This window comes from Salvelinus namaycush, chromosome 23, assembly GCF_016432855.1.
Source record: "Salvelinus namaycush isolate Seneca chromosome 23, SaNama_1.0, whole genome shotgun sequence".
Lineage (NCBI taxonomy): Eukaryota > Metazoa > Chordata > Actinopteri > Salmoniformes > Salmonidae > Salvelinus > Salvelinus namaycush.
Window position 1 is genome coordinate 11,719,624 of NC_052329.1, and position 72,089 is coordinate 11,791,712.

The following is a 72,089-nucleotide window of genomic DNA, read 5'->3' on the forward strand; positions in this document are numbered from 1 at the left end:
TGTCAGAGGAAGGCCCTAAAAATTGTCCAAGACTCCAGCCACTTTTGTCATAGACTGTTCTCTCTGATACCACACGGCAAGCGGTACGGGAGTGCCAAGTCTAGGTCCAAAAGCCTTCATAACAGCTTCTACCCCCTTCTGCTACTCTCTGTTTATATAATCTATGTATAGTCACTTTAACTCTACCTACATGTACATATTACCTCAATTACCTCGACTAACCGGTGCCCCCGCACATTGACTCTGTACCGGTAACCCCTGTATATAGTCTCACTTGTTATTTTACTGCTGCTGTATCATTATTTGTTACTTTTATTTTAAATTTTAAATTTTTAACTTGTCTATTTTTGACTTATTTTACACTTAAAAAAAAAAATATACTCTTAAAACTTCTTAATTAAACCGTTGTTTTTAAAGCGTTGTTGGCTTGTAAGTAAGCATTTCACTGTAAGGTCAGCACCTGTTGTATTCGGCCCATGTGACAAATACCATTTGATGTGATTTGATTTGTGTGCACCGCCCTCAAATCATTTGGTGAAAATATTCTTTCTATTTTATTCAGCTTTGTTCAATTGTATTCTTCCTACTATAAAATAATGCCATGGAATTCTAAGCAAATCTTGTCTGCTAAATGAACTAGTGTAGCCCACAGCCATTTGGCATAGCCAGATCAGGACCTAACATAAGGACAACTCAGAGTACGCTATTCTGTTCTTCTGAAATAGACTACATTTTATTCATATCATGCTTCTTTAGACCTGTCTAAAAGAAATAATGGATTTATTAGACTTTTGAAAATGTAGATGCTCCAAAGGTCTGCATCAGAGGCTTGTAGGCTATGTGTGGAAGCCAGGAGATGCTAAACGTGTTTATGTTAATTATTGGTCAAGTACTGACCCAAACAACATACCTGTTCTCATAGAAGAAGCTAGCTACCTAATTTACAAATCCAGATTAGTTTTCAATGTCTTTGTCCGAGTTGAAAGGGGGGGGCGGGGACCTATCAGCATTTTGTCTGTTGGTACATGTTAGTCGCCGTCCCTTCGTATGGTGTCCCATATTCATTTCATTTATTTGATTGAACCTTTATTTAACTAGGCAAGTCAGTTAAACAGCTCCCTAACATGTTTGAAGAATACGCAGCCCCCACCATTCAATGAAATAATAACTAAAGATTATGAAAAGTAATAGATGATGTGTCTTGTATAATTTGAATGCCGAGTGTCTCTTCCAGTTCAGAAAATCTGTATCAACCTGTCTTTTAGTCAGGGGACTCCATGACAAACCATCCCTCCTGTCCTCTATCTGTAGAAAAACAAGATAAGAGTTGATGCACACAGTACTGATTAAATGATCAATGGTAGTTGGGTGAATTCCAGGACAGACAAGAAGTGATAGTATTTTGACCTATGACCAGATCAAATGTGACCAACCTGAAGTGGGACTGGTGCCTGGCCACATACTGCCTCAGCGTTCTTCTCCAGATATGCTGGGGGGTTCCCACGACACTGCTGAACAACAAATCCACCAGGTTTTCTAAGAAGCCTGTGAAATAAATAAAATATCATCACTCAGTGAACATATAAATAAATGTTCTCTCGTTTGGAGCGCACGCAGGAATGTGGGCTGGTGTGGCTAAAATGTCAGGGCTGAATTTTGTCCCAGTACGCCCCTGCCTGTCACTGCTGCAAAATTCTCACACTCTTATTTTTGTCACAACCTGTGAAAATAGCTATTCTTGAAGATTTTCCCTGCAGGTGTAGATAGCATTTTGGGACAATGGAGCACATTTCCAGACCTTTTTGTATTTGGTGCCACTTTAAATGCAGACTCTCAGCTGGAAAAGTCATTATGGACGTTGCAGCTATTATATTACCGGATTTATTCCAAAAAGGACTAAACAGCCAGGCGGTTTTATGGTTATAAGCCTGTTACAGTAAAGTGTTATTGGGCTATAATATTAACAACCATCACCTCATAAATGTAATATGCTCCTAGATATTTCACACAAAAGACAAACCTACTCACACTTCCAGTATAATTCGACATGAATGTGATTTTACCCAAACTGTTAATGCTACAAATCCCATTTGACGCTGAGCAAGGTTGCATGTAACTGCTTTATCCTTGTGAAGAACGGTGTGACAACTACCTAGCTGGTGACAAAGAATCCCTGCCTTTGTTCTCGATTTCATCCACTGTAACCTCCTGCCCCCCCCCCCCCCCCCCCCCCCCCCCTCTCCTTTCTCCATCCCTTTCTGACTCCCTCTATTTGGTTTGTCTGCGCGTCGAGCCAATGAGTCGGCAGCGGGAGGAGTTCTAAACTGAGAGCGGGGGGAACCCTACTCTAAAAGGGGACTAGGGAGTCTGTGGCTTGGGAACGGTGAGTCTTGGGAGAGTGACTTGGGTTGGTCGGAGTTGCATGCAGGACCGGGGTTCCTGAGCACCCCCCTCCTGGGACAGACACGCGAGATGCCACCCTCGCCAAGGAAATCTATCAAGGAGCGCGAGCTGTTCTCCCTGACCTCATCTCTACCATGTTGCTCGTAAGTGAATTAATTGTGACTTCTGGTATTTTGTATTGTGTTACATTCCTTTAGCGATAGTTCATTGGAAAGCAGTTGGTCGGTGATGCTATTGCCCACAATAGTCCATAATAGGCGAAACAGCGGACTGCAGATACATTACGTTATTCATATGCACTCGCAGAGAACCAAATCTAACAGTGGAGTGCCATACGATGAGATGTTTATTTAGATTTGATTTAGAGTCCTCGTTGCTACAGCCTAGGCCAACTTGCCCATACTTTGGGAAAATAAAAGTCAGACGCAAATTCTTTACTTTAATTAAATAGCTATTGCTCCCATTCACACTGACCACAAACTGTAGACAAACTGTAGAGAGAAAATAATACAATGGCACTGTTGGCATTTACGCAAATCGGCAGTTATTGTAAAATATTTTGTGAATCTTTTGGTTCAGAATGATTTTTATTACCATTCTAATAGAAGTAAGACGTTTCAAAGACGCGTTTCAAAGACGATGAGATTTAATTGCAACAACAGGCAATGCAGAATAGATCCACAAAACTCATAAATTATTTAACTTTAACATTTAGATGCCGTAGGCGTAGATTGGCGTGTTTGGGGGGCCCTACTGAAATAATAAATAGCTCTTCTCAGTAAAACTGAGGGGAATCTTCGTTTTCTTAAAACATACATTTAAAGCCTAAACTGCACTGAGAGCACTTTTTAAAACAGTCAACTTCAATGCAGACATAAATTATGGTGAACAGGTCATGAACAGGTACAAATCTAAATGTCAGGTAAGATCTGATGTGTAATAAAGTGACCCAAAGTTCAATTTCTAATTGTCCAATAGTCAAACCCCTCATAGTGTTCAAGAACATGGATGAAAAACAGTCCTGAAATTCAGCTTGAAGGTCATTGGCTTTTCATTTGGAACTGATAAGAACAAGATGGAAAACTTGTAGGATGTCAGTGCCTAGTACAGCAGATATCAGCACCATAATAAACCGCTCTGCCCGACCTTACTCCACACAAGGACACAGAATCAACCACTATACGTTTTCCTTTTACTGTTACAGATAATAGCTATATTACTATGAACAGACTGCATAATCTTACTGTTTACACAAGTAGCTACTACTGTATAATCTAATACAAATATTTTAAACATATGAAAAGACCTAGAAGTCATTCTGTAGGGTTGTGTGTCATGATAAGGGATCAACATCCAGGGAGATTACCACAACTCCCTGTTTAACTGGTCAAGTCCGGATCAGCCAGGTAGGAGTTGGGAAATGTTATTAAAGACATAAATGTGACCTGGGAAAGCATGCAAGCCTGCCATCCATCATATACAGTAGGACTGGGTTCAGGGCCTTTCCATCCCTTGTGACCAAAAGTCCAACCCCAGGTAGAAAGTTAGAGGGAGGGAGAGTGATGGAAAATGCTCAGTGTATGTAGGCTATGTTTGTGTGAATCTATGCATCTGTGCATCATGATCCTGTCTGAGTGTGTGTGTAGCGCCCAAAGTAGTATATGAGAGAATCTGATGTACTTTAAATGCCTGTGGGAATGTATGTGTGTGTGTGCGGGCACGTGTGTGTGTGTGCGGGCACGTGTGTGTGTGTGTGCATGTGTGCGTGTGTGTGTGTGTGCGTGTGTGTGTGTGTGTGTGTGTGTGTGTGTGTGTGCATGTGTGTGTTTGTGGGCATGTGTGTGTGTGTGTGTGTGTGTGTGTGTGTGTGTGTGTGTGTGTGTGTGTGTGTGTGTGTGTGTGTGAACTGTGTATATGTGTCGGCTGGCATGCAGGAGTGTAGCTGTGCAGCAGGCAGGGAATGGCAGGCCATTCTCCAGATGTCTCCATAGCCTGGGAAAACCTGAAGCGTTTTGTTAAAAAGCCCTTTTATTCATTCCTTATGTCCATGGGCTCCGTGGCCTCCTGGTGTTTGTCTATCTCTCTGTAGGCTGCTGCTGCTCAATTTAATACCTTGGCAATATGACTGTTATTACTGTTCATATCACAATAGAAGTATTGTCATTGTGTGTGTGTGTGTGTGTGTGTGTGTGTGTGTGTGTGTGTGTGTGTGTGTGTGTGCGTGTGCATGTGCGTGTGTGTAAGTATTAATTCTACAAATTGGAGAAATTGGATATAGTGCTGATCACACTATAGTCTAATCCTTAGTTTGCATGCAGTGAATTTGCATACATCTGCTTATCATGAATGAGGTTTCCTTCTCTAAGCTGTGTTTCTATTGGGTCTGTGCTGAAATGTAGCGCCGTAGTTTGATTATTATCGACTGTGCTGCCCTGTAGGGGTCCTCAGTGAGACGTGGATGTCGGTAGTCTTCAGTGACTTACATGTATGTGACTTATGTAGAAATGTCATCAAATTCAGCTATTAGTATCACGACTATTAAATCAACTATTCTCTCTCTTCATCTCCCTCTCTCTTCATGTGGAAGGGATTTCGGGGGTGCCACGGTCCTCCAGTTAGACTCAAACTAACCCCAGTCCCTCTCCATTTTTTGTTTGACCGGCAATTGTTTGCTGTGCAGGACTGAGGAAGGTTTTTGGAAAGTCTGTGTTTTTATTCAGTGCAGTGGAACTGGATGCGACCACAGGGCATGACAAAACCAGTTGGCTGTTCTTATTCCACTCATTGGTTAAGTAAATCTAAATGAGTTGGCTCTGGATCTTTCTTTAGAGGTAACCTTTGATTTGATCTCCTCATATAAGCATTTAAGCCTTTAACTGCCACATCCAAATGAGCTGCTAGACTCTGCATGTATGTGTGTGTGTGTGTGTGTGTGTGTGTGTGTGTGTGTATGTGTGTGTGTGTGTGTGTATGTGTGTGTGTGTGTGTGTATCGGAGTGTGGTTTGTGTGCAGAGATTGTGTGTGTTAGGAGTTGTGAGTGGAGTCAGGCAGAGTGTTTGTATCCAAGAAAGACAGAGAGCGAGAGAGAGACACAGACAGACAGAGTGAGAGAGAAAGAGAGAGAGACAGAGAATGAGAAAGAGAGTGAGAGAGAGATGGAGGGAGATGTGGAGAGAGTGTGGTTGTCATTACTATTCTAAGTATCTGGTAAAATTGAAAATTCTTTAGGCTATATCCAAACCTGATATCTTATTTCACCTGAAGGCAGGCAGGAGGCAGAGACAGGAATGTCTTCAGGGTACAAGGTCACCACAATGTTGTTTTCTTTGACTTATGTACAGCAACTTAACCGGTTGTAATTACCATGACTTTGGACAGACTTCAATTGCAAATACTCTCTCTCCTACTGTGGTATCCTTTCCTGTGTCCTATACCCTATGAAAGTCTTGCCTACTTCCTTGTTCAAGTCACATGCTGTTTTTTAATGAGCTTCAAGCGTGTATCATTAAATTCATGAAAATGGGGTCATTTAAGATAAATGTAAAATTATATTTACTTTTACCTATCCAGTGCCTTCAGAAAGTATTCATACCCCTTGACTTATTGCATATTTAGTTGTGTTACAGCCTGAATTCAAAACGGATTACATTTTTTTTTTTTTCACCCATCTACACACAACACCCCATAATGACGAAGTGAAAACATGTTTGTAGAAATGTTTGCAATTCTATTGAAAATTATATACAGAAATACTGTCTCTCATTTACACAAGTATTCACACTCCCTAGTCAATACTTTGTGGAAGCATCTTTGGCAGCAATTACAGCTGTGAGTCTTTTTGGGTAGGTCACGTAGGTAGGTCAGACTGAACCAGGTTTTAGGATTTTGCCATTCCGTAAATTTTGTACCTGAAAAATGATTACAAGCATACCCATAACATGATGCAGCCACCACAATGCTTGAAAATATGGAGAGTGGTACTCAGTAATGTGTAGCTGTCACGCCCTGACCGTAGAGATCCTTTTTATGTCTCTATTTTGGTTGGTCAGGGTGTGAGTTTGGGTGGGCATTCTATGTCTGGTGTTCTATGTTGTCCTTGTTTTGTATTTCTATGTGTTTGGCCTGGTGTAGTTCTCAATCAAAGGCAGCTGTCTATCGTTGTCTCTGATTGAGAATCATACTTAGGTAGCCTGTTCCCACCTGTGTTTGTGGGTGGTTGTTTCCTGTTTAGTATTTGTTTCACCTTTCAGGACTGTTCGTTTGTCGTGTTTGTTGTTTTGTCTAGTGTTTCATATTTTAATTAAATAGTATGAACACTTACCACGCTGCACCTTGGTCCTCTTCTCCTTCTCCTGACGACGTGCGTTACAGTAGCATTGGATTTGCCCCAAACATAACACTTTGTATTCGGGCCAAAAAATCTATTTCACTATTACTTTAGTGTCTTGTTTTGGAATATTTGCATTCTGTACAGGCTTCCTTCTTTTCACTCATTCATTTAGGTTAGTATTGTGGAGTAACTACAATGTTGATGATCCATCCTCAGTTCTCTCTTATCACAGCCATTCAGGTCTGTAACTGTTTCAAAGTCACCATTGGCCTCATGGTGAAATGTCTGAGCGGTTTCCTTTCTCTCCGGCAACTGGGTGTACTGATACACAATCCAAAGTTGTAATTAACAACTTCACCGTGCTCAAAAGGATATCCAATGTCTGCTTTTTTAAACATTTTGGCCCATCTACCAATAGGTTCCCTTCTTTTCAAGGCATTGGAAAACTTCCCTGGTCTTGGTGGTTGAATCTGTGTTTGAAATTCACTGCTCGATATAGGGACCTTAAAGCTAATATTATGTGTGGGCTCTCGAGTGGCGCAGCGGTCTAAGGCACTGCAAGGCACTGCATTAACTTCTCTGCGCAACGGATCCCTTTAGCGGGATCATTTTCCTAAACAACCGCTGAATTGCAGGGCGCAAAATATTACTAAAAATATTTATAATCATGCAATCACAAGTGAAATATACCAAAACACAGCTTAGCTTGTTGTTAATCCACCTATCGTGTCAGATTTTGAAAATATGCTTTGCAGCGAAAGCAATCCAAGCTTTTGTGAGTGTATCAATCAATGCTAGAACAGCTAGCCCCAAATTAGCATGGTCACGAAAGTCAGAAAAGCAATAAAATGAATCGCTTACCTTTGATAATCTTCGGATGTTTGCACTCAGTTACACAATAAATGTTATTTTTGTTCGATAAATATTACTTTTATAACAAAAAAACGCAATTTGGGTTGCGCGTTATGTTCAGAAAACCAAAGCCTCGTTCCGTTTGACGAAAATTCCAAAAAGTATCCGTAATGTTTGTAGAAACATGTCAAATGTTTTTTATAATCATAATCGATAATATTTCAACCGGACCGTAACCTATTCAATAAAAGAGAGAAAGAAAATGGAGAGCTACCCCTCTCGTGCGCAGGAAATAATCAAAGGACACCTGACTAGTTTTGAAAAATCTCGCTCATTTTTCAAAATAAAAGCCTGAAACTATGTCTAAAGCCTAGACACAGCCTGAGGAAGCCATTGGAAAAGGAATCTGGTTGATACCCCTTTAAATGGAAGAAAGACAGGCAAGGAAACACAGATTTAAAATGTAAAAAATCACTTCCGGGTTAGATTTCCTCAGGTTTTCGCCTGCAGAATCAGTTTTGTTATACTCACAGACAATATTTTGACAGTTTTGGAAACTTTTGAGTGTTCTCTATCCTAATCTGTAAATTATATGCATATTCTACGATCTGGACCTGAGAAATAGTCCGTTTACCTTGGGAACGTTATTTAAAAAAATAATAAAAATCTGACCCCTAGCGTCAAGAGGTTTTAACCAACATTTTACCCCTGAACTTTAGGCTTGCCATAACAAAGTGGTTGGATACTCGAGACATTTTAGCTTTTTAAAAATGAATTTATAAACATTTCTTAAAACACGATTCCTCTTTGACATTATGGGGTATTGTGTGTATGGGGCATTGTGTTTAATCCATTTTAAATTCAGGCTGTAACACAACAAAATGTGGAAAAGTCAAGGGGTGTGAACACTTTCTGAAGGTACTGTATGTAGATCAGTGATGTATCTAGAATAACAGTCCCTCTCTCTCTATTTCTCTCTCTTTCTCTCACTCCTGACAAATATCAGTTCAAACAGCCAACTCTTTCATAGTGTTTCACTCCATTATTCATTCATGTTAAAAAGGAACGTCACCCCTATTCCGTTTGTGTCGTAGTGGAGTTATCCATGCACATGGAAAAGTACAGTAAAAAAAACGATCAAACGCAAACCAGAACCCACAGAAACCATGTTGCTAGCACACAACGGCAGGGACATATTTAGTCAGTGCCACAATGCATAAGCAAGTTGCAACAGAGTTCAATGAAAAAACACTACAAACAGGGAGGATGGTATATAATGGTATATTAAGGGCACATTGTGTGTCATGTCCCTAGCAACTACATAGCCTGGTATTTTCATTTGTCTCCCTTGCCTTTACTCCATTTGTGACATGGATTAATCAGAGTTTGCCCATTAGCTGCTTCCAGGGTGGCAACTGAACTAGAGGATCATGGGTAATGTGTAGTGTTGTTTAGTCATGGTGGTGGCATGCCTGCTTGAGTCAATCAACTAGCTCCACAGTGACATCATCATCCCATGTCTTCATGCTTTAATGCTTTAATTAGTCTGGTGGCCAGACTAATGTACTACACTGACAAACAGCTGGGGCAGCTGAAGAACAGGATAGTGGTGCCATGCACTTATGGATTGTGCTCAGGGACACACACACACACACACACACATACTCATATGTACACACTCACATGCACAGGCAGACACACACACAGACACACCACACACAGCATGCACGATCACACACACACACAGACGCACCACACACACAACATGCACGAACATACACAGCATGTGAGCAGGTGGATGTGTGAGAGAGAAGAGCAGGAGTGGGAGATATATGGAAGGAGGAAAGTAGGAAGGGGAAGAGATGGAGGAAGGGGGAGGGAGGGAGGTAGAACTGTCTGGAAATCATTCAGGCAGAAGGCAGATGTTCCAGATGTCTCTGATGTAGCTGTAACAGAAGCAGAAACACACATACAGTATGGGCAGAGTGGTCCAGAGGGTGTATTGAGGATTGTTGTTTTTCTTCTTCTAATTTAGCCAACGCCAGTTCAATGGGCCGAATCAAACAGGGCAGCTAATTGCTCTGATTAGAACATGAAGCCCACAAACAGATGGGAAAGGTCAATGCACCACTACGCCTTAGGCATTCCAATCCAACAGTCATAGTGACGTTTCCTCTACGGTTAGAAGAGTTTCTGTGAATCACTGTTCCGCTCATTGAGATGCTGTTGGATTGTCTTGTAAATCATTGAGATTATCTCTTCCCTCTCTTACACACCATGTGTATACAAACACATGCGCAGCAGTCATCCTAATTATAGCCACCAAGCCTCAAGAAAAAACATCCAACAGTACAGAGATAATTTCTGTGGTTTAGCATAGATCAGTACTCATTTTAACCCAAAGGTGTCATGGTTATGATTTGAAAATTAGATTTGAAAATTAAGTTACAGCTTTGGAATGAGATTATATCAGCAGGTTGGTATAAAATAATTTAGTTAAAGACACAGGATATTCCTGAGATTCTTTAAATTCGTTTATAGTCATATAATCAGTCCCGTTGTCTGTAGTATTTCTGTACCTGATGCTGCTGCAGACTCTAATGTGGTTCCTGTGGTTGGTCTCCCCCCCTGCAGGTGGCTGAAGGTAGTTCTGTGCAGCCACATGCGCAATCTATGGATGGTGCTCATGGCCCTCACTGTGCTCTGTGTGGCCATCCAGATCCTAGGAGTCGTCTGGCAATCCAGGTGAGTCTGGTGCTACTGTACATACAGATGTAGGATCTTTATTTGATCAACCTGTTGCAGGAGAACTTTCTTGCGTAGCAGGAAATGTAAAACTTTTAGTCTATTTTAGGTTATAAAAGGTTTTTAAAGATTTGTAATTTCCATTTAGACATTTTAGGCTTGATTTTAAATTATGAAAAATGTAACATCCACTACAAAAATGTACATTAATTATAATCCACTTAATTAAAATGTTCTGTTGCTACAGGATCATTTTCATGCTGTAGCAAACTGGCTCAAGTTAAGATCCTACATCTGTAGCTATTGGGTCAGATCTTCATACTACCTGGATTGATATTACTGGCAGTGAAACCAGAGAGGAATGGGTGAAACGAGAGGATTTTTCTATGAGAGAATGTCGAATTGAGTGAGGCTTGTTTGATCGAATATACATTCGGAAAGTATTCAGACCCCTTTACTTTTTCCACATTTTGTTACGTTACAGCCTTATTCTAAAATTCATTAAATTGTTATTTTTCCCCTCATCAATCTACACACAACACCCCATAATGACAAAGCAAACATTTATAAAAATGTAAAAAAAAAAAAAATCACATTTACATAAGTATTCAGACTCTTTACTCAGTACTTTGTTGAAGTACCTTTGGCAGCGATTACAGCTTCGAGTCTTCTTGGGTATGACGCTACACGCTTGGCACACCTGTATTTGGGCAGTTTCTCCCATTCTTCCCTGCAGATCCTCTCAAGCTCTGTCAGGTTGGATGGGGATCGTCGCTGCAAGGCTATTTTCAGGTCTCTCCAGAGATGTTAGATCGGGTTCAAGTCCGGGCTCTGGACATTCGGAGACTTGTCCCGAAGCCTCTCCTGCATTGTCTTGGCTGTGTGCTTAGGGTCGTTGTCCTGTTGGAAGATGAACCTTTGCCCCAGTCTGAGGTCCTGAGCGCTCTGCAGCAGATTTTCATCAAGGATCTCTCTGTACTTTGCTCCGTTCATTTTTCCCTCGATCCTGACTAGTCTCCCAGTCCCTGCCGCTGAAAAACATCCCCACAGCATGATGCTGCCACCACCACGCTTCACCGTAGGGATGGTGCCAGGTTTCCTCCAGACGTGACGCTTTGCATTCAGGCCAAAGAGTTCGGCATTCAGGCCAAAGAGTTCAATCTTGGTTTCATCAGACCAGAGAATCTTGTTTCTCATGGTCTGAGAGTCCTTTTGGTGGCTTTTGGCAAACTCCAAGCGGGCTGTCATATGCCTTTTACTGGGAAGTGGCTTCCGTCTGGCCACTCTACCATAAAGACCTGATTGGTGGAGTGCTGCAGAGATGGTTGTCCTTCTGGAAGATTCTCCCATCTCCACAGAGGAACTCTGGAGCTCTGTCAGAGTGACCATTGGGTACTTGGTCACCTCCCTGACCAAGGCCCTTCTCCCCCGATTGCTCAGTTTGGCCAGGCGGCCACCTCTAGGAAGAGTCTTGGTGGTTCCAAACTTCCTTCATTTAAGAATGATGGAGGCCACTGTGTCTTGGGGACCTTCAATGATGCAGAAATGTTTTAGTAACCTTCCCCAGATATGTGCACAATCCTGTCTCTATGGACAATTCCTTTGACCTCATGGCTTGGTTTTTGCTCTGACGTGCACTGTCAGCTGTGGAACCTTATATAGGCAGGTGTGTGCATTTCCAAATCATGTCCAATCAATTGAATTTACCACAGGTGGAAGTTGTAGAAGCATCTAAAGTTGTAGAAACATCTAAAGGATGGTCAACGGAAACAGGGTGGCCCTGAGCTCAATTTCAAATCTTATAGCAAAGGGTCTGAATACTTATGTAAATAAGGTTTCTGTTTTATTTATTTTTATAAATTTGCAAACATTTCAAAAAAACTGTTTTCACTTTGTCATTATGGTGTATTGTAATTGAACATGTAAAACATGTAATTTAATCAATTTTAGAATAAGGCTGTAACGTAACAAAAAGTTGGAAAAAGTAAAGCGGTCTGAATACTTTCTGAATGCACTGTAAGTTTTGCAACCTTTAGTCTGTTACAAATGTACTGATATAAGTGGATGCACTTGGAATTCTGACAACTTTGAGAAAAACGACTGTTGTTCACACGCGTATCTGCCCTTTCATTGGCTAGAATAGTCCCACCTGATCGCGCCTGCCTTCAATCATTGAGGACATGTATTTTGATTGTTAGAGTGGTCACTCTCCTAACTTGTCAATATAATAGATCATGTTTGGTGAAACTAACAAGCTTTTACATTCCACTTCACTGTTCTGGATAATTGTTTTGTTTTGAAACAGGCTGACAGTGATTGGCTAACTGTAGTCTAACACTGTTTGGTTTCAGGAACGATAAGATGTTAAGCGAGAAGCTCCTGAATGTGCAGTTCACCATCAAGATCCAGAGAACGCTCCCGACAGAGCAGAGGGACTGGGTGCGCTTGCGCTCTTCGCACGCCCCTGTCGTAGAAGAGGAAATGAGGTCACAGGAGGAAGGAGCTCTTAAACAACGGGCCAAAGGGAACCAGAAGGTAGCAGAACATCAACATAGTAGAGATGAGCCAGGGGTGGAGAGGCGTGTCCAGAAGAATCACCAACATCTAAAGCTCTCATACACTGTCAATAAGGTCAAAGACTCTAGGAAAGAGGCAAGGGGTAAAGTTTCAGCAGTAAAGGCAGCCCTGCCCAAAGTCACACTGGGTGATGATGAGTTGCATTTGGGGGTTCCTGGGTCTGTAGTTCTCCAGCTGGGCCACCCACCTATCAAAGTGGTATCCACCTTACCTTACAAACCTCCTGAACTCCCCTCAACCAATCTACTGAAGAGTAGAAACAGCCCCGCCCCTTTAGGCACCAACTCTGTAGTTGCCGGGGTGATAAATGAGGTGAAATCGGAGATAGCCAGCGCCACCTGTCGGCCGAAGAACCACATTGTCTTTCTCAAGACGCACAAAACGGCCAGCAGCACCATCCTGAACATCTTATATCGCTATGGCGACAGCCGCAATCTGACCTTCGCCCTTCCACTGAACAAGCACAGCCAGCTGTTCTATCCCTTCTTCTTCGCCTCACACTTTGTGGAGGGAGTGAGGAGCCGCAGTGTCAAAGAGTTCAACATCATGTGCAACCACATGAGGTTCAGACCAGCAGAGGTGAGTTCTATCATCATAGCACAGGAGGTTGGTGGCACTTTAATTGGGGAGGACGGGCTTGTGGTAATGTCTGGAGCGGAATCAGTGAAATGCTATCAGATACATCAAACACATTGTTTCCATCAAACACATGGTTTCCGTGTGCTTGATGCCCTTCCATTTGCTCTGTTCTGGCCAGTATTATGAGCCGTCCTTCCCTAAGCAGCCTCCACTGCATCATAGGTAATATTGAGGTTCAGACTAACACAAGATTAATTTGACTAGATTTTTTTGCCAATAATTGTTAAATTATTATATACCACCAAGGCATCCCACTAACACATTTTGTTCTTGTTTTGGTCTTTTTCTGTTGTGTCTCAGGTGAGGAAAGTGATGCCCCAGGACACGTTCTACTTCTCCATCCTGAAGAACCCCGTTGCCATGATGGAGTCCATCTTCATCTACTACAAGAGCATCCCCGCCTTCCACAAGGCCCGCAGCCTGGATGACTTCCTTGACAATGGTTGGCGTGGTTACAACACCTCCCTGCCCAACAACCATTATGCCCGTAACATCCTGACCTTTGACTTTGGCTTCGACAACAACGTCGCAACAGAGACGCCCGGAGACCTGGAGACGCGGGGCGCCAAAGCCATTGGCGCCATCGAGCAGGACTTCCACCTCATCCTCATCTCAGAGTACTTTGACGAGTCCATGATCCTGCTCAAGCGTGCCCTCTGCTGGTCTCTGGACGATGTCGTCTCCTTTAAGTTGAACAGCCGAAGCGAGCGCACACGGCACATGCTCTCCCCGCACACCGCCGACAAGATCAGAGCCTGGAATGCCCTTGACTGGCAGCTCTACCTGCACTTTAACATCACCTTCTGGCGACGCGTGGACACTACTGTGGGGCGTGAGGAGATGAGGCGGGAGGTGACTCGGCTGCAGGAGCGACGTGCCGAACTAGCCAATACCTGCCTGAAGGATGGTGGTGCAGTGGACCCGTCGCAGGTGAAGGACGCCGGGCTGAAGCCCTTCCAGTATGGGGCGGCCATCATCCAGGGCTACAACCTGAACCCTGGGCTGGTCGGGCCCACCAAAACACACTGTCAGAACCTGGTCACTCCAGAGCTGCAGTACACAGACACTCTCTACACCAAGCAGTTCCCTGAGCTTGCCGCCAGGCAGAGACAGGCTGCCAAACTGGCCGCCTCACAGCGTCAGCCTAGTTCAGTTAAGGTCAACCCGAACAAAGTAGCCATGACTGGGCCGGTGAGGGTGAGAGAGGCCCGACACAGTAGGACAGACAGGAGTGGACATAGAAACCCTCACGCTCAGAAACAAAATGACCTCCCCTTAAGTGCCCTGTCTAAAATCACTGCAGCTAGAAGTGACAGAAACATGCCTTAAGGGGGAGCTCTTTCAACACAGACTGGGGACTAGTGGGACGATCCACAGGAGCTCATTGCTGCTGCGTACTGGGGTCTTTTTAAGCTGAACAGCCAATGGCTATGTTTTGTCTGTACAGTGAGGTCCTTTCGCTGCACATTATGCTCACTCTGGCTGGTTGCAGTGCACAGGGCCAGTTGGCTGACTTTGGCGGCACTAGGATAAGCTCTAGTGTTTCTGCCCAACGATGCTGGACCTGTGTGGGTGGAGGGGATGGAGTTGGGGGACGAAGAGAAGGAAGAGTAGGAAGGAGAAGGAGAGTGCACCTGGGGTGACTGTCCTGCCTTGACTGGTTGGACTGAAAGTAGCCTTTTGTGGCACACATCTCCTAAACCCTCTCATCTAATATTTCCCCTTGATCTTGTTACACACTGCGGTTTACAATTTGAACCCTTTGGGTGTATAGTCGTGACCAAAAGTTTTGAGAATGACACAAATATAAATTTTCACAAAGTCTGCTGCCTCAGTTTGAATGATGTCAATTTGCATATACTCCAGAATGTCATGAAGAGTGATCAGATGAATTGCAATTAATTGCAAAGTCTCTCTTTGCCATGCAAATGAACTGAATACCCCCCAAAACATGTGCACAGCCCTGCCACAAAAGGACCAGCTGACATCATGTCAGTGATTCTCTCGTTAACACAGGTGTGAGTGTTGACGAGGACAAGGCTGGAGATCACTCTGTCATGCTGATTGAGTTCGAATAACAGACTGGAAACTTCAAAAGGAGGGTGGTGCTTGGAATCATTGTTCTTCCTCTGTCAATCATGGTTACCTGCAAGGAAACACGTGCCATCATCATTGATTTGCACAAAAAGGGCTTCACAGGCAAGGATATTGCTGCCAGTAAGATTGCACCTAAATCAACCATTTATCGGATCATCAAGAACTTCAAGGAGAGCGGTTCAATTGTTGTGAAGAAGGCTTCAGGGCGCCCAAGAAAGTCCAGCAAGTGCCAGGACCGTCTCCTAAAGTTGATTCAGCTGCGGTATCGGGGCACCACCAGTACAGAGCTTGCTCAGGAATGGCAGCAGGCAGGTGTGAATGCATCTGCACGCACAGTGAGCCGAAGACTTTTGGAGGATGGCCTGGTGTCATGAAGGGCAGCAAAGAAGCCACTTCTCTCCAGGAAAAACATCATGGACAGACTGATATTCTGCAAAAGGTACAGGGATTGGACTGCTGAGGACTGGGGTAAAGTCATTGTCTCTGATGAATCCCCTTTCCGATTGTTTGGGGCATCCGGAAAAAAGCTTGTCCGGAGAAGACAAGGTGAGCGCTACCATCAGTCCTGTGTCATGCCAACAGTAAAGCATCCTGAGACCATTCATTTGTGGGGTTGCTTCTCACCCAAGGGAGTGGGCTCACTCACAATTTTGCCTAAGAACACAGCCATGAATAAAGAATGGTACCAACACATCCTCTGAGAGCAACTTCTCCCAACCATCCAGGAACAGTTTGGTGATGAACAATACCTTTTCCAGCATGATGGAGCACCTTGCCATAAGGCAAAATTGCTAACTAAGTGGCTCGGGGAACAAAACTTCGATATTTTGGGTCCATGGCCAGGAAACTCCCCAAACCTTAATCCCATTGAGAACTTGTGGTCAATCCTCAAGAGGCGGGTGGACAAACAAAAATCCACAAATTCTGACAAACTCCAAGCATTGATTATGCAAGAATGGGCTGCCATCAGTCAGGATGTGGCCCAGAAGTTAATTGACAGCATGCCAGGGCGGATTACAGAGGTCTTGAAAAAGAAGGGTCAACACTGCAAATATTGACTCTTTGCATCAACTTAATGTAATTGTCAATAAAAGCCTTTGACACTTATGAAATGCTTGTAATTATACTTCAGTATTCCATAGTAACATCTAACAAAAAATATCTAAAGGCACTGAAGCAGCAAACTTTGTGGAAATTAATATTTGTGTCATTCTCAAAACGTTTGGCCACGACTGTACTATGGTTTGAATGGGACATACTTGGTACCATTGATTGGGGTTGGGTATGACCTGCAAAACAGTCTGTCTGCTAACACCAAAAGACAAGCAAATACCTCCACTTTACCATGTGGTCTCTCATTTAGACAGGAAATATCTCAGGTCTCATTTCTCTGAGTTGATCTAAACTTTACTCAGAGATAAGGTGGCTCAATTTGGAGATGAATAAAATACATGATAGTATGGTAAACATGTAGACATCAGAGGAGGCTGGTGAGGGGAGCTATAGGAGGATAACGAGCTCATTGTAATGGCTGGAATGGAATCAATGGAATGGTTCCAAACACATCAAACCCATGAAAACAATGTGTTTGACGCCGTTGCATTGATTCAATTCCAGCCATTTGAATGAGCCCACTTTCTCCTATAGCTCCTCCCACCAGCCTCCTCTGGTAGAGATGTAAGGGAAATTGGTTTTCGTCAAGATGTAGTAATAGAAATACAATTCCAGAATGTTTAACTTAAGAGCACATCTCAGCTCTTCCGATACCACCTAAAGAGAGAAAGAGCTTGTAACATTCTGTAATAATATATTTGTACATAAACTCAAATGCAGAAAGTTCCTAGAATTGTATCATCCTTTTAGGTTAGTAACTGAGAGAGATTCAGTTATTAAAAGTAATTCAGTAACTGAGAGAGATTGAGTTACTGAAGTTATTCAGTAACTGAAAGACATTCAGTAGGCCACTATGGGGAAAAAATGAACCAACTGGACTACATTATCTATGGATGTAATATTTAATCATCATTCTTTATCAGACACTGTTTCTATGGTCCCATGTACCACTTTTCCAGACCATGTTTTCAGATTTGACATTATTGTACACTCACCGGCCACTCACCGGCCAATACTGGGTAGGACCCCCTTTTGCCTCCACAACAGCCTGAATTATTCACGGTGTTGTACGATGCCCTTCTGCACCACTGTTTTAAACAGCTGTTATTTGAGCATTTGTGGCCTTTCTGTTAGCTTGAATAAGTCTGGACATTCTCCTCTGACCTCTCTCATTAACAAGGTGTTTTGCCCACAGAACTGCCACTCACTGAATGTATTTTGTTTATCGCACCATTCTCTGTAAACTCTAGATACTGTAGTGCATAAAAATCCCAGGAAGGCAGCTGTTTCTGAGATGCTGGAATCACCATGTGTGGCATCAACAATCATACCCACAGCCAGTTGCTTAGATTACGCATCTTGCTAGTTCTAATGTTAGGTCGAACAACAACTTAAGCTCTCTACTCTATATACTCTATATATTGAGTTGCAGGCAGCCACATGATTCACTGTTCGAATGTAACCTTCCTTGATGAGCTAAATCAGGTCTGTAGAGCTGAGGGCATAACCTATGTCCTTGCGTGGGATAATGTCAGGTTGCACCATGCTCAAATGGTGCAAGCATGGTTTCAGGCCCATCCACAATTCACCACCCTGTACTTACCCCCATACTCTCCTTTCCTTAACCCGATTGAGGAATTTTTCTCCACATGGAGGTGGAAGGTATATGATAGGCGCCCTCATGAACAAGTCACCCTTCTCCAGGCCATGGATGACGCATGCAATGACATCACGGAAGACTAGTGTCAGGCCTGGATTCGCCATGCCCGAAGATTCTTCCCAAGATGTTTGGCTAATGAAAACATCCATTGTGATGTGGATGAGAACCTGTGGCCAAATCCACAAGACAGTGTTGATGGAAATATAGAAGTACAGTAATCAATCCTTTGTTTTGCTTTTGACAGTAAGCCAGGTGAGGAACACTGCAGTTGACCTTTAACTGTTTTTCTTTTTTTGTAGCAAATCATTTTTGCTTTGATTCAAAGAAACCTATGTTGTGATTTTATTGTATTTCATCAATAAATGTCATATTTTGTTCAGTGTCTGTAGTATTCTCTCTACTAGTCCTTTTACAGTGATGTATTTACGTGTAGTAGCATAATGAAACATGTATCACATATTTTGTACGACAATATTTCATGATTGTACGAACAACTACACAGTGAAACTATCGGTATCTTGTGTGTGGGTAATCTAAATGAATGTTCCTATGGTATTTCTTGATAAATGAGTTATTCGAACCTATGAATCTGCAAGTGCAAGGTTTCTTTAAAGATATGAATGCACAATGCAATGTTTTGAACATTGGACAGCCTGTGTTACAAGTGATGACCGTTATGAGTTTTGTGTCTAGGGTTTTGAAAAATGACCACAAGGTTCTGTAATTAGTGCCAAAGTGATTGTAAAAAACTGTAAATCATACTGCACTTTAGAGTAAATATAAATGAGTTGTAAAGAATTGATCGTAAAATGGAAATGTAGATTTTGTATTTAGAGATGATTTTGTGATGTGATTCCTTACATCACAATACTTTAAAATTGTCTGGTATGTACAGTGCCTTTGGAAAGTAGTCAGACCAAATTTACTTTTTCCAAATGTTGTTACGTTACAGTCTTATTCTAAAAGTGATTATATAAAAAGCGAAAAAAGGTTTTTAGAAATTTTACAAAATGTATTACAAATAGAAAACAGAAATACCTTTTTTACATAAGTATTCAGACCCATTGCTATGAGACTCAAAATTGAGTTCAGGTGCATTCTGTTAACGATCATCCTTGAGATTTTTCTACAAATTGATTGGAGTCCACCTGTGGTAAATTCAATTGATCGGACATGATTTGGAAAGGCACACACCTGTCTATATACGGTCCCACAGTTGACAGTGCAGATCACAAAAATAACCAAGCGATGAGGTCGAAGGAATTGTCAGTAGAGCTCCAAGACAGGATTAAGTCGAGGCACAGATCTGGGAAGATTACCAAAAAATGTCTGCTGCATTGAAGGCCCCAAGAACACAGTTCCCTCCATCATTCTTAAATGGAAGAAGTTTGGAACCACCAAGACTCTTCCTGGAGCTGGCCGCCCGGCCAAACTGAGCAATTGGGGGAGAAGGGCCTTGGTCAGGGAGGTGACCAAGAACCCGATGGTCACTCTGAGAGAGCTCTAGAGTTCCTCTGTGGAGATGGAAAAACCTTCCAGAAGGACAACCATCTCTGCAGTACTCCAACAATCAGGCCTATATGATAGAGTGGCCAGACGGAAGCCACCCCTCAGTAAAAGGCACATGACAGCCCGCTTGGAGTTTGCCAAAAGGCACCTAAAGACTCTCAGACCATGAGAAACAATATTCTCTGGTCTGATGAAACCAAGATTGAACTCTTTGGCCTGAATGCAAAGCATCACGTCTGGAGGATACCTGGCACCATCCCTATGGTGAGGCATGGTGGTGGCAGCATCATGCTGTGGGGATGTTTTTCAGCGGCAGGGACCGGGAGGCTAGTCAGGATCGAGGCAAAGTTGAACAGAGCAAAGTACAGAGAGATCCTTGATGAAAATCTGCTCCAGAGCGCTCAGGACCTCAGACCTGGGCAATGGTTCACCTTCCAACAGGACAACGACCCTAAGCACACAGCCAAGACAATGCAGGTTCTGAATGTCCTTGAGTGGCCCAGCCAGAGCCTGTACTTGAACCCAATCAAACCTATCTGGAGAGACCTGAAAATAGCTGTGCAGCAACGCACCCCATCCAACCTGACAGAGCTTGAGAGGATCTGCAGAGAAGAATGGGAGAAACTCCCCAAAACAGGGGTGTCAAGCTTGTAGCGTCATACCCAAGAAGACTCAAGGCTGTAATCACTGCCAAAGGTGCTTCAACAAAGTACTCAGTGAAGGGTCTGAAAACTTATGTAAATGTGGTATTTCAGTTTTTTTATATAAAAAATTAGCAACAATTTCTAAAAAACTGTTTTGCTTTGTCATTATAGGGTATTGTGAGTAGATTAATCAGGGGAAAAAACGATTTAAACAATTTTAGAATAAGGCTGTAATGTAACAAAATGTGGAAAAAGTCAATGGGTCTGAATACTTTCCGAATGCACTGTACGTTTATTTTTCTCATTGTTGTGAGCAGTGATGTTGCCACTGACTCGGTAAGCACAGATTTCAAAATTGAAATGGTCAAATTAAAGGGTGATGTATTATAACTGGTTCTTACTTTTGTGTCTGTTTCCACTTTTGCACGATAAAACAATTTAACCTGAGCAGTATTTTGTTTGGTCTTGGGTAAAAGTTTCTGTACAGTGGGGTTGTACTTTGCAGATCAGACAACAGGTGGCAGCCTTGTCTTCATCATTGTCCTCTCAGCCTTGTTCGACGACAACTACATGATGGAGAGTAGACTCCTGTGCTAAAATATTATTTTCTTCCCCTCTCTCTCTCCCCCCTCTCTTTTTTTCAGAGAGTACTAATGGTACTGTCCCCACTACAACAACGAAATACTTACATATATGTAACTATATCCTTGAAACATTTAATTGGAGGACTGCTCCTTCTGGGGAATATAAATATGGCGGAAGGTGGCTTCATAGCATCAGCAATCCAGGGTTTATATATATATATACATCATTATGTCTCTCTTGATCCCTCTGTCTTCAGCTTTTCAGACAATAGTTATTTTTCTACAGTACATCAACAGCTCCACCAAGTGTTCATTATTACTATGTGCCGAGATCCAATCAGAATCTGTAAAGGTACCGAATAGTTTTCTTCATGATCACAGAGAAGATCATTTGTTCATTTAACAAGGTGGCTAACAATATACATGAGCATGCATGTGTCAATCTGTGACTTGTCTACACTAGAACATGAATGATGGGTGAACATGTGTTTGTATCTGTGTGCTGTTGTTTGTAGGGTTATGTGTGTGTGCTGTTGTTAGTAGGGTTGTGTGTGTGTGCTGTTGTTAGTAGGGATGTGTGTGTGCTGTGTGTGCTTATGCAAATTACTTGAGTAGATTTGTAACAGAATGTTTCTGTGTGTGTGTGTGTGTGTGTGTATGTGTGTCAATGTTTGTGTGTGTGTGTGTGTGTGTGTGTGTGTGTGTGTGTATGTATGTATGTATGTATGTGTGTGTGTGTGTGTGTGTGTGTGTGTGTGTGTGTGTGTGTGTGTGTGTGTGTGTGTGTCAGTGTAAGCATGTATGGCAGCAGGCAGGCCTAATCACCAAACCTTGTGGTACAGGAATGGCTTGACAGGACATGTTTAATATTTACTCATCAATCAAATCTGCTCTAAAGAGTAGCGGCTTAAGCAAACAGAAACACACAAAGCCAACGTCTGGCCTCACATCTATCACACACCCACAGCAGGGTTTGACAAATAGCCTGTTTGGCGTGTGCGGTCACACCTCAATGTGCGCGTGAGAAACTGTTGCCAGGCGATCCAGTCACAAGCCTTGCTATCTTGAGCCAGCCATAAAGTAACCTAGGCCTGCTGGAATACTGTATTGTTCATGACTATGTAGCTATTTAATTGATATGGAATGACAAAATGGACCACATTTACAAAGGTAAGGTTGTCATCAAAATATGGCCTAATCCAGTTGAAGTCGGAAGTTTACATACACCTTAGCCAAATACATTTAAACTCAGTTTTTCACATTTCCTGACATTTAATCCTAGTAAAAATTCCCTGTCTTAGGTCAGTTAGGATCACCAATTTATTTTAAGAATGTGAAATGTCAGAATAATAGTAGAGAGAATGATTTATTTGAGCTTTTATTTCTTTCATCACATTCCAAATGGGACAGAAGTTTACATACACTCAATTAGTATTTGGTAGCATTGCCTTTAAATTGTTTAACTTGGGTCAAACATTTCGGGTAGCCTTCCACAAGCTTCCCACAATAAGTTGGGTGAATTTTGGCCCATTCCTCCTGACAGAGCTGGTGTAACTGAGTCAGGTTTGTAGGCCTCCTTGCTCGCACACGCTTTTTCAGTTCTGCCCACAAATGTTCTATAGGGTTGAGGTCAGGGGTTTGTGATGGCCACTCCAATACCTTGACTTTGCTGACCTTAAGCCATTTTGTCACAACTTTGGAAGTCTGCTTGGAGTCATTGTCCATTTGGAAGACCCATTTGCGACCAAGCTTTAACTTCCTGATTGTTGTCTTGAGATGTTGCTTCAATATATCCATATCATTTTCCTCCCTCATGAAGCCATCTATTTTGTGAAGTGCACCAGTCCCTCCTGCAGCAAAGCACCCCCACAACATGATGCTGCCACCCCTGTGCTTCACGGTTGGGATGGTGTTCTTCGGCCTGCAAGCATCCCCCTTTTTCCTCCAAACATAACGATGGTCATTATGGCCAAACAGTTCTATTTTTGTTTCATCAGACCAGAGGACATTTCTCCAAAAGTATGATCTTTGTCCCCATGTGTAGTTGCAAACCGTAGTCTGTCTTTTTTATGGCGGTTTTGGAGCAGTGGCTTCTTCCTTGCTGAGCGGCCTTTCAGGTTATGTCGATATAGGACACGTTTTACTGTGGATATAGATACTTTTGTACCCGTTTCCTCCAGCGTCTTCACAAGGTCCTTTGCTGTTGTTCTGGGATTGATTTGCACCGAAGTACGTTCATCTCTAGGAGACAGAACGCGTCTCCTCCTGAGCGGTATGACGGCTGTGTGGTCCCATGGTGTTTATACTTGCGTACTATTGTATGTACAGATGAACGTGGTACCTTCAGGCATTTGGAAATTGCTCCCAAGGATGAACCAGATTTGTGGAGGTCTACAATTTTTTTTCTGAGGTCTTGGCGGATTTCTTTTGATTTTCCCATGATGTCAAGCAAAGAGGCACTGAGTTTGAAGGTAGGCCTTGAAATACATCCACAGGTACACCTCCAATTAACTCAAATGATGTCAATTAGCCTATCAGAAGCTTCTAAAGCCATGACATCATTTTCTGGAATATTCCAAACTGTTTAAAGGCACAGTCAACCTAGTGCATGTAAACTTCTGACCCACTGGAATTGTGATACAGTGAATTATAAGTGAAATAATCTGTTTGTAAACAATTGTTGGAAAAATTACTTGTGTCATGCACAAAGTAGATGTCCTAACTGACTTGCCAAAACTATAGTTTGTCATCAAGAAATTTGTGGAGTGGTTGAAAAACGAGTTTTAAGGACTCCAACCTAAGTGTATGTAAACTTCAGACTTCAACTGTACAGTACATCCCCAAGGAAAGGCTTGGTAACACATAAACTGCATTTAGATGGCCATTTACTGCAGGGATGTTGCGTGTAGTGGTGCGTTCACTTGTTAAAACCAATTACCATGTTGTTTTCCTGGTCGACGTATTTGGTGTCACTTATGATCTTAATTAGACGATGAGTTTTAATTTCAAGCGGACGAATGGCATCTTGGTTTAATCTGGTTCCTTTGATGCAGAGGAGGCCGTTGGTGGGGGGACAATACTATGGAGAGAGGAGAGCTTGGAAATGTTGGACATCCCAAGGTAAAGGCAAGAATTAAATCCCTTCACAACTGTTATTGCAGCATATGAAACCTGTCGGACATAATGTAATATACACTTAAACATGACAAGTATGTGGTACTAAACTACATTTTTCTTTCATGTTCTTTTTCCTTTTCTAATGTTCTGCTCCTATAAAAGTATAGAACCTATCAAACAGAAAATCACCATGTACCTGCTTGTGTTTGTGTGCGGTGTGTGTGTGGTTTTACTGCTGGACCAGGATCAGATTTGAAGCTGTTCCAAGGTCAGGCGTGACTGCCTCCTCCCATTTGTCCGGCTCTATTCTGCTCTACTCTGTTATGTTCTCTTAACAGCCTGCTAGCTCTACTCTGTTATGTTCTCTTAACAGCCTCCTAGCTCTATTCTGCTCTACTCTGTTCTGTTCTCTTAACAGCCTCCTAGCTCTATTCTGCTCTACTCTGTTATGTTCTCTTAACAGCCTCCTAGCTCTATTCTGCTCTACTCTGTTATGTTCTCTTAACAGCCTCCTAGCTCTATTCTGCTCTACTCTGTTATGTTCTCTTAACAGCCTCCTAGCTCTATTCTGCTCTACTCTGTTATGTTCTCTTAACAGCCTGCTAGCTCTATTCTGCTCTACTCTGTTCTGTTCTCTTAACAGCCTCCTAGCTCTATTCTGCTCTACTCTGTTCTGTTCTCTTAACAGCCTCCTAGCTCTATTCTGCTCTACTCTGTTCTGTTCTCTTAACAGCCTCCTAGCTCTATTCTGCTCTACTCTGTTATGTTCTCTTAACAGCCTCCTAGCTCTATTCTGCTCTACTCTGTTCTGTTCTCTTAACAGCCTGCTAGCTCTATTCTGTTCTGTTCTCTTAACATCCTCCTAGCTCTATTCTGCTCTACTCTGTTCTGTTCTCTTAACAGCCTCCTAGCTCTATTCTGCTCTACTCTGTTATGTTCTCTTAACAGCCTCCTAGCTCTATTCTGCTCTACTCTGTTCTGTTCTCTTAACAGCCTCCTAGCTCTATTCTGCTCTACTCTGTTCTGTTCTCTTAACAGCCTGCTAGCTCTACTCTGTTCTGTTCTCTTAACAGCCTGCTAGCTCTATTCTGTTCTGTTCTCTTAACAGCCTGCTAGCTCTATTCTGTTCTGTTCTCTTAACAGCCTGCTAGCTCTATTCTGTTCTGTTCTCTTAACAGCCTGCTAGCTCTACTCTGTTCTGTTCTCTTAACAGCCTCCTAGCTCTATTCTGCTCTACTCTGTTCTGTTCTCTTAACAGCCTCCTAGCTCTATTCTGCTCTACTCTGTTATGTTCTCTTAACAGCCTGCTAGCTCTACTCTGTTCTGTTCTCTTAACAGCCTCCTAGCTCTATTCTGCTCTACTCTGTTCTGTTCTCTTAACAGCCTGCTAGCTCTACTCTGTTCTGTTCTCTTAACATCCTCCTAGCTCTATCATGCCCTACTCTGTTCTGTTCTCTTAACAGCCTGCTAGCCCTGCGCTATTTCCTCAGTCTCATGCCAGTCAGACAACCTCACTCCAGATATCACTCATATTAATGTGAACCAATGTCTCCCTGACACTGTCTGCTCTAACGAGTGTGTGTATGTGAGTGTCCATCCACAGAGACATCAGAAGTTTCGCCGAGCAGTTCTCACTGTGCAGTTTGTCTGTAACATGATAAAAATGTACAAAACATGTATCGCTACAGTACCATCCAGCATACACTCTTTTTTACCACCTTGGTATTGCAGTGCATCAGATCCATTCACTGTGTGAAGTGCCTCTAGTTTCATGTGAACGTGGTGTAGTTATCAAGCTGCTGGTTGGTACACACAGCCATGGTCTCTGTAGGGTTGGACTGCTGAGGATTGATATCAGACAGCTCTCTCTCTAATCTGTGTTTGCTAACCAGGATTTCCTGACCAGATTAAAACATTCATACCTCACTGCCCACGTTCAGGCTGTTCCGCCCCTGGCTGTGCCTCATTGCACTGCACCCCCTCCATCCATCCCTCTCTCAATCCATCCCTCCCTCTCCATCGGTTTGGGCCCAGCCTGGTTGGAGCTGGCAGCTATCTCCAGTGTTGGACATGAGATATGATATACTCAGCTGGCTTCTGTCCCGAATGACTGTGTCAGTATGTGAGCAGGTGGATGTGTGAGAGAGAAGATAGGAGGAGTGGGAGTGATAGTCAGGGAGGGAGGGAGGGAGGGAGGGAGGGAGGGAGGGAGGGAGGGAGGACTGCTGCTGTCTGTCTGGAAATGATTGAAGCGGGAAGGCAGATGTGTTTTTTAAACGATGTGAGTCTGTTGTTCCAGATGTCTCTAATGTAGCTGTAAGACATGCAAACACATACACACACGCCACACACACACACGCCACTCACACACACGCCACACACACACCATGCACACATACACACCACATGCACACCACACACACACACCACACGCACACACAACATATCCTTGTGGGGACCGACGGAATGACACACTTGTCCGAACTGTCCTTGTATTACTATCCTTGTGTTTACTTCTGGTAACCACAAGGATAGTAAAACCAAACACACACACACACACACATGAAATCTCGTGCAATGTTTGTATATGTGTGCATTTACAGTTGCAAATGTGCATTACCACCCAGAGACTATGCTGTGTCCCAGGCAGAGAAGCTGTCCTTTGCTGAGCTCACCACCCGGGCTGTTGCTACCCGGAACCACAACCTGCTGTTTGATGTGTCCTGGTACAGCGCCAGGACATTTACATTTACATTTAAGTCATTTAGCAGACGCTCTTATCCAGAGCGACTTACAAATTGGTGCATTCACCTTATGATATCCAGTGGAACAACCACTTTACAATAGTGCATCTAACTCTTTTAAGGGGGAGGGGGGGGTTAGAAGGATTACTTTATCCTATCCTAGGTATTCCTTAAAGAGGTGGGGTTTCAGGTGTCTCCGGAAGGTGGTGATTGACTCCGCTGACCTGGCGTCGTGAGGGAGTTTGTTCCACCATTGGGGTGCCAGAGCAGCGAACAGTTTTGACTGGGCTGAGCGGGAACTGTACTTCCTCAGAGGTAGGGAGGCGAGCAGGCCAGAGGTGGATGAACGCAGTGCCCTTGTTTGGGTGTAGGGCCTGATCAGAGCCTGAAGGTACGGAGGTGCCGTTCCCCTCGCAGCTCCGTAGGCAAGCACCATGGTCTTGTAGCGGATGCGAGCTTCAACTGGAAGCCAGTGGAGAGAGCGGAGGAGCGGGGTGACGTGAGAGAACTTGGGAAGGTTGAACACCAGACGGGCTGCGGCGTTCTGGATGAGTTGTAGGGGTTTAATAGCACAGGCAGGGAGCCCAGCCAACAGCGAGTTGCAGTAATCCAGACGGGAGATGACAAGTGCCTGGATTAGGACCTGCGCCGCTTCCTGTGTGAGGCAGGGTCGTACTCTGCGAATGTTGTAGAGCATGAACCTACAGGAACGGGTCACCGCCTTGATGTGAGTTGAGAACGACAGGGTGTTGTCCAGGATCACGCCAAGGTTCTTAGCACTCTGGGAGGAGGACACAATGGAGTTGTCAACCGTGATGGCGAGATCATGGAACGGGCAGTCCTTCCCCGGGAGGAAGAGCAGCTCCGTCTTGCCGAGGTTCAGCTTGAGGTGGTGATCCGTCATCCACACTGATATGTCTGCCAGACATGCAGAGATGCGATTCGCCACCTGGTTATCAGAGGGGGGAAAGGAGAAGATTAATTGTGTGTCGTCTGCATAGCAATGATAGGAGAGACCATGTGAGGATATGACAGAGCCAAGTGACTTGGTGTATAGCGAGAATAGGAGAGGGCCTAGAACAGAGCCCTGGGGGACACCAGTGGTGAGAGCACGTGGTGCGGAGACAGATTCTCGCCACGCCACCTGGTAGGAGCGACCTGTCAGGTAGGACGCAATCCAAGCGTGGGCCGCGCCGGAGATGCCCAGCTCGGAGAGGGTGGAGAGGAGGATCTGATGGTTCACAGTATCAAAGGCAGCCGATAGGTCTAGAAGGATGAGAGCAGAGGAGAGAGAGTTAGCTTTAGCAGTGCGGAGCGCCTCCGTGACACAGAGAAGAGCAGTCTCAGTTGAATGACTAGTCTTGAAACCTGACTGATTTGGATCAAGAAGGTCATTCTGAGAGAGATAGCAGGAGAGCTGGCCAAGGACGGCACGTTCAAGAGTTTTGGAGAGAAAAGAAAGAAGGGATACTGGTCTGTAGTTGTTGACATCGGAGGGATCGAGTGTAGGTTTTTTCAGAAGGGGTGCAACTCTCGCTCTCTTGAAGACGGAAGGGACGTAGCCAGCGGTCAAGGATGAGTTGATGAGCGAGGTGAGGTAAGGGAGAAGGTCTCCGGAAATGGTCTGGAGAAGAGAGGAGGGGATAGGGTCAAGCGGGCAGGTTGTTGGGCGGCCGGCCGTCACAAGACGCGAGATTTCATCTGGAGAGAGAGGGGAGAAAGAGGTCAAAGCACAGGGTAGGGCAGTGTGAGCAGAACCAGCAGTGTCGTTTGACTTAGCAAACGAGGATCGGATGTCGTCGACCTTTTTTTCAAAATGGTTGACGAAGTCATCTGCAGAGAGGGAGGAGGGGGGAGGAGGGGGAGGAGGATTCAGGAGGGAGGAGAAGGTGGCAAAGAGCTTCCTAGGGTTAGAGGCAGATGCTTGGAATTTAGAGTGGTAGAAAGTGGCTTTAGCAGCAGAGACAGAAGAGGAGAATGTAGAGAGGAGGGAGTGAAAGGATGCCAGGTCCGCAGGGAGGCGAGTTTTCCTCCATTTCCGCTCGGCTGCCCGGAGCCCTGTTCTGTGAGCTCGCAGTGAGTCGTCGAGCCACGGAGCAGGAGGGGAGGACCGAGCCGGCCTGGAGGATAGGGGACATAGAGAGTCAAAGGATGCAGAAAGGGAGGAGAGGAGGGTTGAGGAGGCAGAATCAGGAGATAGGTTGGAGAAGGTTTGAGCAGAGGGAAGAGATGATAGGATGGAAGAGGAGAGAGTAGCGGGGGAGAGAGAGCGAAGGTTGGGACGGCGCGATACCATCCGAGTAGGGGCAGTGTGGGAAGTGTTGGATGAGAGCGAGAGGGAAAAGGATACAAGGTAGTGGTCGGAGACTTGGAGAGGAGTTGCAGTGAGATTAGTGGAAGAACAGCATCTAGTAAAGATGAGGTCAAGCGTATTGCCTGCCTTGTGAGTAGGGGGGGAAGGTGAGAGGGTGAGGTCAAAAGAGGAGAGGAGTGGAAAGAAGGAGGCAGAGAGGAATGAGTCAAAGGTAGACGTGGGGAGGTTAAAGTCACCCAGAACTGTGAGAGGTGAGCCATCCTCAGGAAAGGAACTTATCAGGGCGTCAAGCTCATCGATGAACTCTCCAAGGGAACCTGGAGGGCGATAAATGATAAGGATGTTAAGCTTGAAAGGGCTGGTAACTGTGACAGCATGGAATTCAAAGGAGGCGATAGACAGATGGGTCAGGGGAGAAAGAGAGAATGTCCACTTGGGAGAGATGAGGATCCCAGTGCCACCACCCCGCTGACCAGAAGCTCTCGGGGTGTGCGAGAACACGTGGGCAGACGAGGAGAGAGCAGTAGGAGTAGCAGTGTTATCAGTGGTAATCCATGTTTCCGTCAGTGCCAAGAAGTCGAGGGACTGGAGGGACGCATAGGCTGAGATGAACTCTGCCTTGTTGGCCGCAGATCGGCAGTTCCAGAGGCTGCCGGAGACCTGGAACTCCACGTGGGTCGTGCGCGCTGGGACCACCAGGTTAGAGTAGCGGCGGCCACGCGGTGTGAAGCGTTTGTATGGTCTGTGCAGAGAGGAGAGAAGAGGGATAGACAGACACATAGTTGACAGGCTACAGAAGAGGCTACGCTAATGCAAAGGAGATTAGAATGACAAGTGGACTACACGTCTCGAATGTTCAGAAAGTTAAGCTTACGTTGCAAAAAAAATAAAAATCTTATTGACTAAAATGATATAGTACTGCTGGCTGGTGAAGTAGGCTGGCTAGCAGTGGCTGCGTTGTTGACTTTGTTTGAAAGTGTAGCTGGCTAGGTAACCTCTAACTGGCTAGGTAACCTCGACAATTTCTCTAAATTTCTCTAAACTACACAATTATCTTGGATACAAGGACAGCAAAGACAACTATGTAGCTAGCTAACACTACGCTAATCAAGTCGTTCCGTTGTAATGTAAGTTTCTACAGTGCTGCTATTCGGTAGAAGTTGGCTAGCTAGCAGTGTTAGCTAGCAGTGTTGACTAGGTAGGAGAACGGCAGCGCGGCGGACGAAAATAGCTGGCTAGCTAACCGATAATTACTCAAAACTACACAATTATCTTAGATACAAAGATAGCAAAGACAACTATGTAGCTAGCTAACACTACACTAATCAAGTCGTTCCGTTGTAATGTAATCGTTTCTACAGTGCTGCTATTCGGTGGCTAGCTGGCTAGCTAGCAGTGTTGACTACGTTACGTTACGTTAGGACGAAAATAGCTGGCTAGCGAACCTCAATAACTACACAATTATCTTTGATACAAAGACGGCTATGTAGCTAGCTAAGTAGCTAGCTAAGATCAAACAAATCAAAGATAGCAAAGACAACTGTGTAGCTAGCTAACACTACACTAATCAAGTCGTTCCGTTGTAATGCAATCGTTTCTACAGTGCTGCTATTCGGTGGCTAGCTGGCTAGCTAGCAGTGTTGACTACGTTACGTTACGTTAGGACGAAAATAGCTGGCTAGCGAACCTCAATAACTACACAATTATCTTTGATACAAAGACGGCTATGTAGCTAGCTAAGATCAAACAAATCAAACCGTTGTACTGTAATGAAAATGAAAATGAAATGGTAATACTACCTGTGGAGCGAAGCGGAATGCGGAATGCGACTACTCGCTCCAACCCGGAAGTTGCAATCGGACACAACCAGAAAGGTCGATGGGTAATTTCTTGGACCTAAGTAGACTTCGACAGCTGCCGAAACTCTTCTAAAGGACCACGGCAACTAATGCAAAGGGAACTCAAAACGACAAATGAAATGTATTGTCGAAATCCATTGGGATTTGTCAGTTTGCCTGTTTCCTTAGTAAGAGGTTTTTAAATACTTCCATACATTTTTGTTTACACATTTTGTTTTTTTAATGCCTCTTTATTTTAATCTTCATGGTGCTCATTGTAATGTATACATTTGTTTGTGACCACTGATGTACAGAGACTGTTAGCAAATCATGACAGTGCTCTTTGTCTTATGAGCAAAATTCTTGTCTTTAAAAATAAACTAATCAGAATAACAAATACAATATGAATGACAACCCTTGATAACTCACTAAGGAAATACATGTATCCCAAGTGCTGTAGTGCTGGAGTATGAGTGCTGGAGCACATCAACCCCACACAGCTTCACCCTCTCTGGGCAGCTCAACCACCGTAACCCCCCTCTGGACTGGTGGAAGATCTGGAGGGAAGATGGAGGCATGGTTTTTGAACCACTTCTCTGTTTGTCTTGTCATGACGTTGGCCTGTGGGTAAGGTTTATGACCCCCCCCCCCCCCATAAATATCTCCCTTCCCTATCTCTTGACTCTACAGAGGGACTCTTGAATAGCCTTTGTTAAACATAGAGAGTCTGGGAACATCAAACAAGTAGAGGGAAAGGAACCATATTTCTGTAATAGAACCAGTTGAAAATATGTGTTGGTACTTATTGGATATGATGTCAGTTCGGTTGTCATTTGAGACATTATGACTGATGACAGGACGACCTAAACTGTATCTGGGAAAGTCTACACATGATAGTTATCAGATTCACATGGAATTGTTGTGCAATTCAAATGTTTAAATATAAAATTATTTGTGAAAAGATGAAATGTAATGTTAGCTTCCAAATGAGTGATTTGGGTTTTCATAAGGTTAGGGCTCTGCTCAATCAGTGGCCCGCCCCTGTGAAGAGACATGGGTTATAAACTATGAAACACACCCTTCTCCCTCCACTATATAAGCCCTTGACGAAAATGTAACCTCCTGTTCCGGGTACATTAGGATGACGGTCCGATGTCAGAAGGATTCAGATAATAACTACAGAACGAAGCCAACCTCAGCGTGAGCTTTGGTTGCGAATGGTATGAACTTTGAACTCTTATTCGCTACAGAAGTGATACCTCCTAGCCGTTGAGTTAGCAGCGGCCGCTGTAAACGTGGGCTAGGAGAGGACAGACAGAGTATCCCGTCTACCACACAACGACGACACTACAACGTTTCCCGTTCACCACCAGAGACACACTTCAAAGGACAAAGGACTCTGTTGGGCAACACGGCCTTCCATCTACCACCAACCTATTGAAGCGCAGCTCAGACTAAATATTTATTGCATTATCCTTTTCCAAATGGGCGGTAATTTAGAATGCATAAGATTCTGTATTTACGATAGAGTAGCTGCCTACGGCCCGATAGAGACATCGCTTCTCTCTTTGTTCTTCAGTCTTCCCACTCTTTCACTCAAACCCAACCCCCCTTTTCTTTGTGTAACCAGCTGTCATATCTGTTCCGTCCGCTAGGGACGTTTTCCTTTATGACACAATTTGTAATCAAGGTATGATTCATTCTGTGTATATGTAATTCTGTGTGATTAGTTAGGTATTTAGTAAATAAATAATTAAACCCAATTTTGTATTGCTGATTCAACTTGTTAGCCAGGGTTCGTGAAGATAACCAAGAATTTGACATTGTTCGATGATCCGAAAACGGTCTGAACATAAACATTATTGGAGCCCCCGTGCGAGGAATCTAAAATAGGATGACGCTTTCATTTTGATTCAGCCTGTATAAAATTGAAAAGCAGATTACATAATATACCAAGTTTATTATACACATTATGGGAGTTGGAGACAGGAATTATTGGTGCGTGTGTGCTCTGGAGAAATGCCTCCGTGTTGTGTTCTGACCTAGTCAGTGGGTACCGTAAGCGAATACATTTCTGTATGAGGGCTGATAAAGCTAATTATAGAAATCTGAGAAATAGAGCGTTTGGCCTAACGCAGGGCTATTTCTGCCTTGCGCGTTTCAGACACGTGTAGGCTCGGTCATTATTAATTTCTCGAGCGAGAACAAAGAGCCAGCCGATTGAATAGCTTGACCAGCGATAATTATCTCTGTCTCTCTCGTGTTTCCACGTGAGTAGACCACGGTGCAGTTCGTTGTTTGCCGCTTGTTCCGGTTAAAACATCGTCAAAAATAACACCGAAAAGGGTTTGAACATAATATGTTATGATATGTTGCCAAGGGAATCCTATGTTGTGCATTTTTCATGCATAAAGTAGAATTAGCTTGCACGAGATGCTAAGCTAAGAAAGGGAAAATAGCCATTTTGTTTTCTTGTGCCACATTGTAATTCCTCCGCCTTGCAAAACGGAAGCCCCGGGTACTTCCGTTTGATTTCAGCGTGTGCAATCAGTGACGGCTGAAGTGTGTGCCAGTACTTTCCTTCAAGAATTATTCAGGTCACACTCAAGTCATTACTTATGATATCCAGACGGACATCAATGTCTTATTCAATTGAAGTAATACGTGAAATTGCCAGATTTACATTGTCAAATGGATCTTTTAAATAATATCCAAATTGATGAGTTTTCTAAATAAGACGTAAACTTTTTACAAACTAACCTAGATGAAGCAACTTCTCAGGTTAGTTGAAATGTAATTCCCAAATAGCCTATACAGGTTTGATTTATCATTAAATTGATCAATCAGTAAAATTTGGTTTTTGCAAAACCATTCAGTAATCCAGTACTGACAGAAGTCCCGCCCCATCGGGAATCCCATGTGGCTTCGGCCTTAGGGAGAAGTGTACCACAGTGGTGAATGTTCCCAACATTTGATCTACTGTTTACACTTATGATATCCAATCAATGGAGATTGTATGGATTATCGTCTCAGTCAATTTAATAAGTTAAATTGTTGAACAAACCTTAATGTTCTTCCAATCAAATGAGACACTTTTAAAGTTCTCATATTAACCTGGATGAAGCAACCTCTCAGGTTAATTCAAGTTTAATACCCAGATAGCCTACCCAGGTAGAATTAATCATTGGCATTGATTAATTAATTCAATTTGCTTTTGCAAATTCATTCACGTCCAACTTCCACATTACTGGTATGGTACTGATGGTTCGTCAACATCGATAAATAGATTAAACTTGTCTTTGCAGCTTCCAACAAATTCCAAACCCAAACTTTGAAGAAAAATAGGAAAATCTTTCCTCAAAATGTTTCTAAATAATGTGCAAGCGATCAAAGGAGGTGGTCACCACTCCTCTGCTAATTAGTGAACCTCCACCCATAAAAGGACTGATCTCTGACCTCAGCAGCGAAACCAACCCTAATTATGCCATTAGCGAAAAAACAGCCGAAATTGCGAACGCTCTCCAAAATCAACCATCAAACACAGGCTTTTTGACGGTTCTCTCCACTTTAGCACTTATGTATCGCCATCAAAGGTTGGCATCGGTCCAACAACACAGTGCACAGCTGAAGCACGTGCAAGACATGGCTAACATGAGGGCACAGGTGGAGAGAACTGCTAGTCGAGGAACTGCGTTGGAAATCTGAACAATTAAAAGTAATTGCAAATACACATGACGATGAACGAGCACAAACTCTCCAACAAAATCGTTGTCTGCAGGAACAACTCGATTTAGCCAAAACTAAATACGATGTAGTCCACTCCAAACTAGATAAATCTGTAGAGTTATCTACAAACAGGAGCGCGCAATATGATAACATGCAGGCAGTTTTGTTGAACGTTATTCAAAGTAACACGGTTCCCCTCAAAACGCTGCAGACCAAAGACGATCAGTTAATGAACACAATGACAAAGTTGAATGACAAATCAGCAGAACCCATTGAAGTCGCTGACCAAATGAATGATGAGAGAACTGAAGATGGAAATATTGATTTCTAAGCAAGCGAAGGAAATCTCATCACTGAATCTCTCGCTCTGTACTCAAGACCTCTATCTGCAAACCATGGCAGGTAAGTTTGAGACCGAAAGGAGCAAGTGTGACACTCACGTGTTCAAAATCAGTACTCTAAGCGCTCAAGTGGACTCTGCAATGCAGCAGAATACCACCCTTAGGTACCATCTGGAGGAAGTCCAGAATGGTCATGCTCTACAGCATGACTATCCATCCAAGCAACCGGAGTCCGGTACTCAAAGGAGTGAAGACGATAGGTTTCAGACATTGCCTCCATCATGTGTCCCTCAATCTTCTCCTCTTGGCCATTCGGCACTGAGTAATATGACGCCTCTTGGCCAACAAAGCCAAAGCTTGGCTTCTCCTCTTGGCCTTTCGGCCCCACTTTCCCCACAGGATGAAGCCAACCCTCTCCGCACGTTTGACGTGGAATACCTTGACAAACTCGTCAAGAATTTCCCCACCTTTGACCCCGTTCCAGGTCAGCCAAACGATACTGAGATGTTCCTAGCTGACATAGAGTTGGGTGGCTACTCGAACGCTACGGCTTCTGACAGGGTTTACCTGTTGAAGCGAACGTCAAATAGACAAGTGATGAGGTTCATTCGTCTACAACAGCAACACGTGCTAAAAGACTATGCTAAACTTGCTACAGCATTGAAATTAGAATTCGGTGGTTCTGCAACTCGCAAACACGATAGCTCACTGGCTAACACCGTCAAACAAGCTCAGAATGAACACCCACAAGCTTACTAGGTCTCAACCTTTAAGTCTTTACTGAAGACTTATCTCTTCAGTAGGTCATATGATTGAGTGTAGTCTGGCCCAGGAGTGTGAAGGTGAACGGAAAGGCTCTGGAGCAACGAACCGCCCTTGCTGTCTCTGCCTGGCCGGTTCCCCTCTCTCCACTGGGATTCTCTGCCTCTAACCCTATTACAGGGGCTGAGTCACTGGCTTACTGGTGCTCTTTCATGCCGTCCCTAGGAGGGGTGCGTCACTTGAGTGGGTTGAGTTACTGACGTGATCTTCCTGTCTGGGTTGGCGCCCCCCCTTGGTTTGTGCTCTGGTGGAGATCTTTGTGGGCTATACTCGGCCTTGTCTCAGGATTGTAAGTTGGTGGTTGAAGATATCCCTCTAGTGATGCGGGGGCTGTGCTTTGGCAAAGTGGGTGGGGTTATATCCTTCCTGTTTGGCCCTGTCCGGGGGTATCATCGGATGGGGCCACAGTGTCTCCTGACCGCTCCTGTCTCAGCCTCCAGTATTTATGCTGCAGTAGTTTGTGTCGGGGGGCTAGGGTCAGTTGGTTATACCTGGAGTACTTCTCCTGTCTTATCCAGTGTCCTGTGTGAATTTAAGTATGCTCTCTCTAATTCTCTCGTTCTCTCTTTCTTTCTCTCTCTCGGAGAACCTGAGCCCTAGGACCATACGTCAGGACTACCGGGCATGATGACTCCTTGCTGTCCCCAGTCCGCCTGGCCTTGCTGCTATTCCAGTTTCAACTGTTCTGCCTGCGGTTACGGAACCCCTACCTGTCCCAGACCTGCTGTTTTCAACTCTTAATGATCGGCTATGAAAAGCCAACTGAGATTTATTCCTGATTATTATTTGACCATGCTTGTCATTTATGAACATTTTGAAAATCTTGGCTCTCTCTAATTTTCTCCTTCTCTCTTTCTTTCTCTCGGAGGACCTGAGCCCTAGGACCATACGTCGGGACTACCGGGCGTGGTGACTCCTTGCTGTCCCCAGTCCGCCTGGCCTTGCTGCTATTCCAGTTTCAACTGTTCTGCCTGCGGTTATGGAACCGCCACCTGTCCCAGACCTGTTGTTTTTCAACTCTTAATGATCGGCTATGAAAAGCCAACTGAAAATTATTCATGATTATTATTTGACCATGCTTGTCACTTATGAACATTTTTGAACATCTTGGCATAGTTCTGTTATAATCTCCACCCGGCACAGCCAGAAGAGGACTGGCCACCCCTCATAGCCTGGTTCCTCTCTAGGTTTCTTCCTAGGTTTTGGCCTTTCTAGGGAGTTTTTCCTAGCCACCATGCTTCTACACCTGCATTACTAGCTGTTTGGGGTTTTAGGCTGGGTTTCTGTACAGCACTTCGAGATATTAGCTGATGTACGAAGGGCTATATAAAATAAACTTGATTGATTGATTGATACTATCATAGGCTTCGTTTAGCTTACTGTGGCCTACTCACTGAAACAGGAATGGAAGACCTGTTACCATTTAAACAAATGTTTTTGTCGAACATGTATCCCACCTTCATTACCTACTTGGGCCCTGCCGGCCATGTTGGCTTGCCTATCTTACAACTCAGAGAGCTTGCAAGCACAGCTTTTGAGGCATCAAAAGTTCACAACGCTAAGAGCCCTGACCACTCGGTTTTGAAGTTTGACCAGGAGCACTCACTCCAGTTAGAGTGCATTATCAGGTATTGGAGCGTTGAGAGATGACGCACAACAACAGTTTCTACCACGAAACCATGATTCCAATAACCTCCGCGGTTGAAATAACTGTAAAGTACGTCGCCATCAACATGACTACCGCTACAATCAACCTGTTCGCTACGTTCCTGCACTCAACCCACAAAAAGTGTCAGAGCACAAGGGTAACAAAGGGTTGAAGGACAATCAAAACGTAGACCAATGTTCTCCAGAAGTTCCACTACGTGAAGAACTAAAGCTAGAAACATTTGAGAAAAGAGTCAAAGATAAGTCACAAGCACTAGACAGGGAATTACTGGACACCAGGTCCGCAGGAATTAACACCCATAGCAAGGATGTTAAAATTCAAATCTCTCCCGCTCTCACTCAAGACCCTATCCAGGGCCCGCTTGATCAAGAAACAAGCCCACGGGCTTTGTCTATAGACTCTGATACAAAGGTTGCGAAGAAAAAGGTCAAACGCTTCGTTAAAGCCAAGTCCACTCAAAATCTGAAAAGTCGACCTGCCTCCACCTTGAACAGAAATGACACATCACGTCGCTGCGAACGACCACTCCACTTTGTGGGGAATATGTCCACTAAACACGAATCGAAACGACCATACCTGGAAACAGTCCTGGAGGACTGCTTAAAAGTGGAACGATGCGACACTACACTTCGAGGGGTCACTCAGACTACCTCGCCTCTCACATTGAGAGTCATGCTGAAACTACACTTCCAGGAAGTCTCGCTCGTTTATGTTACCAGCCTCGAAACTGTACCCCTGCTATTGGGAGCAGACTTGATGGATCGGTTACTCCCATTGATGGATTAGAAAACCAACCAGGTATGGTCACAGGCTACAATGCCTTCTCCACTGACCACACTGTCTTCCCCTAACGCTAGCTGCAAAGCAGTCATTCACGAGGGGTGTCTGTCAAAAGCACCCTTTGGGAAAAAGACGTTTAGAAACCTCTTGGTGCAGAATCCGATCCAAGGAGATATTACGATATCTCGACACATTCCATCAGCCAATCTGATTGAACATTCTTTTCATGATTTCGAGCCAGCTGTCTCTGTAAAGGAGCAACTTCCCTCCTCCTTGCAGTCAATACGGTAGTTGAGATGAACTTCTCTTGCCCTTCGGACACTTCCGCAAGCACTGCGGCCGTCTCAGCAAGAAAAACATCGATGCGCAGAGTATACTCTGCTTCCGATGATACACCTTCCGCTTTGTGGGGGACTGTCAACCCTTACAATAACACTAATGGTGTCAGTCCAGCAACTGACTCGATGACTCCCATTGGTGAAACACTTTGCGATATCACAGACCAATATCCTCGTCTCAGTTTGCAGGTACTGAAGAGGTTGCCACACGCGGACGCGGTGGTGACTGGCAGACCTCGACAGCCACTGAGGGTGTTGAAGCACAAACACCAGGAGATTTGGTTGAAAGGTTACAGCCATTCTCATAATAACGCGGCCACTGACAACTTGTACATAGGGTCAGACTTTTCCTTTGCGCCTCGGATACCAACACCACCCGCTGGTGGGGGTGGGGGGGGGGGGGAAAGTAGCCCAGACCCATGATGAGCCTTATCGAGGCCGGTGGGGGGGTCGAGACTATGGACAACACCGTATGAGGCCGCCAGAGCATAAATCAAATCGCGGCCACTGACAACTTGTACATAGGGTCAGAACTTTTCTTTTGCGCCTCGGATACCAACACCATCCGCTGGTGGGGGGGGGGGGGCCCGAGACACAAAGAGGGGGAAAAGTAGCCCAGACCCATGATGAGCCTTATCGAGGCCGGTGGGGGGGTCGAGACTATGGACAACACCGTATGAGGCCGCCAGAGCATAAATCAAATCTAGTTGTAAACTCCCCTTTGAGAACATTGAGGAGCAGACATTCCCCTAGACGGGGACTATCTTAGAACACATCTAAGATAGTACTGAGGTGTACCACACTGGTCGTAAAGGAAGTCCAGTGGACCCTGTCCACCTCCAAAACAAATGGCAACAATAATCATTCCTTGCCATGTGTAGTAGCCACTACAAGACAACTAGTAAAATGCTCTAATCATGTATTCCTGTAGGATAACATTTCAGAATAAATCGGTAGGACCACTGGGACCCCTTAAGTACCAGTACCAATACCACTGTCAGTCCAGCAACACTCAGTAGGAGGATTAGTAACCTCACATGTTAAATTGCTATTGATAATAGCGACATAGGAGTCACTCAGAGTGCAACACGGGGAAGGGAATCTCCATTGCAATGGTTAACACACGTCACTAATAAATAGAACCCTCCGTTTAGGAGAAAAGTTATTAGAAGTCATGAACAATGATCACACCGCGTATGACTGATCCAATACTTAAAGAGTACTTCCGTCATGAGGTTAGCTCCTCCGTGGATAACATAGCTCTGAAGTAGACTTCTTCATACCTACCGCCACTACAATAGTGGAAGACAGTGACTGGTAGTAAAACCACTACAGACTCCCTCGACACCAATTCTGACTGACCTCCAGGCATTGACCTGAAAATTACCTGACTACGTCAGACTCATTCTGAACAAGTTGTAATCTGCCAGGATACTTGGTTTCCTTCCCTTGACATGTGCGCTTGCGTAAGCATAAACACACATGCACAACGGAACATCCAATTAGGATTTATGCTAGGATCACTTAAAGGGTCCGAGCAAAATACCAGTCTTAGTAAAGTTGAACATTTATTTTGAGGCCTTTAACTCTACAGCTACAGCACTCACCAGTTTTCTTCTCAGAAGTCCATAGGTCATCCCTGTAGACTGCCCAAAACTAGTGCCTTACAGCTGTAGACTTATCATATAGTTACCAACTTAGGATAGTACCCTAAGCAACACCCCGCAAATTAGGAAAGCCCTAGATATGACATTAGACAATGCCATGATAGGGTCATTTTGCCAAGACCATGGACGTAGATAGAATACAGTCCAATTAGATGATTAACACAGCTGTGTACATCCCCCCTCAAGTGAACACCAAGACGGCCCCAAGGAACTTCACTCGACTCTTTGTAAACTGAAAACTATATATCCGGAGGCTGCATTTATTTTAGCTGGGGATATTAACAAAGCAAATTTGAGAACACTGCTACCTAAATTTGATCAGCATATTGATTGCACGACACGTAGGGCTAATACTCTCGACCGCTACTACTCTAACTTCTGCGATACATACAAAGTCCCCCCCCCCCTCTCTTCGGCAAATCCGACCACGAAGCCATCTTGCTCATCCCGGCTTATAGGCAGAAACTCGGAAGCCACGCTTCAAGATGGTTTTGATCACGCGGACTGGAATATGTTCCGATCAGTCTCAGAGGACAATATTGACCTATACGATGACTCGGTGAGTGAGTTTATAAAGAAGTGCATTGGAGATGTTGTACCCACTGTGACCATTAAAACCTACCCTAACCAGAAACCATGGATGGATGGCAGCATTCGCGTGAAACTGAAAGCGCAATCCACCGCATTTAACCATGGAAAGAGGTCTGGAGATATGGCTGAATATAAACAGTGTAGTTATTCGCTCTGCAAGGCAATCAAACAAGCGAAATGCCGATACAGAGACACGGTGGAGTCGCAATTCAACGGCTCAGACACGAGGCGTATGTGGCAGGGTCTACAGACAATCATGGAAAAACAAAAATAGCCACGTCACGGATACTGACGTCACGCTTCCAGACAAACTAAACGCCTTCTTTGCCCGCTTTGAAGATAATACAGTGCCGCCGTCACGGATCGCTAACAAAGACTACGGCCCCCTCTCTCCTTCTCAGTGGCCGACGTGAGTAAAACATTTCAACTTGTTAACCCTCGCAAGGCTGCTGGCACAGACGGCATCCCTAGCCGCGTCCTCAGAGCATGCGCAGACCAGTTGGCTGGTGTGTTTACATGCATATTCAATCGCTCCCTATCCCAGTCTGTTGTCCCCACATGCTTCAAGATGGCTTCCATTGTTCCTGTACCCAAGAAGTTAAAGATAACTGAACTAAATGACTACCTTCCCGTAGCACTCACTTCTGTCATCATGAAGTGCTTTGAGAGACTAGTCAAGGATCATATCACCACCACCTTACCGGCTACCCTAGACCCACTTCAGTTTGCATACCACCCCAACAGGTCCACAGATGATGCAATCGCCATCACACTGCACACTGCCCTATCCCATCTGGACAAAAATAATACCTATGTAAGAATGCTGTTCATTGACTACAGCTCAGCATTCAACACCATAGTACCCTCCAAGCTCATCATTAAGCTGGAGGCCCTGGGTCTCAACCCTGCCCTGTGCAACTGGGTCCTGGACTTTCTGACGGGCCGCCCCCAGGTGGTGAAGGTAGGAAACAACATCACCACTTTTCTGACTCTCAACACTGGGGACCCACAAGGGTGTGTGCTCAGCCCTTTCCTGTACTCCCTGTTCACCCACAACTGCGTGGCCATGCACGCCTCCAACTCAATCATCAAATTTGCAGACGATACAACAGTAGTGGGCTTGATCACCAACAACGACGAGACAGCCTACAGGGAGGAGGTGAGGGCACTCAGAGTGTGGTGTAAGGAAAACAACCTCTCACTCAACGTCAACAAAACAAAGGAGATGATCGTGGACTTCAGGAAACAGCAGAGGGAGCACCACTCTATCCACATCGAAGAGACAGCAGTGGAGAAGATGGAAAGTTTTAAGTTCCTGGGTGTACACATCACAGACAAACTGAAATGGTCCACCCACACAGACAGTGTGGTGAAGAAGGCGCAACAGCGCTTCTTCAACCTCAGGAGGCTGAAGAAATTTGGCCTGTCATCCAAAACCCTGACAAACTTTTACAGATGCACAATCGAGAGCATCCTGTCGGGCTGTATCACAGCCTGGTACGGCAACTGCACCACCCTCAACTGCAAGGCTCTCCAGAGAGTGGTGCGGTCTGCACAACGCATCACCGGGGGCTACCTGCCCTCCATGACACCTACAGCACCCGATGTCACAGGAAGGTCAAAAAGATCATCAAGGACATCAACCACCAGAACCACTGCCTGTTCACACCGCTACCATCCAGAAGGCGAGGTCAGTACAGGTGCATCAAAGCTGGGACCAAGAGATTGAAAAACAGCTTCTATCTCAAGGCCATCAAACTGTTAAATAGCCATCACTAAGTCAGAGAGGCTGCTGCCTACACTGAGACCCAATCACTGGTCACTTTAATAAATGGATCACTAGTCACTTTAACCTGTTATGGCTGCAAGGGGCAGTATTGAGTAGCCAGTTAAATGGTGCCCATTTCAAACGGCCTCGTACTCAATTCTTCCTCGTACAATATGCATATTATTATTACTATTGGATAGAAAACACTCTCTAGTTTCTAAAACCGTTTGAATTATTTCTCTGAGTGAAACAGAACTCATTCTGCAGCACATTTCCTGACCAGGAAGTGGAATGTCAGAAATCGATGCTCTGTTCAACTTCCTGCCTATACATGGGCATGATACGTAAGAGTCTACGTACACTTCATACACCTTCCCCTGGTTGTCAAGAGGCGGTGAGAGAAGAAATTTCGTGTTTATCTTGGTCTGAGGTGGAATTAAAGCTCTTTGTATGACGTGACCGTCCATTTCCTGTTTCTGGAGCGCGCGAAAGGGGACATGGATTTGCCTTCTGTTTAGCTGTCGTTATGGACGACTAACATCTCCGGTTTAGATTTTATTTGATACATGTGACCATATCATCGTAAAGTATGTTTTTTCAATATAGTTTAATCAGATTATTGAAATTTTTTCGGGAGTTTTGCCGTGTTCCGTTCTCTGACTTTGTTGACGTTGGAGAGATCCGTGCCACTTGGCAAGTGCCCATGCTAAATGATGAGGGAAATTTGCCGTTCCAGATCCAAACAACGACTGTTCTGGACAAAGGACACCTTGTCCAACATTCTGACGGAAGATCACCAAAAGTAAGAAACATTTTATGATGCTATTTCTAATATCTGTCGTGCATGTGAACTGGTCGTCGGCGCCCAAGTGTTTCTGGCTATTGTGGCTACGCTAATATAACGCTACATTTTGTTTTCGCTGTAAAACATTTAATAAATCGGAAATATTGTCTGGAATCACAAGATGCCTGTCTTTCAATTGCTGTACACTATGTATTTTTCAGAAATGTTTTATGATGAGTAATTAGGTATTTGACGTTGGTGTCTGTAAATATTATGGCTGCTTTCGGTGCAATTTCTGATTGTAGCTGAAATGTAAACTATGATTTATACCTGAAATATGCAAATTTTTCGAACAAAACATATGCTATACAATAAATATGTTATCAGACTGTCATCTGATGAAGTTGTTTCTTGGTTAGTGGCTATTTATATCTTTATTTGGTCGAATTTGTGATAGCTACTGATGGAGTAAAAAACTGATGGAGTAAAAAAGTGGTGTCTTTTGCTAACGTGGTTAGCTAATAGATTTACATATTGTGTCTTCCCTGTAAAACATTTTAAAATCGGACATGTTGGCTGGATTCACAAGATGTGTACCTTTCATATGCTGTATTGGACTTGTTAATGTGTGAAAGTTAAATATTTAAAAAATATATATTTTGAATTTCGCGCCCTGCACTTGAGCTGGATGTTGTCATAAGTGTACCGGTGTCGGGCTGCAGCCCAAACAGGTTAAACAATGCCACTATAAATAATGCCACTTTAATAATGTTTACACATCTTACATTACTCATATCACATGTATATACTGCATTTTATACCATCTACTGCACCTTGCCTATGCCGCTCGGCCATCGCTCATCCATATACTTAGATGTACATATTCTTATTCACCTCTTTAGATTTGTTTGTATTAGGTAGTTGTTTGGGAATTGTTAGATTACTTGTTAGATTTGTGTGTTTTAGGTAGTTGTTGGGGAATTGTTAGATTACTTGTTAGATTTGTGTGTTTTAGGTAGTTGTTGGGGAATTGTTAGATTACTTGTTAGATTTGTGTGTATTAGGTAGTTGTTGGGGAGTTGTTAGATTACTTGTTAGATTTGTGTGTATTAGGTAGTTGTTGGGGAGTTGTTAGATTACTTGTTAGATTTGTGTGTATTAGGTAGTTGTTGGGGAGTTGTTAGGTTACTTGTTAGATATTACTGCACTGTTGGAACTAGAAGCACAAGCATTTCGCTACACTCACATTAACATCTGCTAACCATGTATATGTGACCAATAAAATGTGATTTGATTTGAGATATCAGTGCAGAGGTGAAGGATATTTTAAGCAAACATCCAGCCAACAGAACAACTGCTGAGATTAAACTGGTAAGAAATCCTCCTGTAATTATACGTGTTCATACCTTACCACTGTCTCCTGTGTGTGTTCATACCTTACTAATGTCTCCTGTGTGTGTTCATACCTTACCACTGTCTCCTGTGTGTGTTCATACCTTACCACTGTCTCCGGTGTGTTCTTAGCTAGTATTAGTGTAGTTTTAGCCCATGCAGTGTGGAGACCAGGTTTCTGTTTTGCATCACTGATCTGGATCCTTCTTAGTTCTCTGGGTTTCTTGGTTTTAGGCCACATTAGCCCTGAGAAGTGCAGTGGACACGTTTTCTGAGTATCCGCCTGCTATGCAGGACAATCTGCCCTCGGTGGGCTGGTATGAGAGGTGTGTGTGTATTCGTAAGCCAGAAGTATTTTTTTATGAGTTCTGACTACATTAGAGCAAAATGATTGCATATATATTATGTGTATGTGTAAAACACAGTGTGGTAAACATATCTACAGCAACATATTTATGTTCTTATTCCTGTGTCCAGTTTTGGTCCTGGTTGAGTTATCATTCGTCAGGGCCATGTCCCTCAGAACTTCTATCTGATCCTGCGAGGTCTGGCCCTAGTCTCTAAGAGGTGTGTGGACCAGCACACAGGAGAGATCAGCCACAAGACTGCTGCCTTCCTCAAGACTGGCAGGAGCTTCGGGGTCAGTTTTACTATCACTTTGACCTCTGCACCTCTTTACATTGACCAAAAATCCACAGCAAAACTATTTGTATAACCTTATAATAAACAGAATTATAACCTTATTGCACTGTTATTGTAACCTGAGTGGAATGGTTTCAGGAGGTGGCCATTTTGAGTGGTCAAGGAGGAATGCCACGGTGGTCTGTCACAACACCGTCTCGCTGCTGGAGGTGTCTCATCAGGTGAGTCTCACACTGTTTCACTCCTGTCTCACCACTGTCTCCCCAGCTGAATGAATGTCTCACTGAGTGAATGAATGACTGAATGAATTAATGAACGACTGACTGAATCTCACTGAGTTATTCTGAATACTTTTTGCCCTCACCTCATTCCGAAGGACTTCAAAGACACATACATTTTGTGAGTGTTGAAGGTAGCAATGGGCCAGAATTCCTTGACTTCCTACAAAAGATTGAGATATTCAGGGATTGGCCCCTGGACAAGCTCCCAACCATCAACACAGGGGTGTGTCTGCATGCTTTCTTCAGGTGGGTGGATCTGGTCATACAGTTGAACTGGCGGGTTGACAGTCCTTTACACAGTATGGGGCACTATATATGTTTAAGAGCCCCAGAGAAGCACTTCCCAACATGGTGGGTCATAGCTCTAGACTGGGCAGTGAAACAGACCGCTTGAAACATTGTTAACGTCATCCAGAAGGTCATAAGAATACCATTAGGCTTTAGATGGACTGGGCTTAATCTGTGAAACCGGCCCTAAATTTTGGGAGAACCATTGTCTTCCATCTTATTGTCTGAGGGCAGTTATACTGGCTGTACTCTGATTGGCTTTGCTGAGATCATGTAAATGGATACTTATCTACTTCCTCCCAAGGCTACCCCTTCACTGGAACACACAACAGGTAGCTAATTTACTTACACAACTATTTTCCTTAAATCAATATAAAGCCCGGGAGGGAAATATAAAATAAACATAAAAACTTCAATGAAGCCTACTTAATGGCGATATTGAACAGAATCATGCTAACTAATAATGAAAACAATGTAGCCACAGGCTAGCAGGCAGAAACCGAGGAGGTCTGTGGAAAACACATTCACTGTTCTGGAGGCTGACTCAGTACTCTCTGGCGTGGAACTCAGGAAAGCACTATGGGTTTCCTCATAGGACATTACCACCATATTGAATTTACCACTGCTTTTTATGTTATTTGGAAAGTTCATTCAGTTTGGTGCTGTTTTATATGAATGAAATTATTGTTACAGAAAGAGTAATGAGAGAGCTAAGGTAGTTAAAGCAGTTTACTTTGGTTTTTTTGGAGTACAGATGTAGGATCTTAATTTGAGCCAGTATGCTACGGCAGAAAAATAATCCTGCAGCAACAGGAAATGTTATTTATTGTGTGGATTATAATTAATGGAACTTTTTGTAAGGGTTGATACACATTTCAAAGTGGAAAATACAAACTTAAAAAGCACTTAAAAAATTAAAATACAATACAAGTTCGCATTTCCTGCTTTGCAAGATCATTCTCAGCAACAAAAGAGTGATCAAATTAAAATCCTGAATTCTGTTTTCCTCACCTTCAGGAGGAACACAGTCATATCAAAGGACAAGAGATCTTCTGCTTTTGTCTTTGTTGTTAAATCAGTTAAGTGATCTATTACGTGGTCAGTCTAGTTACTAGCTATCGATTCTAAAGTTATTTAAATGACCTGTGTAACAGGTATTTGTTTTATATCTAGGGCATGGTTCAGCTTCTGGAGAAACTCTCAGCTGCAAAACCCTGCCTCCATTCCTCAAAAAATAGTGAGTAAGGTTCTTGTCTCTTGTCTGCAAGGGTGTGTGCCTATGTGTGTGTGTACCTGTGTGTGTGTGTGTGCCTGTGTGTGTACGTGCCTGTGTGTGTGCTTGCCTGTGTGCGTGTGCGTGTGCGCGTGCGCGTGCATGTGTGTGTGTGTGTGTGTGTGTGTGTGTATCTATGACCAGGGAGGGCCAGTAAACCAGCAGGACATCTGGAAATGTCAGTTTATAGTCTGAGGTCTGTCTAATTTGAAATATTCAACACCTTGTCTCAAACCATATTGCTGCGGTGACAGCACACTGTCATTTACATATGCCACTTTCAACTCTCACAGAGGATCTACTGTACTTAGCAATTTATTTCAGCAAAATAGAAAAACCAACAACAGCAACAACAGTATTTCATGGGTGCCATTAGCTATCAATGTGACTTCAGAAGGGGGGTGGGAGGGAGGAGGGGGCTCAAATAATTATCTCAACAGGAAGGCAATTTCACAAGGCCATGCCGTTACCTCTTTGGAGAGGGAAAACGAAGTGCTTGTGTTCACTGCTGCGGCTTAATTAAGGGAAATTGGAGATGCAGAGTGTTTTTTGGTACTACACCGGTGTTTGGGTTGAAAGAGACACTTATGTAATGAAAGTTTGAGGAACGTTTAAAGGCCATTCAGTTCTACTGAACGGCTGGAATAGTTTGATTATATTTCATTGCTCCGCACTTCACAGAGGGAGGTAGAGAAATGGAAGCGTATAGAGGATGATTGTCGTCCAACATGAGCTTTTGTTTGGACAAAAAACTTTTTCCTTTCGACTGTATTTTCTTTTCATTGCATGTTTTCTGGTAATTAGGTTTGCCAGCATGACTGCTTGCTGAATGAAATAAATGGATTGTGTTTATGTTTTGAAGAATTTCAGGTGGTTGGGATGCAAGGAAACCAAACCGAGTGGAAACCTGAGTAAGGTATGGCTACTGAGACATAATAATAATAATAATAGTAATATTCAAACTACAAAAAGATTAATTGGCAGATTTACACACCTACTGTACATTTAGGATTGAGATTAATTGTGATACAGCCCTACAGGATTCTCTCGATTGTGCATCTGTAAAAGCTTGTCAGGGTTTTGGGTGACAGGCCAAATTTCTTCAGCCTCCTGAGGTTGAAGAGGCACTGTTGCGCCTTCTTCACCACACTGTCTGTGTGGGTGGACCATTTCAGTTTGTCTGTGATGTGTATGCCGAGGAACTTGAAACTTTCCTTCTTCTCCACTGCTGTCCCTTCGATGTGTATAGGGGCGTGCTCCCTCTGCTGTTTCCTGAAGTCCACAATCATCTCTTTTGTTTTGTTGAGAGGTTGTTTTCCTGACACCACACTCCGAGTGCCCTCACCTCCTCCCTGTAGGATGTCTCGTCGTTGTTGGTAATCAAGCCCACTACTGTAGTGTCGTCTGCAAACTTGATGATTGAGTTGGAGGCGTGCATGGTCACGCAGTTGTGGGTAAACAGGGAATACAGGAGAGGGCTGAGCACACACCCTTGTGGGGCCCCAGTGTTGAGAGCCAGCGAAGTGGAGATGCTGTTTCCTACCTTCACCACCTGGGGGCGGCCCGTCAGAAAGTCCAGGACCCAATTGCAGAGGGCAGGGTTGAGACCCAGGGCCTGCAGCTTGATGATGAGCTTGGAGGGACTATGGTGTTGAATGCTGAGCTGTAATTAATGCACAGCATTCTTACATAGGTATTCCTCTTGTCCAGATGGGATAGGGCAGTGTGCAGTGTGATGACGATTGCATCGTCTGTGGGCCTGTTGGGGTGGTACGCAAACTGAAGTGGGTCTAGGGTGGCCGGTAAGTTGGAGGTGATATGATCCTTGACTAGTCTCTCAAAGCACTTCATGATGACAGAAGTGAGTGCTACGGGGCGGTAGTCATTTAGTTCAGTTATCTTTACCTTCTTGGGTACAGGAACAATTTTGGCAATCTTGAAGCATGTGGGGACAGCAGACTAGGATAGTGAGCGATTGAAAAATGTCCGTAAACACACCAGCCAGCTGGTCTGCACATGCTCTCAGGACGCAGCTAGGGATGCCGTATGGGCCAACAGCCTTGCGACGGTTAACACGTTTAAATGTTTTACTCACATCGGCCACGGAGAACGAGGGGGGGGGGGGGGGGGGTGCAGTCCTTGTTAGCGGGCCGCGACGGTAGCACTGTATTATCCTCAAAGCGGGCAAAGAATGTGTTTTGTTTGTCTGGAAGCGTGACGTCGGTGTCTGTGACGTGGCTGGTTTTCTTTTTGTAGTCTGTGATTTCCTGTAGTCTCGTGTCTGAGCCATTGAATTGCGACTCCACTTTGTCCCTGTACCGGCATTTCGCTTGTTTGATTGCCTTGCGGAGGGAATAACTACACTGTTTATATTCAGCCATATTCCCAGACCTCTTTCCATGGTTAAATGCGGTGGTTTGCACTTTCAGTTTTGTGCGAATTCCGCCATCCATCCAAGGTTTCTGGTTAGGGTAGGTTTTCATAGTCACAGTGGGTACAACATCTCCAATGCACTTCTTTAATAACTCAGTCACCGAGTCAGCGAATAGGTTGATGTTGTTATCTGAGGCTGACCAGAACATATCCCAGTCCGCGTAATCAAAACAATCTTGAATCGTGGATTCCGATTGGTCAGACCAGCGTTGAAAGGTTCTCATCACTGTTACATCCTGTTTGAGTGTTTGAGTCTGCCTATAAGACGGTAAGAGCAAGATGGCATCGTGGTTTGTCGAAGGGAGGGCGCGGAGGGCTTTGTATGCATCGTGGAAGTTAGGGTTGCAGTACACTGTATTAACTTCTTATGGCTGGGGGCAGTATTGAGTAGCTTGGATGAATAAGGTGCCCAGAGTAAACTGCCTGCTACTCAGGCCCAGAAGCTAAGATATGCATATTATTAGTAGATTTGGATAGAAAACACTCTGAAGTTTCTAAAACTGTTTGAATGATGTCTGTGAGTATAACAGAACTCATATGGCAGGCAAACACCTGAGAAAAAATCCAACCAGGAAGTGGGAAATCTGAGGTTTGTAGGTTTGCCTATCCAATATACATTGTCTATGGGGTCATATTGCACTTCCCAAGGCTTCCACTATATGTCAACAGTCTCTAGAACCTTGTTTCAGGCTTCTACTGTGAAGGATGAGGGAATGAGAGCTGTTTCAACCAGGTGTCTGGCAGAGTGCCATGAGCTCACTTAGGCGCGCCCCCGTGAGAGGTAGCTGCGTTCCTTTTCATTTCTAAAGACAAAAAACATCCTAGATTCTATACATCGTTTGACATGTTTCTACGAACTGTAATAGAATTTTTTTACTTTTCATCTGGCCTGCGCGTCATGAATTTGGATTTTTTAACTAAACACGCGAACAAAAAGGAGATATTTGGATATAAATTACGGACTTTATCGAACAAAACAAACATTTATTGTGGAACTGGGATTCCTGGGAGTGCATTCTGATGAAAATCATCAAAGGTAAGTGAATATTTATAATGCTATTTCTGACTTCTGTTGACTCCACAACATGGCGGGTACCTGTATGGCTTGTTTTTATGTCTGAGCACCGTACTCAGATTATTGCATGGTGTGCTTTTTCCGTAAAGGTTTTTTAAAATCTGACAGCGGTTGCATTAAGGAGAAGTTTATCTAAAGTTCCATGTATAACACTTGTATCTTTATCAATGTTTATTATGAGTATTTCTGTAAATTGATGTGGCTCTCTGCAAAATCACCTGATGTTTTGGAGGCAAAACATTACTGAACATAACGCGCCAATGTAAACTAAGATTTTTGGATATAAATATGAACTTTATCGAACAAAACATACATGTCTTGTGTACATCAACACACTGTCCAAACAGGTACCCCAACACACTGACCAAATATCTACATCAACACACTGACCGAACAGGTACCCCAACACACTGACCAAACAGGTACCCCAACACACTGACCAAACATCTACATCAACACACTGTCCAACAGGTACCCCAACACACTGACCAAATATCTACATCAACACACTGACCAAATATCTACATCAACACACTGACCAAACAGGTACCCCAACACACTGACCAAATATCTACATCAACACACTGTCCAACAGGTACCCCAACACAATGACCAAACAGGTACCCCAACACACTGACCAAACATCTACATCAACACACTGTCCAACAGGTACCCCAACACAATGACCAAACAGGTACCCCAACACACTGACCAAACATCTACATCAACACACTGACCAAACAGGTACCCCAACACACTGACCAAACAGGTACCCCAACACACTAACCAAACATCTACATCATCACACTGACCCAACAGGTACCCCAACACACTGACCAAACAGGTACCCTAACACACTGACCAAACAGGTACCCTGACACACTGACCAAATATCTACATCAACACACTGTCCAAACAGGTACCCCAACACACTGACCAAACAGGTACCCCAAAACACTGACCAAACAGGTACCCTAAAACACTGACCAAACAGGTACCCCAACACACTGACCAAACAGGTACCCCAACACACTGACCAAACAGGTACCCCAAAACACTGACCAAACAGGTACCGCAACACACTGTCCAAACATCTACATCAACACACTGACCCAACAGGTACCTCGACACACTCATCAAACAGGTACCGTAACCTCAACATGCTAACAACTCCTACCTCAACACGCTGATGACATCTAAATCAACACACTGACCAAACAGGTACCCCAACACACTGACCAAACTGGTACCCCAACACACTAACCAAACATCTACATCAACACACTGACCAAACAGGTACCCTAACACACTGACCAAACAGGTACCCCAACACACTGTCCAAACATCTACATCAACACACTGACCAAACAGGTACCCCAAAACACTGACCAAACAGGTACCCCAACACACTGAGCAAACAGGTACCCCAGAAAACTGACCAAACAGGTACCCCAACAGGTACGCCAACACACTGACCAAACAGGTACCCCAAAACACTGACCAAACAGGTACCCCAACACACTGTCCAAACATCTACATCAACACACTGACCAAACAGGTACCTCAACACACTCATCAAACAGGTACCGTATCCTCAACATGCTAACAACTCCTACCTCAACACGCTGACAACATCTACCACAACACACTGACCAAACAGGTACTTCAACACACTCACCAAACAGGTATCTCAACACACTCACCAAACAGGTACTTCAACACACTCACCAAACAGGTACTTCAACACACTCACCAAACAGGTACTTCAACACACTCACCAAACAGGTATCTCAACACACTCACCAAACAGGTATCTCAACACACTCATCAAACAGGTATCTCAACACACTCATCAAACGGATATCTCAACACACTCACCAAACAGGTATCTCAACACACTCATCAAACAGGTATCTCAACACACTCATCAAACAGGTATCTCAACACACTCACCAAACGGATATCTCAACACACTCACCAAACAGGTATCTCAACACACTCACCAAACAGGTATCTCAACACACTCACCAAACAGGTATCTCAACACACTCATCAAACAGGCATCTCAACACACTCACCAAACAGGTATCTCAACACACTCACCAAACAGGTATCTCAACACACTCACCAAACAGGTATCTCAACACACTCACCAAACAGGTATCTCAACACACTCACCAAACAGGTATCTCAACACACTCATCAAACAGGCATCTCAACACACTCACCAAACAGGTATCTCAACACACTCACCAAACAGGTATCTCAACACACTCACCAAACAGGTATCTCAACACACTCACCAAACAGGTATCTCAACACACTCACCAAACAGGTATCATCTGTGTCAGTCCCTGACAACCCAGATCATTGTATTTCCATTTGAGTTGACTCTACAGTGTAGGAACGCTCGTTTGAACACTGCTACATTGTCAGGATTACCAGCTTCAAAGAGGCAATTCATTTCTCAAGGTCCTTCATTGATGAACTTTTTGTCCTCTGCACTGACACGGTAGTTTGTAGAAAGAGATAACGACCTTCTCATTCCAACATGCTCTTCCAAAGTTAGAGGATTCAAGGACAGGAAGCTTCAATTAAGCAAACAAACCTCTCACTACTGTAGGCCGTTACACGGAACCCAAACCGGCTGCGTGCATGCCCCATCGTGCGCCATCGTGCGCTATCGTGCATACATTTATTTTGTCCCCCTACACCAAACGCGATCACGACACGCAGGTTAAAATATCAAAACAAACTCTGAACCAATTATATTAATTTGGGGACAGGTCGAAAAGCATTAAACATGTATGGCAATTTAGCTAGTTAGCTTGCACTTGCTAGCTAATTTGTCCTATTTAGCTAGCTTACTGTTGCTAGCTAATTTGTCCTGGGATATAAACATTGAGTTGTTATTTTACCTGATATGCACAAGGTCCTCTACTCCGACAATTAATCCACACATAAAACAGCCAACCGAATCGTTTCTAGTCATCTCTCCTTCCAGGCTTTTTCATCTTTGAACTTATATGGTGATCGGCATCTAAACTTTCATAGTATTACCACGACCACCGGCAAAACAGTTCATTTTTCAATCACCCACGTGGGTATAACCAATGAGGAGATGGCACGTGGGTACCTGCTTCTATAATCCAATGAGGAGATGGGAGAGGCCGGACTTGCAGCGCAATCTGCGTCAGAAATAGAAGGAGTTCTATTTTAGCCCTTGGCAACGCAGACGCTCGTTGGTGCGCGTGAGCAGTGTGGGTGCAATAAATGAATAACATGGATTTCTAAATTTATTTTGCGACGCTCGCGCATGCGACGTGTCCGGTCTGGTCAGCATGTTAGTCAGTCGAACACTGCAATGTGTTTTAAAGGAGTGTTTGGATCCAATCAAATACATTACCAATGTAAAGTTAGCTTGATGTTACATATTCTTATTTAACTTTTACCACTAAGACATTGGGGTGGGTTCTACTAATCTAACATAAAGCATTATAGCTAAATGATCCATGGTATAACCATCTTAAAAATATATTATATGTATTAGTCATATGTTGGATGAAACAGGATACATGCATGCAGTATATCACTGGTATGTCTATGAATAGGTAGACTGTACAGTATATGCCCCTCCCTCCACAGATCCAGCCGCACCCCTCAGAGAACACACTACAGAGCCAGCTTCAGGAGCATGTCAACTGGGAGCATACAGATACACCCCTCAGAGAGCAAACTACAGAGCCAGCTTTAGGAGCATGTCAACTGGGAGCATACAGATACACCCCTCAGAGAGCAAACTACAGAGCCAGCTTCAGGAGCATGTCAACTGGGAGCATACAGATACACCCCTCAGAGAGCAAACTACAGAGCCAGCTTTAGGAGCATGTCAACTGGGAGCATACAGATACACCCCTCAGAGAGCAAACTACAGAGCCAGCTTCAGGAGCATGTCAACTGGGAGCAAACAGATACACCCCTCAGAGAGCAAACTACAGAGCCAGCTTCAGGAGCATGTCAACTGGGAGCAAACAGATACACCCCTCAGAGAGCAAACTACAGAGCCAGCTTCAGGAGCATGTCAACTGGGAGCATACAGATACACCCCTCAGAGAGCAAACTACAGAGCCAGCTTCAGGAGCATGTCAACTGGGAGCAAACAGATACACCCCTCAGAGAACACACTACAGAGCCAGCTTCAGGAGCATGTCAACTGGGAGCATACAGATACACCCCTCAGAGAGCAAACTACAGAGCCAGCTTCAGGAGCATGTCAACTGGAAGCATACAGATACACCCCTCAGAGATCACACTACAGAGCCAGCTTCAGGAGCATGTCAACTGGGAGCAAACAGATACACCCTCCTCAGAAGCATCCTCCATCGCTGATGAAGCGAGGAAGTAGAGAATGAGATTGAGATCTAAAATTCCACTCTGGCTTTATTTATATTTATGCGTTGGAGACAGTTTTTTTGTAATTTTGTATTATGTGTTTGTCATTAAATATGTATTGTGTTATTGAGGAGCTGAAGTGATGAAGACCATAGACAAGCAATGGCACAGATGTAGATCGCTTTGGTTCCTTATTTGATCACTGAATGATATTGAGATTGGAAAAAATGTGCCCTCTCCTTTCCGTGTAGCGTTTTCATTTCACTTTGTTCTCTGGGACAATTATAGAGATTAAATATATATACAGTAAATCTATGTCAAGGTGCCTTTTCTGCAGAATATGAAGCCAGCAGCAAGGTGTGGTTGATACTGTATATAATGGTGGGTTTTCTATTACAGAACAGGGGTATATGATCCAGTGTTGCAGAGATATTCTCATCTGTATTCAGCTCTGCTGCTGAGGTCAAAGAGCATGCTGGGAGGGCATGTGTGTGAGAGCACACTGCTCACACACACACACACACACACACACACACACACACACACACACACACACACACACACACACACACACACACACACACACACACACACACACACACACACACACACACACACACACACACACACACACACACACACACACACACGCACACACGCACACCCTCCACATTATCATATATTGTCAGTATGCTAAGGTTCTCCAGTCAGCCATGTATGTTAACCACTAGTGTCAACGCCCAGATCCCCCTACTCCCCACTCTCTATTTTCACGCACAACACAATTATCATAATAGGGGGTTTAATGGAATTCGTGCTGGTCTAGAACGCTCTGCCTGCGTGTGTAGCTACAACACCTTGATTGATACTGTGGTCCATCTGTCGCCATCTGCTCCCCCCTGGACTGCAGTAAACACAGTCATTACCAGGGCCCTGGCTGGTCAGGGGGAGAGACGCCGCATCTCAACCCCAGAAAAGAGCAACACAGATGGGGAAGGCTCAGACAACACCCCCCCCCACCCCTTCCTCCCACCACCTCTGGAAACCTGCCCAGAGCGGAGCACGTAGAGGGCGAATGGAGAGGAGAGAGTGAACACAGCATCAGCAGGACCACAGATGATAATCTGCTCTCCTGTGGAATCCAATGAGGATGTGTGAAGGGGGTTGAGGTATGTGTGTGTGTGTGTGTGTGTGTGTGTGTGTGTGTGTGTGTGTGTGTGTGTGTGTGTGTGTGTGTGTGTGTGTGTCTGCAGTCTGAATGTATACACAGGTAGTAATGGCAGGCAGTGAGGTGGAGGTTGGTGGTTAATGAGAGCATATATGGAGGTTGGTGGTTAATGAGTGTAGATATATGTTAGGGTTGGTGATTAATGAGGGTATATAAGGAGGTTGGTGGTGAATGAGGGTATAGACGGAGGTTGGTGGTTAATGAGGGTATACATTGAGGTTTGTGGTTGATGGTTAATAACCACCAACCTCCATATATACCCTCATTAATCACCAACCTCCTCATTGACCATATACCTCCATGTATACTGTTGGTGGTTAATTAAGGTATATATGGAGGTTTGTGGTTGATGGTTAATAACCACCAACCTCCATGTATACCCTCATTAACCACCAACCTCCATATATGCTCTCATTAACCACCAACCTCCATGTATACTCTCATAGGTTAGAGTCCGGTGTTAAGGTGGTGTTCACATCACTAATGGGTTCTCTCTTTAGGTTAGAGTCCGGTGTGTGTGTGTGTGAGAGTGAGTGAGTGAGTGAGTGAGTGAGTGAGTGAGTGAGTGAGTGAGTGAGTGAGTGAGTGAGTGAGTGAGTGAGAGAGTGAGAGAGTGAGAGAGAGAGAGAGAGAGAGAGGGGAGACAGGTGAGCCCTTTCTCTAATGGACTGATGAATTGGCTCCTTTGTGAGAGACTGGACGTGGCCAAGTCTGTAATTGAAAAATGGTGGAGGTGTGTGTGTGTGTGTGTGTGTGTGTGTGTGTGTGTTGCCATTCTTGAACAATCTAGTCAGGCTGTTAAGGAGTCTTGTAAAGACAAGACTGGTAGGGAGTGTAATTCACTCTCAAGTCAGGTTTTTATTTCATACTCTATCTCTCTCTATTCTTGTTATGCATACAGTACGTAGATTCAATTACTTAAATTAAACTGCTCCCCAGAGAACTGACGGCTGAGTGAGCTGCCATTACCTAACCAGGACACTGCCTACATCACACACATGCATGTATGCACACACACCCGCATATATACACACACACAAGCACAAACATACAATACATACCCACCCAGTACATATTCATTACATACATGCTGCGCGTACACTCTCTCAAAAATACACTGCATATATTACAATATAATAATAACATACTCACACACACATCATAATGCTCTTCTCATATACATCACAGTCTCTCTCTCTCTCTCTCTCTCTCTCTCTCTCTCTCTCTCTCTCTCTCTCTCTCTCTCTCTCTCTCTCTCTCTCTCTCTCTCTCTCTCTCTCTCTCTCTCTCTCTCTCTCTCTCTCTCTCTCTCTCTCTCTCTCTCTCTCTCTCTCTCTCTCTCTCTCTCTCTCTCTCTCTCTCTCTCTCTCTCTCTCTCTCTCTCTCTCTCTCTCTCTCTCTCTCTCTCTCTCTCTCTCTCTCTCTCTCTCTCTCTCTCTCTCTCTCTCTCTCTCTCTCTCTCTCTCTCTCTCTCTCTCTCTCTCTCTCTCACACACACACATACGCGCGCACACACCCTCTGTCACACACACCACACTTCAACCGCACATTATTATCTCTGAACTTTCCATTGGTGTAACACACAATAATGTCCCCCGGGAACACAAGCCAAGATCAAAGGTTCCTGGCTGCATTATTTATGAGTGTGGTGCTTAAAATAGCTGTGCTTTTTAGGGTGAGAAACACTTCATCATGGAGCAGCTATATGCTCAGCCTCAACCTACCATTCGCTGCTGCTGCTGCTGAGGATGATGATGATGATGTGAGGTGCAGAGGCATTGAGGACTGAGCTGCACACTTTTCTGATCCTAGGCATAATAAGGCGACCTGACGAGCATCAGGATACCCACCCAGCCACCCACTACTTCTCTCACTCTCAACCTGCTGCAGCATAATGGATCATTACAGACCAGTGGATACATTCTATACAGGTCTGACCTGGTTACTTTATTAACCACTCACTAACCACTTCACTGTTTGCATTAAACTGATTACATTGTAACATTACGATTGTAAAATAGCTAGTACACTTGTCTGTTTGTGTCCCCCCCATGTTCAAGTGACATCTAAGCCCTTGCAACCCAGTAAACTAAAACACCCCGTCTGTCACCAGCTGTATGAGTTGAACCCCATGTGTGTGATTACACTAACCCATGAAGCTTCACAGCTTTCCAATGTCAATACCACAGCAGATTCTAACAGCACAGTATATCGTAGGAACAGTGAGGCTATACTTTTCTTTACAACACAGTATGCATGCTTCAGCAGGCTATTCCTCTCATCCCTTTCATTTTAAGAGGAAGAATATTCTGTGGGTCCTGTCTCAGTCTGTCAGCCCCAGTGATAGAGCTAGTGTAGTGTAGCGCAGGGCTGCTAACCCCAGCTGTTTAGATGGGAGAAAGCTTTAAATTAGCGTTAGCCCACCGTGCAGTCTCCCTCTCCTCACCAGCTGCTTTACAGAGGGGGGGGGGGGGGGGGGAGTCATCTGTCAAGCACCGGCATCTCTCCAAATGGTGGCCATGCAGGAAGGGACATGGAAATGGGGTGAAATGGGTGATTAACAGCAGAGTGGAGGAGCATACCGGTCCATGGGGATTATACTCTGCCACTCCAGCACAAATACAATGTTATTATGCGACATACAGCGATACACACACATATTGGTGTAAAGACACCGTTATGATACGGACATGGTCACACACAATCAAATACTGCACGTGCACACAGTCATACACAGGCAAACAAACACACACACAGGCACGCGAGCACATACACACATTCACCCTACTGTCCTGTCTGTTGACAGAGAGACCTTGTCATCTTGTCTGTCGTGGGGTTAGAGGTATCCATTCTGTTCTATATTTCCTCTGTCACACTTGGCAGGATTGATCAACACTGCACATCATATTATACCAACCTCTCTGTCTTTTCTCTCTCTGTCTCTTATAGATCACTGTCTTTTTCTGTTTTGACAAGTCCTCTTCTGCTCAGCTTTCTTCATTTCTCCATGTACAGATCTGATATCCTATTTTGATCACTCTGTTGTCTCAGAAAATGTTCCTGCCCTGGAGGAAATGCAAATTGTAGTGTATTCAAGGTTTAAAAAGGCTTCTAAAGTTTGTAATTTTCACTTTACAAATGTCAGACTATCCCTAACGAAAAATGTATCAACCCATCCAAAAAAGTCAATTAATTATAATCCACATAATAATTCACATTTCCTGTTGCTGCAGGATTATTTTCCTGCTGTGAGAAGCAGGGTCAAATTAAGATAGCATCTGTACTACAAGGCTACAACCCCCATCCTCCCTCTTTTTCCATTTTTCTATCATACACCTTGCTCACTCTGCTTATGTCTCTATCGTCCTACTCTCTCTGCCTCATATTCTCTCTGTTTCCACGTCTTTCTCACATCTCTCCTCTCTGCCTCATATTCTCTCTGTTTCCACGTCTTTCTCACATCTCTCCTATCTGCCTCATATTCTCTCTGTTTCCACGTCTTTCTCACATCTCTCCTCTCTGCCTCCTACTCTCTCCGTTTCCATGTCTCTCCATTTCCATGTCTTTCTCACATCTCTCCTCAATGCCTCCTCTCTCCATTTCCATGTCTTTCTCACATCTCTCCTTTCTGTCTCCTACTCTATAATGATCATAATGCGCATGATAATTATTATAAATCTACAGTATATACAGTACATTTTAATTTACATCAACACATAGTGGTTCATGTGTGTAAAAGTCTGCATACATATTTTCTCTGTTGGGTTATATATGTGACCTCTCTCTTTCTCTTATGTAGTCTCAATCCTCTGCTCACACAGTAGAACCCTGGAGAACACTCCCTGGCTGGGTGATTTAGGGGTGTATAGATTAAGAGGTGAGTTTCTCCAATCTCCCACTGTCTGCCAGCCCAGAATGATTCCTGCCATTATTATACCATAGCTATGCTGCTGCTGTCCTTCTCTCTGTCTGTTTATGACCAGAAGGAATTGAATGAAGACCCTTTCTCTAGGGGTAATACCTACAGTAATTATTTTATGCCTGATTTAGTGAACATTGCATCTCACCACACATGCAGACAAACACACACCTAATTAATTATAGAGAGATAGGCAGACAGAGAGAAAGACAGAAGAGACCAACAGACAGGCAGACAGAAAGATAGATAGCCAGAGAGTGATATGGACAGATGTAGGCTGAGACAGAGAACGGTAGGAGCCAGGTGCAGGGTCTCAGTTGAGACAGCGGTAGAAGGGAGAAGACTGGTGTAGGATGTTAAAGGGATACTTTGGCAATGATGGCCCTGAACAAAAATAGAAACACAACATGTAAAGTGTTTCATGAGCTAAAATTAAAGATCACAGTTCCATACGCACCAAAATCTTATTTCTCTCATATTTTGTGCACAAATTTGTTTACATCCATGTTAGTGAGCGTTTCTCCTTTGCCAACATAATCCATGCACCTGACCGGTGTCGCATATCAAGAAGCTGCTTAAACAGCATGATCATTATACAGGTGCACCTTGTGCTGGGGACAATAAAAAGCCACACTAAAATGTGCAGTTTTGTCACACAACACAATGCCACAGATGTCTGAAGTTTTGAAAGAGCGTGCAATTGGCATGCTGACTGCAGGAATGTCCACCAGAGCTGTTGCCAGATAATTGAATGTTAATGTCTCTACAGTACAAGCCGCCTCTCACGTCGTTTTAGAGAAATTGGCAGTACGTCCCAGCGGCCTCACAACCGCAGACACATGTGTATGCCGTCATGTTGGCGGTAGGGTTATGGTATGGGCAGTCATGAGTTACGGACAACAAACACAATTGTATTTTATCGATGGCAATTTCAATGCACAGAGATACCATGATGAGATCCTGAGGCCCAATGTTGTGCCATTCAGCCACCGCCATCACCTCATGTTTCAGCATGATAATGCACTGCCTCATGTCGCAAGGATTTGTACACAAGTCCTGCGAACTGAAAATGTCCCAGTTCTTCCGTGGCTTGCATACTCACCAGACATGTCACCCATTGAGCATGTTTGGGATGCTTTGGATTGACGTGTGCGACAGATTGTTCCAGTTCCCGCCAATATCCAGCAACTTCACACAGCCATTGAAGAGGAGTGGGAAAACATTCCACAATCAACAACCTGATCAACTCTATGCGAAGGAGATGTGTCACGCTGCATTAGGCAAATGATGGTCACACCAGATACTGACTGGATTTCCAAGCCCCAACCTTTTTTTGTAATGGTATCTATGACCAACAGATGCAAATCTTTATTCGCAGTCATGTGAAATCCATAGATTAGGGCCTAATTAATGTATTTCAATTGACTGATTTCCTGTGAACTGTAACTCAGTAAAATCTTTGAAATTTCTGCATGTTGTGTTTATATGCATGTTTATATGCATGCTGCATGTTGTGTTTATATGCATGCTGCATGTTGTGTTTACTCGTGGATACCATTTTTATGTCTCTGCTTCCAGAACTGGAAGTCTATGGGTATACACTAGCATGCTAGTAGATACCCATAGACTTCAAGTGATATTGCTAATGCTAGTTAGCATTGGCTTCCAAAACTACCTCTAACTTCCTTCATACTGGACATAGAGACATAAAAATGGTATCCATGAATTCCTTTGACTCTGGGGAAGGGCCGAAATTCCAAAATAAGTAGGGTGTATATTTACAGGGCTGAGCCCAACCGTCTGCAGACAGTCAGCTGTCTGGTGTAGGGTATAGAGACAGGGGTACAGACAGGGGTGTATTTTGACAGTGCTGAGGCCCGGCCCCTGAAGACAGCTTTATGTAGGGGGAAGATGAACCTGACACATTTGTGTCGACTCAGCACTGAGTGATGAGGACATATACCTGTCTGAGGTAGGCCAGGGATGAGCTACAGTACACACACACACACACACACACACACACACACACACACACGCACACAAACACACACACAAACACGTTCACACAGACACACACACACACACATACACACACGGGTGAGATTGTAACCTGCATTCAGTGCTGTGTAGGATGTGCGTGTGTGTCTCTTGTTAGCAGAGATTGCTGGATCGAATCCCCGAGCTGACAAGGTAAAAATCTGTTGTTCTGCCCCTGAATAAGGCAGTTACAGTTTTTTACAATCCCATTGGCACTAAATTCAGAACCTTGTGGTCATTTTTCAAAACTCTAGACACAAAACTCAAAATGGTCATCACTTGTAACACAGGCTGTCCAATGTTCAAAACATTGCATTGTGCATTCATATCTTTAAAGAAACCTTGCACTTGCAGAATCATTGGTTCAAATAACTAATTTATCATGAAATACCATAGGAACATTAATTAGTTTCACTGTGTAGTTGTTCGTTCAATCATTAAGTATTGAGGTACAAAATATGTGATACATGTTTCATTATGGTACTACATGTAAGTTCATCACTGTAAAAGGACTAGTAAAGAGAATACTACAGACAGAGTGGAATCATTGAACAAAATCTGAAATTTATTGATGAAATACAATAAAACCACTCATAGGTTTCTTTGAATCAAAGCAAAAATAATTAGCTACAAAAAAAGAAAAAAACTACAGTAAAACATGAACTGCAGTGTTCCTCACCTGGCTTGCTGTAAAAAGCAAAACAAAGGCTTGATTACTGTACTTCTATACTTCCCTCAACCCTGTCTTGTGGATTTGGCCACAGGTTCTCATCCACATCACAATGGATGTTTTCATTAGCCAAACATCTTGGGAAGAATCTTTGGGCATGGCGAGTCCAGGCCTGACACTGGTCTGCCGTGATGTCATTGCATGCATCATCCATGGCCTGGAGAAGGGTGGCTTGTTCGTGAGGGCGCCTATCATATACCTTCCACCTCCATGTGGAGAAAAATTCCTCAATCGCGTTTTAGGAAAGGAGAGTATGGGGTGATAACTACTCCTTTCCCTGTACTTACTGGGTGGTAAATTGTGGATGGGCCTGAAACCATGCTTGCACCATTTGAGCATGGTGGAACCTGACATTATCCCAGACAATGACATAGGTCATGGCATCAGCTCTACATACCTGATTTAGCCCATCAAGGAAGGTTACATTCGAACAGCGAATCATGTGGCGGCCTGCAACTCAATATATAGAGTATATAGAGTAGAGAGCTTTAGATTCGACCAAACATTAGAACGGGCAAGATGCGTAATCTAAGCAAATTTGACCATGGTATGATTGTTGATGCCACACATGATGATTCCAGCATCTCAGAAACAGCTGCCTTCCTGGGATTTTTATGCACTACAGTCTCTAGAGTTTCCAGAGAATGGTGCGATAAACAAAACACATTCAGTGAGTGGCAGTTCTGTGGGCAAAACACCTTGTTAACGAGAGAGGTCAGAGGAGAATGTCCAGACTCATTTAAGAGAAAGGCCACAAATGCTCTAAACATGGAATATTGTTAGTCAGTTTCCATACAACTATGCATTAAGAGTAATGCAACAGTTACTTATCATTTTGATCAGTTGTATCAATTGATAGTTAGATCATTGTAATGAAATTAATAGACAGTCATTTCAGATGTAATGTGTGAATTGCATTTTGAAATGGTAATACTTTGATGTTAAGTTGTATCATTTTGAACAGGTGATTTTAGTTCAATGAACAAATGATCTTAGCTTTATGTGTACTGTATCCAAGCAATTGGAAAAAGTGTTAGAGTTTTGAAAAATTTGCCTTTTGATCATTGGTTGTGAGGTTTGTGTCTAGAGTTTTGAAAATGACATCAAGGTTCCGAAATTAGTGCCAAAGTGATTGTAAAAAAATGTAAGCCACTGTTCCCCGGTAGGCCATCATTGTAAATAAGAATTTGTTCTTACCTGACTTGTCTCGTTAAATAAAGGTTACATGTAAAGAAAAGTGTGTAATTGTAAGCTTATGATTGAGGTGTGTGTGTGTGTGTGTGTGTGTGTGTGTGTGTGTGTGTGTGTGTGTGTGTGTGTGTGTGTGTGTACGCGCTGAGGGAGTTTGTTCTGTGGGAGCGCCCAGACACAACACCCTGAGGGGATGGAGTTGCAGGGAGGAATGCATATACACACTCTCTAACACACACACACACACTCATTGCACAGACAAACCTGAGGAGAAACTATTGCACGATGAAGCTATTTCTTTGAGGATGTTCATGCGTGTGTTAATTCTGAGAAGAAAAAAACACACACACACACACACACACACACACACACACACACACACACACACACACACACACACACACACACACACACACACACACACACACACACTCTCCTGTCTCTCTGTTGCCGTAATGTCCTTCAGAGAGACAGGTCTCTCACGTCAGTTAGTAATGAGCCTTATATCACCCAGCATGCTTTGCTCCCTACCGACATTCTCTCACTCTCCCTCTTATCATTATATCAGGCATGACACTGCCAAGCTTTCCTCAAGGGTATGTGTGTGTGTGTGTGTGTGTGTGTGTGTGTGTGTGTGTGTGAACGTGTTTGTGTGTGTGTGAACGTGTGTGTGTGTGTGTGTGTGTGTGAACGTGTGTGTGTGTGTGTGTGTGTGTGTGTGTGTGTGTGTGTGTTTCTCTCTACGTGTGTGCATGTATGTATGGGTGAGTGCATGCATAATTCTGTGTGTGTGTTGTATGTGTGTAAGCACTCTCTTCCCAGAGCAACAACAAAAGAGCTTGAGCAGGTAAATGGTCATTTTAGTTCATTCTTGTGATTGGTAGTGAAAGAGTTAACAGGCTGCATGGTGTGTGGTGATTCTCAAGCCCTGTGGCCTGTATGGGTTCAGCCCTGGAAACGCCACCTGGGTCACGCCACTGGCTGTGTGTGTGTGCGTGTTTGTGTTTGAAGTTGAATCGTTTGGATCAGCTGAAGGTTTTGCTGATGCACCGTTGCACATGGAGGGAATGTGCATATTGGCCATTGTTGGTTATTTGATGAAAATAACTATTAAAAACACACACATGCACGTGCTACACACACACAAACAAACACACACATTTACACACACATTCACAAACCAGGAAACTGCTTAGACCCCACACAGGTATGCACACACACACACACCCTTCCCCAATTAAGGTTCTGTCGACAAAAGAGAGAGGGGAGGGTAGAGAGAGTGAGTGGGAGGGAGGGGAATATAGAGAAAAAGAGGGATGGAGTAAATTGGGAGATAAGCTCTCTCTCTGCCTGCTGCTGGGTCATGTCTTCTCTATTTGTGTTTCATTATACATTGTTTGTGTTGGTTGGAGCAGGAACCTCCTTGGCGAGCCTCCTCTCTTTCGGTAGGCCCTGGGCCAGAGAGAGAGAGAGAGAGAGCGAGAGTGTGTGAGTCTCTCTCTCTCTCTCTCTAGGATGGCAGAACTCCGAATCTCTCACTCTCTCTCTCAATTAAATTCAATTGGCTTTATTGGCATGGGAAACATATCTTTACATTGCCAAAGCATGTTAAATGGATAAAAAAATATTACACTCATACAAGTTCCAAAAGAATAAAGACATTTCAAATGTCATATTATGTCTATATACGGTATTGTAACGATGTGCAAATAGTGAAAGTACAAAATGGAAAATAATAAATATGGGTTGTATTTACAGTGGTGTTTGTTCTTCACTGGTTGCCCTTTTCTTGTGGCAACAGGTCACAAATATTGCTGCTGTGATGGCACACTGTGGTATTTCACCCAATATATATGGGAGTTTATTAAAATTGGATTTGTTTTTTTTCTAATTCTTTGTGGGTCTGTGTAATCTGACGGGAATATGTTTCTCTAATATGGTCATACATTTGGCAAGAGGTTAACAAGTGAAGCTCAGTTTCCACCTCATTTTGTGGGCAGTGTGCACATACAGCTGTAGCCTGTCTTCTCTTGAGAGACAGATCTGTCTACGGAGACCTTTCTCAATAGCAAGTCCATGCTCACTGAGTCTGTACATAGTCAAAGCTTTCCTTAAGTTCGGGTCAATCGCAGTGGTCAGGTACTCTGCCACTGTGTACTCTGTTTAGGGTCAAATAGCATTCTAGTTTGCTCTGTTTTTTTGTTAATTCTTTCCAATGTGTCAAGTAAGAATCTTTTTGTTTTCTCATGATTTGGTTGGGTGTAATTGTCAGCGGCGACCTGTCTTTCTGTTTTGAGCCCCACATTCTTAGCAACAAAAAAATGGGTCTTCCATTCATGTGGCAGTCCTCATGACAGCCAGGTTCATCATAGCGCTTGATGGTTATTGCAAATGCACTTGAAGAAACTTTAAAAGTTCTTGAAATTTTCCGTATTGACTGACCTTCATGTCTTAAAGTAATAATGGACTGTTGTTTCTCTTTGCTTATTTGAGCAGTTTTTTCCATAATATGGACCTGGCCTTTTACCAAATATGGCTATCTTCTGTATACCCTGCTACCTTGTCACAACACAACTGATTGGATCAAACGCATTAAGAAGGAAATATATTCCACAAATGAACTTTTAAGAAGGCACACCTGTAACTGAAATGCTTTCCAGGTGACTACCCCCTGAAGCTGGTTGAGAGAATGCCAAGACTGTGCAAAGCTGTCATCAAGGAAAAGGGTGGCTTTTTGAAGAATATAAAATATATTTTGATTTGTTTTACACTTTTTTGGTTACTACATGATTCCATATGTGTCATTTCATAGTTTTGATGTCTTCACTATTATTCTACAATGAAGACAATAGTAAAAATAAAGAAAAACCATTGAATGAGTAGGTGTTCTAAAACTTTTGACCGGTATTGTATATATATATAAATATATTTGTTTGGGCTTGCCTGTTTTGCATGTTATTTTGGCATTAATACGCGTTACATATCAGTTTGCAAACAATGTAAAAAAATATACAGCTGAAGTCGGAAGTTTAAATACACCTTAGCCAAATACATTTAAACTCAGTTTTTCACAATTCCTGACATTTAATCCTAGTAGAAATTCCCTGTCTTAGTTCAGTTAGGATTACCACTTTATTTTAAGAATGTGAAATGTCAGAATAATAGTAGAGAGAATGATGGGTGATTTTTGGCCCATTCCTCCTGACAGAGCTGGTGTAACTGAGTCAGGTTTGTAGGCCTCCTAGCTTGCACACGGTTTTTCAGTTCTGCCCACAAATGTTCTATGGGATTGAGGTCAGGGCTTTGTGATGGCACTCCAATACTCCAACACTCCTTGACTTTGTTGTCCTTAAGCCATTTTGCCACAACTTTGGAAGTGTGCTTGGGTCATTGTCCATTTGGAAGACCCATTTGCGACCAAGCTTTAACTTCCTGACTGATATCTTGAGATGTTGCTTCAATATATCCACATCATTTTCCTGCCTCATGATGCCATCCATTTTGTGAAGTGCACCAGTCCCTCCTGCAGCAAAGCACCCTCACAACATGATGCTGCCACCCCCGTGCTTCAAGGTTGGGATGGTGTTCTTCGGCTTGCAAGCCTCCCCCTTTTTCCTCCAAACATAACGATGGTCATTATAGCCAAACAGTTCTATTTTGTTTCATCAGACAAGAGGACATTTCTCCAAAAAAGTACGATCTTTGTCCCCATGTGCAGTTGAAAACCATAGTCTGTCTTTTTTATGCCGGTTTTGGAGCAGTGGCTTCTTCCTTGCTGAGCGGCCTTTCAGGTTATGTTGATATAGGACTCGTTTTACTGTGGATATAGATACTTTTGTACCTGTTTCCCCCAGCATCTTCACAAGGTCCTCTGCTGTTGTTCTGGGACTGATTTGCACTTTTCGCACCAAAGTACGTTCATCTCTAGGAGACAGAACGGGTCTCCTTCCTGAGCGGTACGACGGCTACGTGGTCCCATGGTGTTTATACTTGCGCACTATTGTTTGTACAGATGAACGTGGTACCTTCAGGCCTTTGGAAATTGCTCCCGAGGATGAACCAGACTTGTGGATGTCTACAATTTTTTTCTGAGGTCTTCGCTGATTTCTTTTGATTTTCCCATGATGTCAAGCAAAGAGGCACTGAGTTTGAAGGTAGGCCTTGAAATACATGCACAGGTATACCTCCAATTGACTCAAATTATGTCAATTAGCCTTTCAGAAGCTTCTAAAGCCATGACATAATTTTCTGAAATTTTCCAAGCTGGTTAAATGCACAGTCAACTTCGTGTATGTAAACTTCTGACCCACTGGAATTGTGATACAGTGAATTATAAGTGAAATAATCTGTCTGTAAACAATTGTTGGAAAAATGACTTTGTGTCATGCACAAAGTAGATGTCCTAACCGACTTGCCAAAACTATAGTTTGTTAACAAGAAATTTGTGGAGTGGTTGAAAAACAAGTTGCATACACACGTGGTCTCTTTTTTGTTTTCTTGAGTAAGGCATCTCAAAAAGCAGGTGTTTAAGCCTAGCTCAGTGCCTTGTTCTGAACTCTGTCGCTGCACATTTCAAAAGTGCTGAATAAATAGTTATATTGACTATGTCCGTCTTTGCTCGCTCATTAATGTCTTAATCGAAATTAAGGATTGCCTCTTATCCGCTCGTCGTCCCCTTATTCCATAGTTTGTACATCTCAATTGTCAGTAGAAACAACATTTGTTTAAGCAAGTCAGCCATATCTGCTATGTTTTTTTAAAAGGCAGTAAATGAGGCTGAATTAACTGTTTCGCTGCCAGACAAGGCTCTGCTGAAAGCCAGGTGTAACAGTGGTAAGGTGTTGGGACTGCTGTTGGGACTCTGCTGTTGGGACAGCTTTATGGAGGCCCTAACAGTTTGTGGGCACCGTTTGTCACCGTTATAGTGCAATTAATATGTTTTTTAGTGTTGTGTTGTGGCCTTGCTGGCATGCATCACACTTTTTTTTTTGCCCCACCAAGATATACATGCTAAAATTGCCACTGCTAATTGTGTTGCTGTCCTGGGGCTCTGTGGGGTCGGCTTGTGTTTGTGAACAGAGCCCCAGGACCAGAGGACTTGCTTAGGGGACTCTTCTCCAGGTTCATCTCTCTGTAGGTGATGGCTGTGTTATGGAAGGTTTGGGAATCGCTTCCTTTCGTTCACAACTTTATGGAAGTTACCTGTGGCTTTGATGTTTAGGCCGAGGTATGTATAGTTTTTTATGTGGTCTATGGCAACTGTGTCTAGATCAAATTTTTTGGAACACCACTTTTGTCTTTCTGAGATTTACTGTCAGGGCCTAGGTCTGACAGAATCTGTGCAGAAGATCTAAGTGCTGATGTAGGCCCTTCTTGGTTGGGGACAGAAGTACCAGATAATCAGCAAACAGTAGACATTTGACTTCAGATTCTAGTAGGGTGAGGCCTGGTGCTGCAGACTCTTCTACTGCCCTTGCCAATTCATTGATATATATGTTGAAGAGGGTGGGGATAAAGCTGCATCCCTGTCTCAACCCACGGCCCTGTGGAAAGAAATGTGTGTGTTTTTTGCCAATTTTAACCTCACACTTGTTGTTTGTGTACATGGATTTCATAATGTCGTACTGTATTTTTCTCCCGCAACACAACTTGCCATCAATTTGTATAGCAGACCCTCATGCCAAATTGAGTCAAAAGCTTTTTTGAAGTCAACAAAGCATGAGAAGACTTTGCCTTGGTTGACAATTTTTTGTATTTAACCAGGCAAGTTAGTTAACAACAAATCATTTTTTACAATGACGGCCTACAGGGGAACAGTAGGTTGACTACCTAGGATTTTCCCAATGTTGCTGTTGATACATATCCCACGGTAGTTATAGGGGTCAAATCTGTCTCCACTTTTGTGGATTGGGGTTATCAGTCCTTGGTTCCAAATATTGGGGAAGATGCCAGAGCTGAGGATGATGTTAAAGAGTTTAAGTATAGCCAATTGAAATTTGTGTTCTGTATATTTTATAATTTCATGTAGGATACCTTCAACATCACAGGCCTTTTTGGGTTGGAGGATTTGTATTTTGTCCTGAAGTTCATTCAATGTAATTGGAGAATCCAGTGAGTTCTGATAGTCTTTAAAAACTAATACTAAGATTTCTAATTACTGATGTTTTTTCTGTTTGTTCTTTGTTTTAGAACCATCAAGACTGGAGAAGTGGTTTATCCACACATCTCCGTTTTGGATAGATAACTCTTTGTGTGGTTGTTTGTTTAGTGTGTTCCAATTTTCCCAGAAGTGGTTAGATTCTTCAATTACATTGAGCTGATCTCTGACGTGCTGTTCCTTATTTTTTTGTAGTGTAGTTCTGTATAGTTTTATTGATTCACCATAGTGAAGGCGTAGACTCAGGTTTTCTGGGTCTCTGCGTTTTTGGTTGGATACAGTAGATTTCTCAATTTTTTTCTTAGGTTTTTGAAATCCTCATCAAACCATTGTCATTGTTCATTTTCATATGTTGTCTGCTTGGTATTTTTAGATTTGATAGGGAGGCTGAAAGGTCAAAAATACTGTTGAGGCTTTCTACTGCAAAGTTTACACCTTCACTATTACAGGGAAATGTTTTGTTCCGGAAGTTGTCTAAAAGGGATTGAATTCGTTGTTTTTGTAGGTTGCTACACTACTTTCATTCCATCTATAGCATTTCTTAATATTGTGCAGTTGCTTTGGCTTTGATGCCTCATGATTGAGTATTGCTCTGTTCAGTAGACTGTTATTTTGCTGTGATCTGATAGGGGTGTTCGTGGGCTGACTGTGAACGCTCTGAGAGACTCTGGGTTGAGGTCAGTGATAAAGTAATCTACAATACTCTTGCCAATGGTTGAGCTGTAGGTGTACCTACCATAGGAGTCTCCTTGAAGCCTACCATTGACTATGTACAGATCCAGCGTGCGACACAGTTGTGACCCATTTATGTTGGTTGTTTTGTCATAGTTGTGTCTAGGGGGGCATATTTGGGAGGGAATACTGTCACCTCTCTATCTCTCTCTAGAGTGCCAGGACTCCAATCTCTCTGTCTCTCCCTCTCTCTCTCTCGCTCTCTCGCTCTCTCTCGAATGGCAGGACTCCAATCTCTCTCTGTCTCTGGCAGGACTCCAATCTCTCTCTGTCTCTCTCTGTCTCTAGTGGCAGGACTCTCCTTCTCTGCTGTCTTGTTTTTTCCCTCTCATTCTAGCTCTACCATTCCCTCTCTCCATCTCTCTCTACTGTTATGTTTAAGCCTGTGGTTGTGTGTGTTTGTGTGTGTGTGTGTGTGTAGTTTTGTATGTATACACTCACTGTATGTGTTTGTGTGTTTCTGATTGTGTGAATGTCTATGTATCAGTGGAGGCTGGTGGGAGAGCTGTTGGAAGACGGGCTCATTTTAATGAATGGAATGGAATGAATGGAACGGTATGAAACACATGAAAAATATGGAAACCACATGTTTGACTCTGTTCCTTTTATTCCATTCCAACCTTCACAATAAGCATGTCCTCCTATAGCTCCTCCCACCAGCCTCCC

General features: G+C 43.7%; 1 protein-coding gene across 1 annotated transcript; it reads left to right on the forward strand.

Moving 5' to 3' along the window:
- Positions 1 to 2,472: 2,472 nt before the first annotated feature.
- gal3st2 (galactose-3-O-sulfotransferase 2) lies at positions 2,473 to 45,978 on the forward strand. The gene is made up of 6 exons (XM_038962176.1): positions 2,473 to 2,546; positions 10,221 to 10,331; positions 12,683 to 13,487; positions 13,848 to 14,744; positions 45,554 to 45,685; positions 45,955 to 45,978. Exons 1-6 carry the CDS (start codon positions 2,473 to 2,475, stop codon positions 45,976 to 45,978), a joined length of 2,043 nt encoding a protein of 680 aa, XP_038818104.1.
- Positions 45,979 to 72,089: the final 26,111 nt, after the last annotated feature.

Excerpts from the sequence above, each read along its gene's own strand:
- gal3st2 (XM_038962176.1), top strand. The coding sequence starts at position 2,473 with ATGCCACCCTCGCCAAGGAAATCTATCAAGGAGCGCGAGCTGTTCTCC. Across the intron at positions 2,547-10,220 it reads TCATCTCTACCATGTTGCTC|GTGGCTGAAGGTAGTTCTGT; the intron begins GTAAGTGAATTA and ends CCCCCCCTGCAG. Across the intron at positions 45,686-45,954 it reads AGACTGGCAGGAGCTTCGGG|CTGAATGAATGTCTCACTGA; the intron begins GTCAGTTTTACT and ends CTGTCTCCCCAG.